At 45.8% G+C, this 62,748-nt stretch overlaps 2 protein-coding genes across 8 annotated transcripts in view; one reads left to right on the top strand and one right to left on the bottom strand.

Moving 5' to 3' along the window:
* LOC144136773 (ATP-binding cassette subfamily G member 4-like) overlaps nt 1-21,419 on the top strand; it is a 28,929-nt gene extending 7,510 nt beyond the window's left edge. For 2 of the 5 annotated variants that reach the window (XM_077669381.1, XM_077669382.1), the window contains 13 exons: nt 1-233; nt 7,048-7,202; nt 7,879-7,996; nt 8,572-8,758; nt 9,649-9,794; nt 10,232-10,355; nt 12,958-13,072; nt 14,008-14,156; nt 14,797-14,898; nt 15,828-15,996; nt 16,548-16,648; nt 17,810-17,965; nt 19,202-21,419. The exon at nt 1-233 is cut by the window's left edge. In XM_077669381.1, coding sequence (XP_077525507.1) covers nt 223-233; nt 7,048-7,202; nt 7,879-7,996; nt 8,572-8,758; nt 9,649-9,794; nt 10,232-10,355; nt 12,958-13,072; nt 14,008-14,156; nt 14,797-14,898; nt 15,828-15,996; nt 16,548-16,648; nt 17,810-17,965; nt 19,202-19,558 — 1,890 coding nt within the window. In that variant the 5' untranslated portion in view covers nt 1-222 and the 3' untranslated portion in view covers nt 19,559-21,419. The remainder of the gene's footprint in view (nt 234-7,047; nt 7,203-7,878; nt 7,997-8,571; nt 8,759-9,648; nt 9,795-10,231; nt 10,356-12,957; nt 13,073-14,007; nt 14,157-14,796; nt 14,899-15,827; nt 15,997-16,547; nt 16,649-17,809; nt 17,966-19,201) is intronic. The other 3 variants (XM_077669384.1, XM_077669385.1, XM_077669383.1) reach the window with 3 other exon arrangements.
* Nucleotides 21,420-28,848: 7,429 nt separating this feature from the next.
* On the bottom strand, nt 28,849-61,029 carry LOC144136769 (ATP-binding cassette sub-family G member 1-like). Of its 3 annotated transcripts, none has more exons than XM_077669375.1 (14): nt 60,985-61,025; nt 58,136-58,202; nt 56,421-56,645; nt 54,576-54,693; nt 54,163-54,349; nt 51,740-51,885; nt 51,130-51,253; nt 36,262-36,376; nt 35,245-35,393; nt 33,500-33,601; nt 31,955-32,123; nt 30,864-30,964; nt 30,512-30,667; nt 28,849-29,354 (listed from the first exon to the last, which is right to left on the bottom strand). In XM_077669375.1, exons 2-14 carry the CDS (start codon nt 58,161-58,163, stop codon nt 29,007-29,009), a joined length of 1,968 nt encoding a protein of 655 aa, XP_077525501.1. In that variant the 5' UTR covers nt 58,164-58,202; nt 60,985-61,025; the 3' UTR covers nt 28,849-29,006. The 3 variants fall into 3 exon arrangements, 2 of the variants coding, with proteins under 2 accessions (XP_077525501.1, XP_077525502.1); XR_013315666.1 differs by having other exon boundaries at nt 29,218-29,354; nt 30,512-30,713; nt 60,985-61,029; XM_077669376.1 differs by lacking the exons at nt 58,136-58,202; nt 60,985-61,025 and having other exon boundaries at nt 54,576-54,659; nt 56,421-56,616.
* Between the last annotated feature and the right edge of the window lie 1,719 nt (nt 61,030-62,748).

Here is a 62,748-nt window from a genome sequence, read left to right as displayed (position 1 = left end):
AAGAGCACGTGAACTGCGTCACAGATAGAGGAGGACGGTTTCCTGCTGTTGCTGTCGCCTCACCCCAACAACGACAAAAACAGAGAGAGAAAAGAGCAAGAGAGAAAGAGAGTTGGGGAACCATCAAATGGGCGTCGAAGACGAGAACGCCTCTCTTAGAAAAGTGGAGCTTGAAGTACGTACTCCGTTCTGGACCTCCCGCGTGTCAAAGGCGAAATAGATATGCATCAATCGTAAGTGATCCCTTCTATCTCATGTAATATGGTTCTGGTTGTGTCGCGGGCTGCGTGGTACGCACGGTATACTCGCGTGTGTCGCAGGAATTTCGCAGGTTCTTCAGGCACCGAAGCGACAAAATGCGTTAGTAAGAACGCGGTAGTTTATACGGATGCGGGCTGTCTTCTATGGCATGGATTGTGCGAACTGCGTCGGTGTTTGGGACACCAAAGGTCTACCTCTCTGAACTTTGTCCCGAGTGAACGCTTTTGTTCCGAAGGCGTAACTGCGAAACACTTTATTCGCTTATTATTTGTTTACTTTTCGTGCTGTACGACACGTTAATGTTTTACGAATGAAGAAAGGACAAAAAAAAAACACCGGCACGTCCGCGCGCTCCCGCCCTTATTCCGGATGGTGTTTTTATGGAGGAAAAACGCTAAGGCGCCCGTGTGCTGTACGATGTCAGTGCACGTTAAAGATCCCCAGGTGGTCGAAATTGTCCCGGAGCCCTCCACTACGACACCTCTCTCTTCCTTTCTTCTTTCACCCCCTCCTTTACCCTTCCCTTACGGCGCGGTTCAGGTGTCCAACGATATATGAGACAGATACTGCGCCATTTCCTTTCCCCCTAAAACCAATTATTATTATTATTAAAATATGAGGTTTTACCACGATTCTCATTTTTTCGAAATTATTCCGGAGCCCTCCACTGCGGCACCTCTTTCTTCCTTTCTTCTTTCACTCCCTCCTTTATCCCTTCCCTTACGGCGCGGTTCAGGTGTCCAATGATATATGAGACAGATACTGCGCCATTTCCTTCCCCAAAAAACCAATTATTATTATTATTCACCACGGCCTGAGACACCGCATAGCAGCGCCGCCCAATGCCATTGGTTACTGAGACAACTGCTGCATTTTTATCATTCATAGCAATCGTTGAGCAGTCGAGCAAAAAATGAAATGCTTGCAGAAAATCTCCAACTAATGTGCCTTGCTTTGCACTAGCAGTATTTCCTATTTCCATTTCCACGTACGAACCGAGTGTTTGGCACTTAATTCACGCTGCCTATATTTATAGGTATATGCCAACTGATGCGGAGAAAAATTATTCGCTGCGCCATCAAAACTTTAGCTTACTGAAAGCCGGTGAAGATAAAATAGTTTGGTTTATGTGAGTTTAACGTCCCAAAGCGAGTGAGGTTATGAGAGACGCCGTAGTGAAGGAGTCCGGAAATTCCGGACCACTTGGAGTTGTTTTTACGTGTATTGGCATCGCACAGTACACGGGTTTCTAGAATTTTGCCTTCATCGAAATTCGACAATCGCGGCCGGGTGGCGACACTAACAAAGGTATAGGTCAGGTAGGGTTAAAGAACTAGAGGCTTCACTAGAACAGTTCAATTATGTAGCTTACAATGCAGCGGAAAACGGCGACAAGCCGACATCTTGTACAGCGGCAGGCGCCCGTGAAGGCACTGAAGTGAGCAGAGACCCAGCGACGATGGTGACCAAGGGGTCATCATGCACCTCCGTTATTATCAGACTACTGACCAGAAGCAGACAAGACGCTAGGTGGTGGGGCTGTTGGTGCAAAATGCTGTTTTTTTTTACTCCATTGGGGACTTGCGGCGCATTGAGACCAAGAAACTCCATTTAAAAATGGAAGTTTTATGGAGGAGAATCCTCCTTTATGCCACATTATTGAGTGCAGGGAGTAACATGGGTCATTTAGCCTATTTTTACTCCATATTGATGGAGTAAATGTTTTCAAATATGGAAACAATGTTTCCAAATATGGAGTTTAAAGGGTTACGCCCGCTATTAAAGCTTCCATTTGGGTTGATTCTTGTTTGGAGTGTATTCGGGGCATATGGTTCCTACACGTGTCATTTGGAAAGGCTCAGGCATGGTACACCAAGAGGCCCGCATATCGGGCAAGCCCCGCTCCTAAGACAGAGCTGAAATGCGCAAAGGGTTCGTTCACCGACCTTATCTTGCCCAGCCTTGCCCTAGCGCGCTATCGCTCAAGGCTCCTCTTTGCAGCCAGTTGCGAAGAGGCATATCACCGCTTCTGTAGATATGCAAACTATATCTGAGGGCGACCCTATGTGCGACTGCTGCCTCGAAGCGTTCTAATTTTTAATGGAGCGCAATTACGCCGATGGAAGTTATGCAGGCAACTAATCAAAATACACGCTTTGCAACTGGTACAACTAGCGTGATTAGCTACCGATGTTTGCTTACTTGAAATGAATAAACCAGTAAATAATGCATCAAGCAGAGGAATTGGCATAGAAAGTGCCCAAATCACGCGCCAAATGAATAAACCAGTAAAAAATGCTTCAAACAGAGGAATCGACATAGGAGGTGCCCAAATAATGCGCCAAATGATAATGGCTTGTTGTCCAGGTTTTGTTCAGCTTCATTTTACGTGCGTAGAATTTTGCTCTATCTGCACAAAGAAGAGCTACCTCCATAGTAAGCGGAGTCCCGTTGCCTCCTGCTGTGTTCATCTGCTGGCCAAAGAAAACGCATCTACACAGTAGACAGACGTGTCTATGCGGAAAGACAATAGGCAGACACTGACTACCCGCAGTGAAGTAGGGAGTCACTCTATGTGTAGGCGCAGAAAACTCTCTTTTTACCAGCAGCAGGTTGACTAAACTCACCATGTGAACACCAGGGGGAGCTACGGTAGGATTGTGACCGTTGATAGGTCGGCATACAGTCACAGAATGGCCTACCACTGGGTCGAAATTGTGCTCCGTGTGATGATGTTATTGAGGTAGAACGTTGCTCACCTGCTGAGACTGTGTAGGCGCACTAATGGTGGGTAATTTTCTGAGCAAAAGGGCACAACGCCTGCAAAAATTTAATGTGAACTGATGAGGGCTTGTGTCGGCCAGGTTGTGCTTTACTTAATACAATACAGCAAGAGCGTGTCTATAGCAGAACGGCAAGGTAACTCTCATACTTTCCAGCTCTGTCCTCGCCCCTCTGCCCACTACGGTGGAGAGCGTGCACCGTACGGCTAACATGGGCTAGGCAGAACCACATCACTTGGTCACATTTGATACATTATCAAGAAAGGCCACTTCCTGGCCCTCATGCTTTTTATGACTGAGGTCCTCTCAGGCAGCATTATCTTTAGCCAGAACGTGAACGTCCCTAATTGTTCAGGCCCACTTAGGCAACATTGTGTTTTCGTAGCATGTGAATGTCCCTTAAAGCCCAGAACCACTTAGAGCAACATCGATATGAAGCAGCAGATTAATGCTCTTTCACCTGAGGTCCGCTTGGGAAATATTGTTAGTAGGCAGCAAGCGAATTCCCGTTTCAGCTTAGGCCTACTTGAACAACATTGTCTTTGACATTATGTGAACATCGTTTACTGCTCACGGCCACCCAGGAACCTTCATTTTTAGGCAACAACTGAATGGCCTTAGCTGCACAGGCCCACACGGTAACGTTGTATAGGCAGTAGGTGAACGGGGATACGGTGCCCGCAGGTGGCGAACGACAGGGCTAATGGGAGAGACATGGGAGAGACCTTTGCCCTGCAGTGGGTTTAGTCAGGTTGATGATGATGACGACGAAGGCGTGTTGCTGCCTGGGCACATTCGGTCAACATTGTCTGAGCCAGCAGGAGAATGTCCCTTTTGCTCAGTTCCGTCCTGGAAACTGTCTTTAAGCAGCAAGTGAAACACCGCTATTGCTAAGCCCACTTGCGCAACATTGTTTTAAGCAGCAAGTGACCCTTACTGTTCTAGCCCACTCCGGCAACACTGCCGTTAGGCATGCAGAATGTGAATGTCTCTTACGGTTCAGTCTGGCTCGGGCTGCTGTAGACTCAGCTGACTGGCAAGAGACAGCGGCTGGGATAAGCAGGACATTAATACTGGCGCAGCGATAAGCAATAACGTCCGTCAGCAACAACTAGGTCGCTGAAACGTGGTCTGGCAAGTTGCGCCACAGATAGCTCGTACGCATCCGGAACTTGCTCAGCGCTGACTTCTACCACGGCCCTGAACTCGGGTGACAGCTCTGTTGATGCAATGTCTCGCGCAGCGCGGAACTGAGTGCCGACAGCTCGCGGCCTCGCCACGCCAAGATTAGTGTAGCCAAGATTGCGCTGATGTTCGAAATGCTGCGTATGCCCTTTGAACATGCTAGGCGCAATGAGGCTATTTTTCTTGCGCGCTGAGCAAAGCGTTAACCATGGGGATGAAAGCATTGGCTGCCGCAGGATTTACTAACATCCTTTCTACGAGCTGTACATGTACGAAGTCAATCGCATATTGCGCCAACCAGTTCATAAAACAGCACCGTTATGCGCAGTTGTTTTAGAATGAGTGCTTTACGAGGCTCTTCCTGCGATGTATTCAGCGTTGGTGTTCCTACCGGCGGCATAGTACGTCGTGATGGACAACAACCGCATTCACCTGCTGTCAAGAGACAATGTTGTACAGCTGGGTTTGGGCAATATATATATAAGCGTCATGTAGGTACGGGAGTGGGCACCATAGAAAGTTTCTTTTGTGGTCATCCGTTCAATTGGGACTGGAAAAGGTGTGAATTAATGTATATATATATAATGTCACGTGCTGCGCATGGGCTCTGAGGAATAAAGAAGACGTGCGGCGGCTGGAAGTAGAAGAGAAAGTCAAGTATCCTGCCGCCGGCGCACCAGGCTCCTCTCGACCTGCCTTGTAAATATTATTTGTAAATAGAACCTGTAACAGTGTGGTGGAGGTGCTGGGTAGATCACCACGGACCCCTCTCGCAACCGCTGCAGCCGAAGAATCGCCGGATTGCCACCGTTGCCCGTGCAAATGCCCAAGGAAGCCGACGCACGTCCGACCGGCGCCGCAACGCCCGCTTGGCAGCACTACCGTGAGCCGCGGACGTTTTCCGGGAAGGCTGGCGAAGACGTGGATGATTGGCTCACCAATTACAAGCGGGTGAGCAAATACAACGGCTGGGATGCCACTCTTCAGCTGGCCAATGTCGTCTTCTTTCTCGATGGCACCACGCTAACTTGGTTCGAAAACCATGAGGCATCAATAACAAGTTGGGACCGCTTCATGGAAGAGCTCCGCAGCTGCTTCGGGGATACTGTTGCCAAACGAAAATGCGCTGAGCAGTCTTTGCTTCAGAGAGCGCAAGTGCCTGGAGAGACCTGCACGACTTACATAAAAGAGGTCTTGAAGCTGTGCAAAGTCGTTAATCCCAGTATGTCCGACGAAGATCGCGTTGGTCATCTCCTCAAGGGCATCGCAGAGGACGTCTACAGCTTTCTTATTAGTAAAGAAAATTTAGACTCGCCCACGGATATCATCAAGCACTGCCGCACCTTTGAAGCTCTAAAACTGCGTCGAATTACTCCCAAGTTCGGTCGCCTGCCTAACGTCACCACCGTCGCCAGCGTGGATTTCCACGAGCCTGTGCATGCGGCGACTCTCCCTGACGTCATTCGTCAAATCGTGCGTGACGAACTCTCCCGGCATCAAGATCTTGCGAGCCGCAGTGAGGTCCCGTATGGGAGCTGTTCTCTGCAGGCGGCTCCCGCCTACCGCTCCTCCCCTTGGAGTTTGTCTGCCCAGGCCCCTACCAGTGCTACTCGCATTGATTACAGCGACGCTCCCCGGATCACCCGCCCCGGCCCCAGGGCGCCAGCTCATCCGCAACGCCACCTGCGGCAGCCGGAGTACGATGGTCGTTTCGACACTGGCTACGAGGAGTGTTATCCCGAGTGCCCCCCCCGACCCACCACTTTGTTACCGCTGTGGTATGATCGGTCACATCTCTAGATTCTGCCGTCGCCGGGGCCAGTTTTCCCGCTCCCAGCGCCAATGGTCGAACCCTCGCCTGAGTTTCAATGCGCCTGTTCATGACCGTGTCTTCACATCGTCTCAGCGCCCATCCAGTTACGCGCCACCACGGAACGACTCCCCTGCCTCTGACCGAAGTCTAACTCCACCTCCGCACCGCTCTCGCCGCTCGCCTTCCCCCCAACGTCGTTCCCCACCGTCCCCGGGAAACTAGCGTGTGCGGCCGATGGAGGTGCGGTCGCCGGATCATCGATAGTGCCAATTCCTCTGCCCATTGTTATGTTAAGGAACCGCCTTGAAGTTTTAGTGGACGGTATTTGCGTCATGGCCTTAGTGGACACTGGTGCCATGGTGTCAGTGATGAGTTCAACTTTCAAGAACCGTCTGGGTCGTAAAATAATGTTCGCTTGGGATCGTGCTGTTATATTCCGGGGTGTAGGGGGAGAATCATTGGTTCCGATTGGTATTTGTTTTGTGAATGTAGTGATCGCTGGCCACATGTTCCGAACTGAATTCACGGTGCTCCCTCGTTCTACGCATGACATCATCCTCGGTATTGACTTTTTGCACCACGAGTTTTGCATAACGAGTTCTACTGGTATCACTGTGATTTTGCATCAGCTGACGGCTAAACGTATGACAGTTGTTTCTGAATAAACAAAGTGAGGTATGAGCAGATTGTAGATAAATAATCTAAGTTCTTTTGGGCACATGTGAATCGTGAAAGCAGGAGCTGGCCTAGCTTAACGTACAATTCTCAGTCCAAACTGAACGACACTTCAATTTCACTACCCTCATGTGCTGTCTTGAATATGATTATGATCCATCATTTCTTGCAATCCTGCAATCCATCGTTCCCTCTTAATCTATCATTTCCTGCAAATAAAAGTAATGTGCTCTATACACATGAAGGGTTGGCTAAGAAAATAGATATTGGTCTATCAAGAACAACCGGTTGTTTCCATTACAAGTAGATAATATATGACGTCTTCTTCAGAGTACAGCATGTAGAAGATTTCGCTAAAGACTGCGAAAGGAAGTTCATCAACGTGGACATCAGTGATAAAGATGGAGAACACTTACAAATGGAGAGATGCACTGGCGTCACACTTGAATGGAAAAACATTACCTATCACGTCAAAGCGACCAAAGGTAAAGATCAACGTGCTACTCTGTAATAAGACCGCTTCCAGTCGGCCATAATTTTCGGTCAGGAAATCACTTTCGTAAATTTTTGTGTTGTATAGACATTGCTCAGCCGAAGTTCATCTTTAGCGGATAGTGTTTGGGGGGTGAAAATTAGGGGCGAGCTCATAAGAAGATAAGGTAATGAGTCACAGTCGAAAAAAAATGCCCTTGTGCTAGGCGTCATGTTTAGCGTGATTGTGCAAGAACAGTCACCGCCCTTTAGGAACTGTTAGATTTCGGCAGCAGTTGTTTTTTTACAGTTCAGGATAAATAGTCCACCAACATTTCGTTTTTTTTCAGTACCTAGCAAACATATCATCTTGATGTACTTATACATGCAATTTAAATGAACTCCTGCTAGGTGTATTTTAATGCCAAAATTAGTGCACGAAGTTTGTTTACATTTACGAGAAGTGGAACGATGTTCGAGAAGCCTTAGCATCGGTCTCATCGGAAGACTAGCTTAAAGACTTCGACAGTCGATAACGTTCACTATTGCTAAAATGGATTTGTTTCCCGAGTCTGCCGGGCGGAACCTTCGTCAAACTTTTCTCGGGAAATGAACTGTAGTTCATTTCACACGTTTCTCCACATTTCACATTGCCGATGTGCAATTTTATTGCTTTGATGAAAATTTCAGGGAAGAAACTGCTTCTGAGTAGCTTGTATGGGCTAGCAAGCCCAGGAACACTGACGGCCGTCATGGGTCCGTCAGGGGCCGGAAAGACCACACTGCTAAACATTCTATCTGGTCATATGTGAGTATACGAATTTACAAACATATTTATGCGTTGTTATGTTGATTTCTTACGAATGTACAACTCTTCGCACTCTAGAAAGAGAGCAGTTATGAAGTTCACCAGTAAGAGCGAAAGGATCTGAATGCAGGTGGTGAGATTTTAATTTGGGAGAGAATTCTTTACTTTCTCTTTAATTATTTGTCTTGTTATTTCACAAAAGCCTGATATATTTCGAGCGTACCTTCAGTGAAGTATGCTCCAGGTAACTGCGTATGTGAGGAACAAATTTATGATTATTAGTTACTCCACCGATGTAGCCGCAGCGTTCAAGCTGTCATTCTGTCATCTGTCATTCTGCGCGTCATTTTGCTGTTCACTTGTTGATAAGTTTTTCAGCAGTATTATCAGCAATTTATCGTCTTCGGGTGGCTAATTTTCCGGAATTTGTTGTTGCAAATTTTACCGCATCATCTTGTTTTGTAAAAGTTTAATACTGGCAGCTGGTATTGACGCTGCTTGAACAATCTTAAAAGCAGAAAATTTACCTTGCTTCGAGAGTATGGCACTTCTGTATCGTTTTTTTTTCTGTCCAGCGACAAGACGTACGAAGGTGAGGTTCAAGTAAATGGCTACGTGCGGGACACCAACCTGTTCAACATGCAGAGCTGTTACGTGATGCAGGACGATTGTTTGCTTCAATACCTGACTGTGCGCGAGGCTCTCTCCACGAGCATTCGGCTCCGGACATCAACGCGCAGGAAAAACAAGATCTTAGAACTTGTGAGACCATTGTTTTCTTCAAAACTATCAGTGCAGGGTGTAAATTGTACCATAAATACACATGAAGAACACTTGAACACCTCGTAAAGACACGTGGCTGCAATTTGGAACCGCAAAAAAAGCGCAAAGTCACAAATGGCTAAGAGGAAGGACATGGTGCCGGACTTGAACTGTCTAAGCGCAATTTCTTATCCCTAGCTTGTAGTCTCAGCGGCAGGCTTCATCCCAATCTAGCTTTAGTTTTTGTGGCACCTTGCGTAAAAGACAATTATGCTTCGGATAAATTAAAGCATATTTTTTTTTCGCGCCATGAAATGCGGGAGAGCTTGATGCCGTCGATAACCGTAGCAAATGGTGGTTGCATACATGAAGCTGGCAGCCGAACCTCAAGCTCCCTGAGAGAAATAATATGCCATGAATGTCAAACGCTTATGCAGTGGGGCACTACGTTTACAGCCCGGTAAAAACAAGACGCTAGGGCGGACTCAATAGTGGCTCGCCCTAGCCTTTAACAAGTCTGAGTGTACTTCTCATCTTCCTTTTTTTTCTGTGAAAAGTGAGGGCTGGCACATATCAATGAAAAGCTAACTGTCCCAGTCTCCAGGTGCAAAAAGCTTCTTTTTGTTTTTTATTTGTCACCCCTGCAGTGGTGAGCTAACATTGCATTGGCACCGCAAAATGCAAAGAAGACATCATGTAGCCTCTTGAATTCAGCACACACGTCTCTATAGTTCCCGTAGCCGACGTTGTGAAGAAATAAATTGTTGTGGAAGCGAAACTGCTTACGCACGTGTTTTAGAGGCGCTTTCATTTGCTATAAATGTGTCCCTGTTTCCCGATGGTGAAGGCAAATTTTATTTAGTCTGTGTTATCGTGTTTTCCTGTCACAGGTGGAAGATATAATAAAGCTGTGGGGTTTAGAACATTGCGCAGACACGCTGACAAGGTCTCTCTCCGGCGGAGAGAAAAAAAGGCTTGTGATTGCGCAGGAGTTAGTGAACAACTCGCCTGTGGTACTCGTGGACGAGCCAACAAGGTAAGCAATGTAGTACGTTTTTGACTGTGTGAGCTCCACTGCCTGTTATTGCACTGCTTTAGAACACAATGAATTTGTTTACGGTGAATACCTAATTGCTCCTAGGCTATAAAATTAAGTAAGAGAGTAATTTAAAGGCCATCAACTGAGAAAAGTGTAAACAACACCGACCCTTGCATTAAGCTAGAAAAATTGGAACCAAAACGGAAATGTAAGGCGTGTTCTCGTTCTAATGCTCATTAGGTGTTAATCTTCAGCAGTTTCCGGCAACAAAAGAACACTTCGCTTAGAGCAAGGGCATAACTCAGGCATAAAAACACATTTCACACCAACTTACTTCGCGGTCAATGGTGAAAGGCTGAGAAGTATGGTAGTATTTTCTTTGCAAACATCTACCAAACAGTAAGTGTAATTATTTGGTTGACAACTGTGCGCAGTGGACTCGACAGCAGTTCTGCGCTGTGTTGCGTACGAGTTCTGAAGTCACTGGCCGAGTCGGGTCGCACTGTCCTGTGCTCCGTCCATAGCCCGAGTGCCAGGCTGTTCTCGCATTTTGACAGGGTAAGACTGCCCTTCCAACTTCGCAACAAACCACACTTGGGACGAATGCTACTTTGCCGGTGGCATTAATAGGGTAGATTGTGCGTTAACTATAGAGGTATGTGAAAGAATGGATGTTTATACAGCACTGTTTCTTTCACACGAGAGCGATGGTCGTACTGGCTGAATGAAGCAGGACTCTCATGTCAATGACACGTAGCTTAGATTTCAATGATCTGGACACTCGGATGTCACCGCTTTTTACTATCCCGAAATAGGAAAAGCTCTCTGATTCGCAGTAGCCATCTGCAAACCGGCTAATCTGTGAAGTTATGGAATGGACCAAGACTCATTGTGACCTATTGTTAGCGTTGCAAAGTCAGTTGTATCATTTTGTGTGAATGAGGCCACTTACTCGAGCGCGTGTTTTCATAAATGAAAACTCAGGAATCGCCATCCACCGCGTAGCCGGCATTGGCCTTTGCGTAACATCGCTTTAACTCTTAGCGATCTCTTGATCCGCTTTACCAGATACGTAATCTCAAGAAGGAACCATGACTCGACGTTAGGAAAGGAAGGTGGCCACTCGCTCTATTTAGGTCGCGACACCAAGAATTTTGCATGCTTATCTCGCGGCGGTTACGTTTAATTCATCTACGTAAAAACTGACCTAGACGTCGCTTCAAAGTACTACAAAATACCGCAGCTACAAACACCGTTCTCAACATCCAACCGCTGTCACCGAGTGCGATAACAGTCAAGCAATTGTTAGCTCATAGCCCGGCCACGGCGCGAAGTTCCGTTGCTAATAGCCGTCTCATGTCAAACATTCTCGGAAAGAATTTCAAAAAATGGAAAATTGTACGATGTTTTTATGGAAATATTGAAGGTAATGGTCCACTCTTCTGATATGTAGCGAAATCTTTCTTTTAAAGCGTTTCCATCGATCGCATCGAACATCTAAGACTGCCATAAAAAACCAATGGGGAACGCTTTAGACGACAGCAAAAACGTTAATAATGAAAGATGGAAGACTACCATTGAGGGATCTTCGGATATATTTGTTGTTATAATGAAATCTTATCTTCTATAAAAAAACTGCGTTCATCAATGGTTCCTCGCTTAAAAATGCTTTTGCCCAGAATTGTTGAGTATGAGCAGTCTGCGCCATTCCGAATCAAGTGATACAAGAATACTCCGGACAGATGTTCCTACTTCTTGATTGGTGGTGTGACCTGCTGCAAGGCTGTGCTGCTCGCTAGTAGGGCCCTTCACTGAGATAAATCTATCGTCGTTAGCTTTCCATTCCTCTTCTCACTCTTTTCTGTGGCTCAGTGGCTATGGCGTTCGGCCCCACAGCATAGGTTTGCGGTTTTGGTGCCCAAAGTGTCGCATCCGTGCGCTATGATGGGCGCTGAATGCAAAAATGCCTTTGCTCTGAAATACCAATGCGCATTAAAGAACCCCGTGGGGTCGAAGTGAATCACGAACTCCTCATGAACTCCTCACATGGGCTTCAGTTTTGCTTTTAGATTACGAATAAAACTCATCTCCTCTGAATTAAGCAGACTAAGTCCAAAGGGCATTTTCTTCAATAAGCATTGATTTTATTCCACCAGTAATGGCCACCTTTCGTTACCGGGCATTCGTTGACTCTAATAACACTAATTCCTCACCTATTGCTGTTACTCCTGTCAACACAATGCCTCATATGCTGTATGAACTAACCAATTAGTGTCCATTTTCATTCATTCCGCTTTCATTCAAGTTTGGGGTTAAGTTATTTCACTCGCGACTATGATAGGGAATCCCATTGTTCTAAAAAGAACATCAGAATAAACCAAGCTGATGTTGCCACGAGGCGATGACAACGCCGTGGACAATAGCCCAGCAGAGTTGCTTAGAATTCAAACGATTTATTGGGGCGCACTTGCGCCCACAAAAAACTGAAAAGCTCGGCGGTGGCAAGAAGCATGCCCGCCTGTCATGGAACAGGATCACCGCCGCTGTTGGCCGCATTCAGTATAAAGGTGACGAAGAACTTTCGAGGTACGGTGCGAAAGGCGAAAGAGCGGCGCATGGCTGCGATTATTGGCACAAACTCGGTCCTATCTCGCGTCATAAAAAAATGACAAAGCCGCGTACCGGTTGCTTAGACCATGAAGAAATAAACAGCACGAAGCTTCCTGTGAATATGAGCCAGCCATATCGAATTTGAAGGAACGCGGTAGTACTAGTGTGCCACCAGGCTTTATACTAATGCAGAGAGAAATTTCATAGCCGAGAAAAAAAAATGCAATCAAGGAAGTAACCTTTTGAACAGGATGCTTTCTGGGAAGTATGAAAATTTCAAGCTCATGGAATTACGAACAGATGGACAGTTTTCCTTCGAGGCATAGCAAATTTTGTCGGGCTTTATTGCACACTTCTAAAGCGCTGTGGGGCACCTTTTTGATGTTTACTTTCCTGTTTATCTATTCGGTAACACCTAGCGCCAATACACTGTTGTGCTGGTTTTTAAGATGTCTCGGAAATATTCCACCTTTCTTGGAGCATGTGATGCTTATTCTGAATACTTCTCACACTGGACTTAATAGTGATTCTTTCGCGCTTCTTCACACAGCTGTACATGCTCTCGGAAGGGAAATGTATATATAATGGCTCAGCAGAGATGCTTGTTTCATTTTTGGACTCCCAGAAGCTGCACTGTCCACCTTACCACAGCCCGTCAGATTTTAGTAAGTGACAATTTAAACACATTTATTTGTTTCAAAATGCCTAATCTCATAGTAGCTTCTATTCGCAGTTCTCTACAGCTTATTCCGATAACCATCATCGCAACAACAAATTTCTGCAATATAAATGTTATGCAAATCACTGCATTGCATCACAAGATGTGTGACTATTTGATGTAACCTGAAAAAAAGCTATAGCAGTCATTTGCGTCGTTTTTTACTGTGATCTCCGAGAGCAGCGTGCTTGCTTTCTTTTTCTTGTAGATGTTTTCTCGTTCCTTGCAAAGTTTCTGGAGCACACCGAGAGAAGCTGCGATGCTCGCCACACCAGTTTCGCCAACTGGCAGAAAACACATTTAAACTAGTGCTTACCGACTCGTAAGGTGCCGTATCAAAGCTGCCGTTATTACACGCTAAACAACGCACGGCGAGCCTGGAGCGCATATTACTCACCAGCCCTCGTTGCTTGGTTATTCTGCTAGATTAACGAAACACGCCCAGCTACAGCCAGCTCAGAATCCAGATGTTTTACTGTCTGGAGGCTGTTACCGGTTTCCGAGATGCATCGAGCGGATCGTAGCAGAATACAAGTGTGGCTTATTGCAGCGGCGCAATAAATCTATAACCACGGCATCAGTTGTACCTCGTGTGGAAAGGGGAACAAAAGATAACTCCGCCTTCAGTTCTAATGCCCCCCCCCCCCCCCCCCCGCCCATGAGTTTTTAAGAGAATAGCGCCCAGTATATTTTTAAAACTCTGGTTGAGTGTTCATGGGCAAAACTTTCACTTTCAGCTAACACTGCTTACAGTGGCCACGTACTGCAAAAATATGCAACATCATTAAATGTGTGATAACTTTACAAGATAATGCATGATCATGAGCCGGAAAATAATGACAGCTGAATTAAACATCTTTTTTTAAAAAAAACGTGATGCAGTTACAAGCATTGCTTCCGGGGAGCATGGAGAACTGACAGAGAAGCTGTCCAGCCTTTTTATTCCAAAGAAGCCTTCCATGAAAGACTCGAAAAATGGCGATGATCTAAGGCAGCTTACCATTTATGGCGGACAAGTCATGACCGAAAAGGTAGGCTGGCCATGCACGGTTGCTCATTAACCTTTTGTTTTATAGCGGTTCATTTGGTTGGAAACCCTATTTAATTGATGAGGACGCCCTTGCAGACGCACTTGCACCAAGCACTGCACTAAGTAGAGTTCTCCAAGTTTCGTGCTTGATTGGTTCGACTCCTTTCGTGGTTTCTGACTGAGGGTGAGAACAATCTCAAAAACCCAGCTCTTATTTGTCGGCCATGACCAAGCTAGGGGTCGATCGGTGAGATCGGGGCTTTGAGATTGTTTTTAGACTCTTCCCAGCGAGAGCGTTCCATTTAGCTCCCGAACTCTATCAAAGTTGTTCGCTTTCACACCACAGCACACACTCAAACACTCGTGTTAAACACTCGTAATCGTCCTGTGGGGTTTAAAACGATAGCGTTAAGGGTCACGTTAAGCGTAAAATTTCCGGGCAAGAAGCATGTGGCCACCTGATAACTAGGTCATGGGACTTTCTGACGTCATCTCAGCCAGCTCACCGTGGCAGGTGGCAACCTTTAAACTAGATTCTGAGCAAATGGCCCTCCGTGGAAGTCTCTTAAGCGTGCATTGCTCGTTGACAGAAACGTGGCATTAATGCCAGGACTCACTTTTCCTAATTTTTGCTTTGCTAGGAAAAAGCCGAGGAGCGCCGTCAGCACAAAGTTCATGCGAAATCTCACCAACTGTTCCTGACGTTGCTTGAAAGGTTCTTCTATTGCAGCATGAGAAATAAGGTGGGTGTATTTTGCGGTTGTTAACTTGCGTTTACACGCTAACTGTTAAAAAAACCTTGCATACTAATGCCTAGGAGGTAGCTTCTGGGCACATGCTGTGAATTTCAGTTGTGAAAGGGTCCGCTACATTACTCCTTTATAAACCTATACATTGTAGTGCCTCCTTTCCGTGCGCAAAAAAAAAAAAACTTGGAACATGGGGTAATATGACTACTGTTTTAGGAGGTCAAGTCTTTCAAACTGAAACACGATGAAGATCACAACTGCTTCTTTCCTTGCAGCTAAAATACTGGTGCTGGCATATCTAAAATAACATTTCTGGCAGCTTTAAATTCCCAGAATTTTACGCAGGTAGTTTCAGACAGTAGAGCTGCAACAGAATCGCAGTCAAAATGTTTCCGCAGCGTACAGTGTCTTTCCGCGGCCGGCACAACTGCATGAGCAGTTTGCTTCGTGACGTCTCTGTAGACGCATCGTTTTCGTTCGCGCGTGCTTCGGTGACATTTAACGGATCGGCTTGTTGACAGCAACGTGTGAGATGTACAGAAATACTGTCCCGCCGATAACCTGATTTGTCTCTAGGCCGTGATATCGTTGCTTCTTTTCTGTTATCGAACCAGTTAACACGTTCAGGACGAACCGTTTTCAGGGCATTTGAGCGGAGTTGGGTTTAGCGCGTGCTTCGGTGACATTTAACGGATCTGCTTGTTGACAGCAACGTGTGAGGTGTACAGAAATACTGTCCCGCCGATAACCTGATTTGTCTCTAGGCCGTGATATCGTTGCTTCTTTTCTGTTATCCAACCAGTTAACACGATCAGGACGAACCGTTTTCAGGGAATTTGAGCGGAGTTGGGTTTAGCAACGATCACTTGTTTTCTTGTCGATACTGATATAAACACCGCCATTATCTTGTATTCCTAGTGCAGATCACATCGGTCGTCCGTATGCTGGTCAACCTGTTCTTCGCTTTCCTGCTGTCGCTTGTATACTACGACTCAGGAAAGAGGGCGACGCAGATTAATGACACGATCGCCATGTACCTGATGGCTCAAGTAATCTTGATATTCCAGGCAATCGGACCAGCAGTGTTTACGTGTAAGTAGTACGCATGCTTCGATTGAAGCTAGCAAGTTCAAATTTCGTCACTAAAACCGTTTCTTTTCCGTAACAAAATTAATATTCTTACGAAATAACCTAATTACGACCAGACCGCGTTTAACAGCAGCAAGCATGCTGTAAGCAGTACTGCTGTATTATAGCACTAAGGATGTCGGACGCAGAATTAGAAGTTTGCGGGAAGGGTTGCTAGCTGCTGAAAATAAAAATAATTTGCATGCTGGTGTCATTCGAGAGATTTTTTTTAAAAAGGAACAAAAAAATTATTATAATATAACCAGATAAGGTAGGCCGAAGCATTGAGGTAAATCAGTCTTTCTTACAACGTTACGTGATGGTTCGGAAGCTGTGCACGCATCTGAATATTGCAAACAGGTTTCATCAGCGTCACTTGACAACAGCCACGCAGCAAATGGTGCCTTCCACAATGTGGCCACTTCAAACGAAGCAAAAAATTATACGTCGGCGCATGTACAAACAGTGTGTTTCTGATCGATTTCAAGAAGTGTATTTTAACTCTTTTCTTTCAGTGCCTTACGAAGTAAAGGTTCTTCTGAGGGAACAAAGAAACTGCTGCTACAGTCCAAGCCTGTACTACACGGCAAGAATACTTTCGGAAGTACCCTTCACGGTACGTGCCAGTGCTTTCTCGAAAAAAAAAAAAAACGAATCAGCCTAGCAAGCTGCCACCATGAATCGCTGAGGCGGCAGCACTGACATCTTGCCACTGTGACGTCTGACCCGGATGGCGGGCTAGTTCCTCTGGAAGCAGCGCCTTTGACTGCCCGGAGAGCTCCGTCGCAAATGCATAATAAAATTTGCATAACTGTGCACTTTTTCTTTTTTTTTATTTGGGCGCGGATTGAATGTGCTAGGATTTCGGTGCTTTAGTTTTTGATTTTCTCTGCTAAGCAGGCACGTTTCTGCGCGAAAAAAAATCGAAAAAAGAAAATCCGAACGAATATCGGTAGTATTCCGGAGGAATAATCAAGCTGTATTGTTTACTTTGATATTTCCCTTCAGTGGCCCTTTAAGGCTCTGGTGTGCTGCCACTCGTCAGGAAGCGTGAAACGCGTTGGAAATGTTATACCTGAATCGCCTGGGATATAGCTTTTTATACGCTGGCGATTTTATATGTCCGGTCAAGGGCGCTTGAACACGCCAATTGAAACGGCATTCCATGTACCAGAACGCCATTCGATTTGTGATTAATGCCGAAAGGAAAATGGCATCAAGTCAGAAGATATTTATCGCATATGTCGTTAACTGGGCCTCCAGTCTCACATAGGCTTGCATCTAATACAAAGCGTGTGTTCGCAGGAATTGGAATCAAGTCAGAAGATATTTATCGTATCTGTCGTTAACTGGGCCTCCAGTCTCACATAGGCTTGCATCTAATACAAAGCGTGTGTTCGCAGGAATTGGAATCAAGTCAGAAGATCGTACCTGTCGTTAACTGGGCCTCCAGTCTCACATAGGCTTGCATCTAATACAAAGCGTGTGTTCGCAGGAATTGGAATCAAGTCAGAAGATATTTATCGTATCTGTCGTTAACTGGGCCTCCAGTCTCACATAGGCTTGCATCTAATACAAAGCGTGTGTTCGCAGGAATTGGAATCAAGTCAGAAGATCGTACCTGTCGTTAACTGAGCCTCCAGTCTCACATAGGCTTGCATCTAATACAAAGCGTGTGTTCGCAGGAATTGGAATCAAGTCAGAAGATCGTACCTGTCGTTAACTGGGCCTCCAGTCTCACATAGGCTTGCATCTAATACAAAGCGTGTGTTCGCAGGTTGCGGGCCCTCTAGTCATCATGACGACCGTGCACTGGACAACCTCGCAACCCATGGAGTTCTACAGACTTGCCATCATCGTAGCATTCAGCGTCGCTTTCTGTTCTGCATGCGAAGGTCTTGCCTACGTAGCATCAGCAACCTTCAGTATGGAGGTGATTATAGACCAGAAGTTGAAGTGCAAATGCCGACTTCAACAGTGTTGAATACACGGCTCAACTGCAAAGCCCAAGAAACATTATTTGCTTGCGAACCTAACTATCGTTCAGGCAGTATTAATCACTCCTTTCTTTATATTTATTTAAGAATTCCGGTGGTTCTTCTTTGCAGGCTTTTGACTCTTGTGTTCTTTTTCTTTCAACATGCTCTACCTTGTCAGCAATGGAAAGTTTTAGGAGCCGTTTTGCTTAGAGAGAAAGGAGGCAGCAAACTTTAAGCAATTAAACCTAAGATAGAATTTAAATTTTAAGGCACTGCTTTTGTTATTAAATACGCTACTGCCACCAAAAAGAGCTAAAACACCGAGATTTCACCGATGTATAACCCTAGAGCGAAATAATCATACCTTCTGGGTTGGGCCTCAACTTAATTAGACGCCATGAAGAACACAGTTCTATCAAGATTTCAAGCGCGCCTGAAAATTTCAGGTTTTCCGCGAACTGAGATTCAGCCAACAGTCTTATCTCTGATGCACTCGTTTCCTTCTGAAGAATGATGTTTAAAGAGCAGTAAATAAGCCCAGAACTTACTTCAGCTGATAGAATAGCGCTTTAAAGGTGCAACACCTGGGACAGAACATTATATGCTGTGGTTAAAAGTTAAGAAAACTAGGAAAATAACTATTATATTATAATATTTTATATTATATTGAAACCTTCTCTATTATACTCAAATAGGAAGAGTTTTAAGCACTGCATTCCTTTGTTTAACAGAGCGAGATGAGTCGTGTGAGAAAAGTTTTGATGCAGTTAACGAAAGCCTGCGCTTTACAACAGCGCGCTTCCCGAATGTACTGACGTTTGAAGGTATATCATGAAGCGGTAGCCACATCGAGTAAAAGAAAAGTGATTTGTAAGAAGCACTTGCAGTATACGTCCGCTTTGGTTATGTTATCTGGCGTTCGCATCGAAAGAACTGACTTCTTAAAACATAGTTGCGAGAAAGGATTCTGTTCTTGAAAGTTCGAAAGTTTAAGTGCTAAAAATATCCATATCCCAGAGCACCAAGGCTCGCTGATATCTGGTCGAGTCCGGTGTCGGGGAAAATATTGCTGAGAGGAATAGAGTTGCTTGCAGCGAAGCTGCGTTTAATGCCTCTGAAAAAAAGTTTTTGACTAAGATAAAGTTACAGCTCACTAATGCATTCAAACATTGCTTTCTGACCCTGCGCAGACGGCGATATTCATGGCCTGCCCAGTTGCAGCGCCATCTCTGATGTTCTGCGGCTTCTTTGCACAACCACGCTACATGATGCCGGCTGTCCGATGGATCACGTACACATCGCACATGTACTACGTGCATCGGGCCATCATGCTCGCTGTGTACGGTGGTGGACGAGGCGAGATCGGGTGCGACGAGCAGGATGTCGACGTGGCCTGCGTGCCAGTGGACGGCGACCATGTTCTAGACAGACTGGGCATTCACGAAGTGGATCTATTCGCATATTTCGGAATAGTGCTCGCGATTGATTTCGCCCTGAAGCTGACAGCGTTCGCACTGCTGAAGTGGAGGCTATGGCGGAGGGTATGATGGCCCTCGTGACATTTTCGCCCTTTAGCTAAGCCGGCAGTAAGCGCCGGCCATTCAGATTAGCGCTGATATGGTCCACAGAATAGACCCTGAAGCTGAGGGTTTGCTTTGAAGCATATGTCAGTAATCCTGAAGAACTCGCATTGCACATGGTATGATGCATTTAATAAGGGCTAAAAAATTAATTTGTAGTAAAACCAGTAGAAGGAATGCAACGAAGCAGAGTAGAACGGAGGCAAATGGGGGTTCTCCCGTGTTATCTGTGCCCTGTGTTCCCTTCGTCTTCTGCGTTTTCGGTTACCCTTGTAGCCTAGTGTGCTATAATCTTTTCGCTAGCTTTGTGGTATAGAATTAGTAGCTGCTCCCTCAATTACCACATTTCATTATAAAATTAAGCTCAGCTACAACCACTTGCCTGCGCTTTTCGTGGGTACCAGGATGTACTCGTTAAATATATGTACTGCGGAGAGGCCAAGTATTTTTTTTTACTGCGAAAATTGGTGAAACTAGGAAAGCTGACCAACCTGTGAAAATCAACATTAAAGACTTTTCATTCTGAAATAGAAAGTGTGTGGAAATGTGTTTTTGATGATATGTCGAGACGAGCCGACAGCGCAGTTCGCTGCGTTGGTGTTTACGGTGTGCAGTGATCAAATACGTTGGAATGAAATGGAAAGCGGCCTTTTGCTCCTGAAAACGGGGGCAATAACTCCAAAGTCTTGAAATCTACAGTGGGTAAATAATTAAGCGTAGTATTGAATGTATGTGCATCAAACATTAGTTAGGTTAACTCCTCTTTTCAAAGAATTCGTGATAACCTCATAAGCAACATGTATACTTTGAGGCGGCGACTCATTTTGGCTCATTCAGAAACAACGCACGGATATGTACCAATACACTGTTATTTATGCGAATCTAGACCATAATGAACATTGGTTTTCACAATAAAATACCTATGCATATGAAAAGCGCATTAAATACAATTTCGAAAACATTTATTGCGAATCAAATCAGTAGATTTTTTAGTGATCAAGATCTGGAAGTGGATAATAAAGACGGATTAAAAAAAAATAAACTCATGGCCAGAACCTTAAATAGCCTGTGTATGTTCCGAAATGAAACTTTTAACCTCTAAGCGAGATGTAGTTAGCATTAAATCGGGGGTAATTTTACGCTGCAAACAAAAGAGGGAAGAAAGACCCAGGCGACAAAGAGCTGGAAGACACAGCTTTGTCTCCTCTGTGTCCTCGTATATTTACTGTTAGAAAATGCTTGCAGACTGCAGCCAACTAGCTCGACTTTCTGCTCTCAAAGTACACACTTTCAGCTTCGGACATATCTGCGGCGTAAAAGAAACGGGTCGCAATAAACAAGGGGAGACGCTGTGCTCAGAGCTGCCCATTTTTGTCCATTTCTATCCGTCTAATTACCATCGGGAGATATACCATCTGATTATACAGTCTTTCACGCACATTCTGAGAAACAGGAAGCAGACAGAAATGGGAAACATAATGATATTCAGAAGGAGGCATGCGTCAAGGAGAATGCCTTGTCTGATGCCTCCTGTGATCGCATTTTATCGCGACGCAGTGCCAAGAGCGAATTCTCAATTATACAGGTCAGTCGAAGCATACGCACTCAGGGCAGGTGCGAATTTGCGGAGAACGTTTAATGCAAGAATACATTCTTGGCCTCCACATCGCACTTTTCCGTTTCGCGTCCTGTTTCTGAGCCCTGCCGCGAATTCGCTGCTGCTAAAGTTTCGGCATGCGCTGCTTTCCGATTCTGGTTTGAAAGAACTTTCTTTCCTGAAAGATGCGTAAATATGGGTTTGCATAAAGGCATTCTGGTGCAGTTTAAATTTAGCATCTGAACCCTAAATGTACTAAAGCGGCTGTTTGGGCTTGTTGGTCAGTGAACATGGTAAAAGAATGCAGCGCGAAAAAAACAAGGACGAACAGAAGCACAATCGGCTGAATTCCTATGGCACCAGTACCGTCTGCGCCTTCCAGAAAGGAAGAAGGAAGTGAAGTCGTCTACGACCAACGTCACCGTTCTCGGAGGTGCATGCATCTCGTCTCAGGACTTGAAGGTCCTACAGAAGGGTCCCAAATTCAGCTTTCAACCACCTTCAAACAAGTACCAGCTCCTGGCTACGGTGCGGCAGATGGCACAACGAGTACCAGAGCAAGACAAGGCACGAGTCATTGGGGATGGCGTCGATGTTCTCCGTCGCTGTGGGGCCTCGCTCACGCATGCTAAGCCTCCCATCGTGTCCATTGCTAAACGCCTCAAGGAGGGAAACCTTATGGCTCTGAAAAGCGACAAAGAAGGCGGATTTGTCATCCTCCCTGACCACTTGTACAAGGAGAAGGCTGAGGTAGCGCTCGAAAAGAATTTCAAGAAGGTTCAATTCCGCCCCAGCAGACAGAAAACTTTGGCTTTGAAGCTACTGACAAGTTTCCATCTCGATAGAATAAGATCATCGGCAGAAAAGGCCCGAGACTGCTTCTTGGAAGTCTTCTTCACAGGCAAAACCCATAAGCCTGACTGCCCTCTTAGGACCATCATCTCGGAAAAAGGTACGTGGCAGGCTGAAGTTGGTGCCTACCTACAACGCCACTTGAATGGCCTACCTTTAGATGACCCTTTTCTGGTAAGGAACTCGTCAGAGGTGTTACAGAGATTCAAAGGCAGTTCAGACGCTACGACTGGCTTTACAATTGACGTTGAAGACTTGTTTTATTCCGTTCCGCACGGTGGTCTATACGCAGCGGTGCGCGACGTGATTCAACAGTCGGGTGAAGTGCGTTTCCAGAACAGCTCGGGTGTGAGCAGCGACAATTTCCTTCGCCTTCTTCAGTTCTACCTTGAATCTACTGTTGTTCAGTACAGCGGTCAGTACTTCGTGCAAAAGAATGGCGTATGCATCTGGTCATCAATCGCGGCAGTCCTGTGTGATATCTACCTGGCGGCAGCCGATAAGCGCATTAGCCAGGTTCTCCCGGGTGATGTGGTCCATTCGGTCTTCCGGTATGTGGATGATTTTATGATCGTCCTCAGAAGTTGCCCACCTGGTTCTGTGGAGCGTGTCATTCTTGAAATTGTCGCCCTTTTCAAATCCCATTTTGGGGGACTGAACTTTACCTGTGAACCGCCTAGAGGCAAGGATGTTCAGTTTTTGGACATACTTTTTAGTTTTGAACAAACCCACCTCTGTTGGACGTACAACCCTCGCTCTAAGAAAGGTCTTCTTCCGCATTACAGCGCTCACTCGAAATTGATCAAGCGAGGCATTGTTTCTTCTGCCATCCAGGCAGCGCTCACAAAAAGCTGTCCCCATACGATGCAGAGCAGTGTTAACAACCAAGTCCAACGTCTTTACAGTGCTGGCTACTCACCAACACTAGTGAGTAGCGTTTTAGAGACTCTTCTCCAGAAATTGAAAGTGCAAGGCAAAGACGCAGGCAAGCTAGAACAGGCCAAACGACCTCCTTTGGCCGTCATCCCGTATCTTCACAAGCTGTCTCACAATTTAAAGAAGGTTGCAAAAAGAAACAACGTAAACCTTGTCTTCTCAGCCCCGTGCAAATTGTCACGAGTGTGTACACTGCTGACAAAGCAAAAGAAAAAGGTTTGCCCTATTAGTCATGTAGAACCACTCACACATTGTGCTACATGTGTCATTTACGAGATTCCCTTGAAGTGTGGACGCGTGTATATTGGGCAAACCGGCAGGTGTCTCAACGAGAGAATGTTTGAACACCGCCGGAGGGTCTGTAACAAAAGCGGCGGGCACCTGGACGACCATTGCAAGTCTTGCAAAGGGTGCGAACCATGTTACACGCGCATGGTTGTCAGAGCACGGGCGCGGACAGAAATTGAAAGGGTCATCATTGAGGCAAGGATAATAGCCAAAGCTGGAGACAAGTGCGTGAGCACGCCTTCAATTTTACTTACAGACAAGGAGTCCAGTTTTCTAGGCCCACTATAAACACGCCTTTTTTTTAATCACGTCAGCTTTTAATTCTTGTTCTAGAGAACTTTCAACTTTTTTGACTCAGTTTGACTGTGAACTGTTGACTCAGCTTTTGCGTTGCGTTTTGTATTGTTTTGTTATGCGTTTGGCCCCGACCCTGCTTTTAGCTTCGACTTTTACTTAGTGTTCGGTGACTATATTGTTATTTTCGTTTTCGTTTTGCCTCGTGCTGCATTGGCGGAAAAGGTCGCTGAGTGATAATTTTCCATGCGTGCACCTTACGGTTCGTCTTGGTCCTCTCGGTTTTATCGGTTCTTGGCTGACTTTGCGTTAACTAGATATGTATCACTTTGATTTTGTGTACTTCGTTTTTTTTTTGTATTAGATAGTTGAACGGGTTTGCTATTTTCCTGGTCACGTGGGTGTTGGACTGCGTTATATAAGCTGCTCAGCTTTCTGAATAAATTTGTTGGTAGTCAGCGCCCTGTCCTGTCCACTTCTGTTCGTCCTTGTTTTACAAATACACAGACATGAAGCCATATGCTTTAGCAGAACATATCGTAAAATATAAATTCCCACACAGCTGGCGCTTAATCTCGCATTACATAGTGGCTACTGTCAATAATAATAATAATAATAATAATAATAATAATAATAATAATAATAATAATAATAATAATAATAATAATAATAATAATAATAATAATAATAATAATAATAATAATAATAATAATAATAATAATAATAATAATAATAATAGTAATAATTGGTTTTGGGGGAAAGAAATGGCGCAATATCTGTCTCATATATCGTTGGACACCTGAACCGCGCCGTAAGGGAAGGGATAAAGGAGGGAGTGAAAGAAGAAAGGAAGAGAGGGGTGCCGTAGTGGAGGGCTCCGGAATAATTTCAACCACCTGGGGATCTTTAACGTGCACTGACGTCGCACGACACATGGGCGCCTTAGCGTTTTGACTCCATAAAAACGCAGCCGCCGCGGTCGGGTTCGAAACCGGGAACTCCGGATCAGTAGCCGATCGCTACTGTCCGACAATTTTGTTTTATTTCTAAGCAATTGGTGTTTACGTGGTAAGTATAACGGGTAAACGTATGGGCTATTCTTGCTGTTAGGAGAATGCGGAGGGGATTAAACTGTGAGGCCTGCTCGTGCCCGCCTTATTGCCACCAGATACGGGCCGGTATGGTCTCGGCTACTAGGCTTTGTTCCGGTGTAACGCCATCAGTGGTTGGATTGGCCGGGGCCCATCCTCTGAGGATGAGAAACCCCATGGGAGTGCCAGCGAGTCCCAGACGACTGTGAGGGCCAGTCGCACTCGTGCGGTCCGATGCCTGAGCGGAGACAGGCTTGGGGGCACACCCAGGCTGGACCCACGAAATCCGGCACGGAAGGCTTGTGTTCAAGTTCAAAAGGTTTTCAAATACATGCTGGGGTTTGCCCCAGCGTAACAATTGTTAGGAGAATGCGGTTTAACGTCACAAAGCGACTCAGGCTATGAGAAACGCCATAGTGCAGAACTCCGGAAATTTTGACCTCCTGGCGTTCTTTAACGTGCACTGATATCGCGCAGTGCACGGGCCTCTAGAATTTCGCCTCCATCGAAATTCGATCCCCCGACCGGGATCGAACCCTCGTCTTTCAGGTCAGCAGGCGAGCGTCATAACCACTGAGCCACCGCGGCGGCACGCGGCGGTGGTTTTATTCGAATGATGTATTTAGGAGACCTTCATCAGCAAAAATTACTAGGTTACTAGATTTTCCATCAAAATTGTCTGTGGAAAAGGTGGGAGGTGGGGTGTCTGAAACTTCGCTTGTGGGTCAGCGGTTCTTTTCTTTATGGGAGCCGTCCTGCAGTTAACAGAAAAATTTGTTTTTTTACCTTACATTAACCTTTCCTTAACATTACGTTAACTTAAGTACCTTAACATTTCAAAGGTGTGGTTCATAAGAGGAGAATGAGCGTCAAGTTGAAGTGCGACTATCATTTGCTTCCGGTCATCGGCACAGCGGCCTGTCTGGCCGACCCAAGATTTGTCGTAAGAGGTCGGAAGTTTCGTTGAAAGCTCCCGTCTTGTTCTCAAGCAAGGGCCTGATATGGTTTTTACCTCATTAATTATTTCGGGGGAAAAGACGGCAGGGTAGAAAGGTACTAAAAAGGCCAAAATAAAAAAAAGAGAAGCTAAAGAGACTCCGTTCTTTCTGGCAACTTTCTTCAAATCGCGCGTATATTGGCAACCAATCTGAATCCCAGCGCTCTTTCAATTACTTCATTCTTTGATTCTTTTTGTGCCAGCGTTGATATACTTTGGGAAGCTTGCTGCTACAACTGTTACAATCAAGTAATGGTAGCGTAGAACCACGGGTGTTGCGAACGCAGCATCAAAACTAGCTTGCATTTTACGAGCATTCGATTTCTGAACAGAACTGAATACCATTGAATACGAAAAAATTCGCCGACAATTACGATGCTTTCTAAAGCAAAATTTGAGCGCAGCTCTTCAAGTGTTTTGATTCATCGCGCTTTTTTAAAGCTAGAACTATGGCACAGGCTGACCGACGGCGCTATAAGTACTTCATATTTAGGGCGCGCCGCGTTTGTTCGACACTTCGCGCCAAAGCAGCGCGCACATATACACAGCGTTCACAATACAAACGCTCTCTCATCCTCCCGCTGAGGCTCGTGCCGCCATCGGTCGCACGAGCAGTGATGTTTCCAGAAGTTTCCAGTTCTTTCTCTCCGATCCGGCCCGGTCGCGTGCGAGCGAAGACAGCATCACACAACACACATATGGTTACGCGCTCTCCATGAGTCGACAGAGTTTGTTTCTGCAAGCTTCAGGGCCTCTCTTGCTGTGCGTACGACCCTGGCGCCATCTCTGAGCGAGCGCCGGTACTCTATGCGGCCGCACAGCGTACGTGTGTTCGTATTTTTATGTGTGGTAACCCATGCAATTTAAGCAGGGGAAGTCAAGATACTTGCCCGTGCACGTCAAAGGCAGGTGGTAAGTTGTGTTTCACAATTCGCCTCTTTTGGCGTGCGAAGCACCATCGCCATCGTGCAAGAGTAATTGTATACATTTGGCGAAGTTGGAGATAAAGTAGCATGGACTAGCACCAAGAAGTAACGCCATCTTTTCCACTACAAGCGGCAAGCACAGCCACATGGGATGTCGCGTCGTCGTTAAAAAGCAGGACAGTGTACTTTTGCTCTTACCCAAAGAGGCCACCATTTTTAATTGAAGTACCTCTTGGTTAAACTTCACTCATGTGTCGTATGTTTTGACCGACTGTTCCCGGCATCCAAAATTTCTCTGCTCTCTTTCCTGCAAGTGACTACGTGTCGGGGCTGAGGGGACCAAAAGCAAGACAAATCATTTATACGGCATAAAGCTTACAACATTCGGAATTTTTACTTTAAAACGCGTAGAATCTTGCCGGTTGTTTGACAACTCAGCGTCGGTAAGCATAACGATGAGGGGAGTCAGTGAAATGGTGTAGTGCGCTGCTGCTGAGATCTCAGAATGCTGTTCACAAGGCGCTGAGAAGAAGGACCCGCCGAAAGAGAGATACGTAGCCATGAAACACCCAGGCAGTGCGTCCATATGCAAGCAGCCTTTGTGTTTCTTGTTTTTAAAGGGGGAACCACCTAGATGACGCATACCGTCGGTGCACTATCTCTAGGTGCCTACTGCATAAAAAAGTGCCCTAGATAAGGCTGAAAAGGTACTTGTGAAAGGTAATCTATAGGCGATATGGAAGGCGAAGAACAATTTAATGCAGCACCGTTAAGGAGATCGTGTCGCAGAAAACCCGGCGTCGTTGGCCATAAGCGAAAAATCGCCAGAGAAGCAAGCAACGTAGGAAGTAGGTGGGCTAAGTAGGTCACATTACTTTGAGGTTTCTTTACAACGTGCCCAATAGATTGTGGGCAAACTGCGCATCGTGGTAGGTGGCACTTAAAGTAATGATTGGTCGCGAGAGATTGCTGGGAAGAGCAGTCTGGATCGCACAAGTCCCACCGGTGGCAGCGGCTGCGATCGCCTTGCAATGGCGCATCGCTTAACCGCTGCACCACCATGCGAGCAGCGGTATGAGGACGCCCGTGGATCTATAAATGTTAAGTAGAAAATGCCCAAATCTGCGTATATTGGCATTAACCCATCACGCTATGGCGTCATACCAAAACAGAGCTTGACTGTCCTCTCCATTTATTTTTGTTGGGCTGAAGGAGAAATTGGCACGTGGGAGGTGTGAGTTAATTTAACCACACACTAAACAATTTCTCACCCTTTAGGGTGTAAATCAGCTGATCCCAGACGAGCACCCTGTTCCAATTGTTCGGTGCTAAAAAAGGGTGCCGAGATCAGCACCCTTAAGGAACGGTGCACTTAATGATACTTTAAAGGATGTAGTGGTTGCACCCTCATTAAAGGGTGCTATTTTTCCATAACACCTCTACGAATGTATGTTGGAAGGGTGCTCCACATTGATCCACCCATGAAGCAAAAGCCTCGGATTGATGCGCGCCCTCTAAACTTTCATGCTGTGCGCTCTTCCTGAAGGGTGCTGATTTCTGCACCTTTTTTAGCACCCAAAAGGGTGTTCGTCTGGGGACAGCTGATTTGCACCTTTAAGGGTGAGAATTTGTTTAGTGTGCAGTTGAATAAAATAAAGGGCAGAGCTAAGGGGCTCGCACCATCACAAAGGTTTCGACATCTCGGCGCGCAAATGCAAGTTAACTTCTTGATAACAAAACAGTATTTTTAAAGCCTGCTGTCACTTGCACTCTTAAAAGAAGCATGGCTTTAAACACAACTTGAACTACCAGCAAGGTTTGAATAAATAAACATTCCAGCGACACCGTACTTGACCGCCAGCCTCAGCGTGGAAGTAAATATCGGCTTATCATGCATAGCGCGTTTAGTTGGCATCTCAGCTTTCCTATACGAGCCGTACAAACGTGACTTTCACAAACGCTCCTTGTGTCGTTCAGGACTAGTGATGGCTTCGTCAAATAAATTTATTCCCTCCCTCCTTCCCTCCGTCCCTGCCTGCCTCCCTCATCCCTCAATTACTCGCTCAATACTCCTTCATTAATTCACTTACCCTCCCACACACTCACACACTTACTCAGAGAATGAATTAATGAATCAATCAGTCAATCAATCAACCAATCAACCAATCAACCAACCAACCAACCAACCAACCAATCAACCAATCAATCAATCAATCAATCAATCAATCAATCAATCAATCAATCAATCAATCAATCAATCAATCATAATCCATAGATTAGCGTCTGAACAATTATTACAATAATTTAATACGCAACAAAACGTCCCTGCAAGTCTCTGCATGAAAGGCCCCGTTGCGAGCCATACTGTAACTGTTGAACTATTTTTTTTCGTTGTAGGCAAGTTTCCACAGCACCAGTTGTCTGTAGGAGATAACTACATTTTAAGCCGCAAGCGCCACCTCAGAATGACGTAAGCTATAACTTTGTAAAAAATGTCCATGGCAAGCAGGATGCCAAACTTGACGTGGACGAAAGCGTCTTCTGCTCCCATCTCGATGAGAACCTGCTTCGGTTCGGCGAAGAAGCAGAAGGTGTCTTCGTTGCACGCCAGCTCGCCGCGATCGCTGCCGTAGATCGCGTACAAAATGCCGTGCAGGGCGTGGTAACAGTGAGAGGTGTAGGTGAACCAGGCCACCGGGGGCTGAAGCAGCTTGGGTGGCATAAAGTAGCCGCTGAAGAGGAACGACGGTGCCGAGGCAGGTAACGCCATGAACAACGCCGTCTGTAAACAAGTGACATTGTGACCATAAAGTCATGCCACAGTTGCATCCACATAATCAATCTTATCCAAAAATAACGACCATAACTTAGCGGTAATTGTAATAAGTCCCAGTGAAAAGAGGACGGACATTTCGCGACGAGATAGGTAGAGTACACGTACATTGCGGGAACATTAGCATTGTTTTGTATAATACCTCATATGCCGTTGTTTGACGCCCTAAAGGATTTACAGCGGGAACTGTATGCGATACGCCCCTTTAAACACTCGTGTCGCCTGTCCGTGAGTAAGGGTGGAACCTGGAAGGGGAGGGGAGATAAGAGCGCTGGTTTACGCGGCTCTTCTGGCGCGCCGGTGAAGGGTGACACTGAATGCGGGAAGAGTAGGGTCACTCGATGGCAAGCGCCGCTCGGGTATTGAGGCACCCTAGGGAAGTGTATTTCGCAGCGCCAGTACGCGCAGATCTTCTGACAGGGAGTTGGTGAAGGTAAGCATGATGGAAGCTGGAGTCGAAAAAACTAAAAGCCTCGAGCGCTGTTACTGAGGCGTCGCTGCCCCAGAACAAGTGGCGCCACCTTACGCACGCCGCGCGCGAAAAGCGGTTGTGCGGTCGTCGTGTGAGGCAGTGGAGAGGGCCGTGAATTTTATGCTTCCAGACAGCGTGAGCGATTAAGAACAGGGCTTATTTGAGCCGCTTTAGTGGCTTGCGCCGTACATACACATATACATCGCATGATGTATGTGTGTATGCATGTGTGTATGTACACACATACATAGCATAATGTATGTAATTTAACTTTAAGTTTCACAAACACAACTGAATGTCCGAATACAGCAGTTCACGCTTAAATTGTTTGAAGGGGTGGGCATGCGATCTCCCATTGTGTAGCAGTGTTGACTGTCGATCATGTGTTGCTTAGCATAAAAAAAACAGTGTAGCTGGAAATCAATCGAGTAAGGCCGACATTGACGTACAATCGGGACTTCAAAATTTAAAAAAAATTCAAACACCTTAACCAACTAGCTTCGAAAACTTGTTATGTAGCTGTGGGGATGACCGCCTCTTTCTAACTTAAGCGTTGCTCGTCACCATATGATTCTCATTTCATTTCACCGGAGTACACAAGCACGATGCTTTCAGCGAATCCATTTGTACACACCTGGGTACTGGACGCAGCGGACACGATGAGTGCCAAGCCCTGTGTGGTGGCGCAGGTTTGAAGACTAAGTAAAATCACGGAGGTAAGCCGCCACAGCTCCGCCGGCTGCGCTGTCGCCCAGTACACGATGAGCACCATCATGGTCGGTCCCAGGAGCTACAGCAAACGTGCGGAATACGACACTTGCGTTATGTTCGGTGCACTAAAAAAAGACACGGAAAGTCTGAGTACACGTTGCAGGCCAAGTCCAAAACAGAACGACGCAGCGCTGATAGAAAAAGCTCGGCTGCGAGAACAAATCTCTGAGAACACACGAAGTAATATTCAAGAATTATATTTTCGTTATGCTTACCAGGAAGGGGATCTCCGTGAGGACTCTGGCGATGTAATACATCGCCGGCTTGTACCAACAGTTCCGGTGCTCACGTAACAGGACTCTCAATTCCGTTGGAACTGCAAAAATCGTTGGCAGAACGTCAGTCCGCACGGTTAAGAGCAGTCATTCAGAAATATTCTGAAGATTTCATTTCGTAATGAAGACGAACTTGTCGAAAGATGTGGTTTATGGTGGTTTAACGCCCGAAAGCGACTGAGGCTATGAGAGACGCCGCAGTGGAGGGCTCCGGATGATTTCGCGACCACCTGTGGTTCTTTAAGGTGCACAGACACCACACAGTACACAGGTCTCCAGCAGTTCGCCTTCATCTAAATGCGACCGCCATGGCTGAGACTGAACCCACGTCTGTCGTGTCGGAGCCGAACTCTAAAACCATTGAGCCACTGCCACGGCTTAACTTGTCGAAAGAGCTTTATGAATGACTCAGGTGGAAGTGGCGGAATTATGTAGAGGGATTATGGAAAGCGTGGTTGTATCACAGAACATGAGGAAGGTCTGTCTCCAAAAGCGGCGGATACGTTGAGCTAATCCTAATATGTGGACATGTGACATTCTTCTGGCAGCAGGGGAAGTGAAGGTGACTAAATAGTGATTGAAGGGCGCAATGGCAACAGCAGCAAGTGCGTTAATTTTTGAATGTATGGGTCGCTTGCGTGGTCGAAAAGATGTGGATGGTTGACTACGGAGTAGGTATAGAGGTCGGAAGGTGAGTAATTTTCGACTTTTCCGATCTTGTAGATTATTGACAACATTGATGTGAAGAAAGTAGAGAGAGGTAGTAAGAGTGTGGGAGTGCCGTGATTCACTTAGTATTTGCTTTCCCTACCAGATATTACATAATTGATCACAAGCGCTTTTGCCACGAACTTTTGCGAGACATGACGCCTTGATCAGAAGAATATTCAAGGAAATCTTTCCTGCGATACAAGGTACACCTCTCGTGTCTCCTTCTACCATGAATAAAAAATTTATGTAGAGAGGAACGTTAGCTGGTGCACACACTAGTGCGCGCCCTTGGCTTTCATTGAGGAGTATGCAGTACTTACAGACCATAACAGTAGGCATTGTTGACTGGAAGAGTAACATGGCAATCGTAAGTACAAGGAAAGCCAAATTGTTTGTTGCTCGTGCTGCTTCGTTTCCAATGCCGTAGAACTGGGCCGTTAACATCAATGCGAAAGAGAGGTAAACTGCCAGACGAAGGTGAGTAGCGACCTGTAGAGAGAAGTGAACATAATTTTTACTCCTCTTCCTAGAGCATCGACAGGCATAGATTTTATGCATCCTACTATGACTATATCAAAATTTGAGGAAGCAAAGAATGTTTTACGTCCCAGATGAGGGCAAAGTTTAGCCAGCAGCCACAGTTACAGCACTGTTAACCGCATCTTAAAGTGGTCTTTATACCTATGGACTGACACATGCGCTGAACGTATTGCAACAATTCTAGAAAGAGAGAGAGAGAATAGACTTTATTTTGCTCTAGTTTTGTTCGTCTGCGGTGTCAGATGACGTGGGTCATCTTCTCTTGCACAGGCTCGTCTGCCTTTATTCCAGCGCTCCGCTGGATGCCGCCGCCAGCTTGGCCCGCCGGATTAGACCAATTTGGTCGCACCGAAAGTCTGCACTAGAAAGTCTGCACTGAGGTTCATTTCTGACGACGACTTTTCGCGTTAATTTTCAGAATCGTTACTGGCGCGCGCGCACGCGCAACCGTTCACAATTCCATAATCGAACAGAAAAAGGCAAAAATCAAGTGACAGCCTGGGACAAAAATATCAGGACGAAAGCTTATGGATAGCGGAATTTAACTGGGAAAGTGATGTTGACACATATGCTGCGACAGTCGCTAATGAAGACGATTCGTAGCATCTAAGCACTTCGTTCAATCCGTTAGAGCGATTAAAGGTTTTCGTGCGCGGTATTATTTAGGCCAGCACGGTACACATTAAAAGACCGTATTGTTATGAACAGCGCTATGAGCTCTTGCCAATATGATCAGGAGAAGGTGAGTGATAGGCTGTTCAGAGACCTTAAGTTAAGGACAACGCAGCGAGCCATGGAAAGAAAAATGATGGATGTAACGTTAGGAGACCGGAAGCGGGCAGAGTGGGTGCGGGAACAAACGCGGGTTAATGACATCTTAGTCACAATCAAGAGGAAGAAAGGGGCTTGGGCAGGGCATGTAATGCGAAGGCAAGATAACCGCTGGTCCTTAAGGGTAACGGAGTGGATTCCAAGAGAAGGCAAGCGGAGCAGGGGACGGCAGAAAGTTAGGTGGGCGGATGAGATTAAGAAGTTTGCGGGCATAGGGTGGGCGCAGCTGGCAAAGGACAGGGTTAATTGGAGAGACATGGGATAGTCGTTTGCCCCGCAGTGGGTATAGTCAGGCTCATGATGATGATGATGAAGATGATGTTGATGACACGTCACAAGAAGTTGTGTCCTAGTGCCAACTTATTCCACCCATCAACTTCGGTGGAGGAGAAGCAAGAGTAGTGCCGTCATAATTCGTTCGCACTTCCTGCTAAGCTCATCGAGAATAACACGCGGGAGCAAGCGCGCACACCTGAGAAAGAAGCACAGCTCACCTTATTTCGGACAGTGCACAGAAAGCTTCTTCGTAGTAGCACAAGGAACTGCACGACATAACTGATGTTTTCTTGGTGTCGTGACAAAGCGTCTTGCAGCTCCTGAATTTGATAAAATACGTGTCCGTTGGTACGGCGCAACGAAGACAACTTTAAATTAACGATGTTAGTACCTCTGCAGCACACACCAATCAAAAAGCAGCATGCATGAATGTATAGATATTATAATCAAAACACACATTCTAAACAGAAATGAGTAAAAAGAGAGCATGCTGTACTCTTGCGCACTCCTTTTTACAACGGGGAATGCGCTAAAGGACAGCTGGCATCCTTTTACTCCCATTTAGGCGTATTCGTGTCCAGACGGTGCAGCCCACAATCATATTTTCGAAACGGAAAAATGGATCATAATGCCTGCATTTCTATTGTCATCCTAAAGAACAAACACACTGAAAAGCAGCAGCTTTAAAATTTGAAACCTTCGCTACAAATTTAGCTGACCTCGCAAATTACTCAAACACAAGGACGAACTCGATCGCTGTTCATAGAATGATGCGGCAGAGACAGACACTGCAGTTCCACGAGGAGCAATGCAGTGTTACATCTTTGACTACAGTTTCGTCTGCTCTGGCTGTCGGGCGGAACTTAAATGCGATAACGCCTATGAGGTATTTTTTCTACTTTGGAGCCGGACATTTCTTCACAACTGGTTCATGATTATATACACGTTATTCTGATGACTGTATTCCACACACATGAATCGCACTACTCGCTGACTATAGCTCGAAGTAGAAGGGCAAAATATTGATTTCTGAATACGCGCTCCTTGTGTTTCGTTCCGAATCGATAGTATGCCTGGAAGAGTTTCACAAGCATTTGTGCAGGAGACATCAATCGTACTCGTCGAAGCAGCTTTGAGCCACCCAGCGTACTTCTATTTCCGGGCATATATGCCTTGAGGAAATCATCTTACAGGCTTCTTCTTGCTCAGTAAAATGTGCGGCGAGTTGCAACGCTCCGTCCTCTTAGGTTCAACTTCCCTGCAAGGACGCGTTCTGCCCTGGTTACCTTAACTACCAAACGAGGGCGCCTGCGTCGCAGCAGCACTATCACCACAGACGGCGTGACTGTTCGGCTTCTGGAAGACGAGCCTGGCGCCTCCCTCTTCGGCGCCGGGAAGTGACCGCGTACGGAGTTTTTGGCGCTGCTCCGCTCATCGACAGTGGGCGACACCTCGTGGGAAAATTTTCCCGCGATATCGTCCCGTGCGGCCTCGGAGTGTCTCCCGTGCCCTGGCATGCGCGAGCACTCGCTCGTAGCCTTGCTGGTGAGTCGTACACCTCGATTCCAATAGCGTACTTTGCTGCTAGCCGGCGTTAATGTTGTAGCAGCAATAAATGCCCTTTTATACCTACACGTGGTGTTCCGTTGTTCCCAAGAGCACGAGCCGCCGTAGTCGGCTTGCGTTGTGTGCCGTTCACGATCAAAGGATGGGACGGTGAAAGTTTATCTCTCTCCGTATCAAAACACCATAAATACGAAAAGGTTTGAAATTACGAATATATTCTGAACCAGAAGAACGTTTATTGTATACAGAAAACTGTGCCGCTCCTTGATTAGTCCTTATCAGAACGTAACTGACACTGACCCTACGTCATGGTTACTAATTGAAACATTAATCAGGTTGCTCAATCACAGCTGCGCGGTTTTTGTGAATGTGCGCGCCTACTTGAAATTGCCCTTACCTTCCTTGTCATAACGCGGCCACCGTAAAGTGTTCGAGATTCGGTAGGGTGCGTCGCAATCTCTTTGTAGGCGTCCGTGCAGGGTGGCGTGAAATGCTTCGAAAGCTCAGTCTGTACCTCGCCGTTTTCGCCGCAGGCAATCTCTGTAACTAAGGAAAACGAATATGTTTCAGTAATAATGATCAGGAGGAGGAGTCGTGAGAGTAGATTCAATGCATGCAGAGAGTGGTGGTATCTTGAAGAAAGCAAATTGTGGGTACTGTAAAAACTTTTGAGCCGAAGAACATCATTGGGTTGCGCGCAAACGGAGGAAACATGTAACTATTTGCTTGATGGATAAATTTACCAGGTTAATTTCATTCGTTTCATACCGTCATACTGATCTGACCGTCGTATGCAGTTTCTGGGACATATAAAATGGCTATACCGAAATGAAAATGAAGGTTGAAGTTTATAAATTCGCCTTTTGTAGTGAAGTTAACTGCGGCGCTTGTCTTGTATCTCTCGTAGTCCTCGTCATTCGAACTCGCCGATTCAGTATGACACCAACTGGGCCAAATGTCTATTCTTTCACAGATGAGACACTGCACAGAACGACAAAGGACACCCGCCCTATAGTGCTGGCGTCTGCAAGTTCGCAAGCAAAAATTTGTTTAGGAACACATTATTGTCTCGGCCAACTGCGCCCAAGTTGGCGCCGTATTCGGAAGCCGCCGAATGTTCGGAAATTTTTTAATATTCGCGAATACTTGAATTTAGATTTCACGAATGGAACATGAACCACATAACAAACATTTCCTGTTAGTCTTGGATATATTTTCACACAATCATAATTAAGAAAAGGTATCCAGGTTCGTGAATTAGCATGGAGCGACTGGGGACAAAAACTCAATTATTCCTTCACATTGCTTGTTTTCGGAATAAATAATGATATACGCCGTGGTACGTAGGCTTAGTGGTTTTCATTCCCTATCGTTCATTTGTTGATTTACTTATGCATATCTTATCCATACTCACTGTAATCAGCTGGGTTGTGTCGCATGGGACAGTGCAGACCCTGAGATTCCAAAAAAGGCACGAGTGCCCGTACTGAACCATTGTAGATGCAGCGTCCTCCTGATATCATATACAACTGCAAAAGAGAGGTTCAACATACTGTTACGAAGAAGACAACGACGAAACGGGCAATGGCGCGGGACGGAGCGTTCTGGCCGAAACCCCACTGTGGGTATGCGCCACTTCTGCAGAGGACAACAACAACAACAGAGCGCTCTCGCTAGGCCCGCAGCCATTATGATGACTGTTTTTCAGCAGCGCATGGGACAAAGAACGAGACAACTGCACAGACACGTCGCTGAACTTACAACTGGTTTTATTGGGGCGATTTACACTTCTTAAATACAGTGGAAACCAATCTCAAAAGAAAAAAAACACAAATGCACAAAAATGGCGAGAATGACAGTTCCTGAGCACAGGGCTAAAGTGGCAAAGGATCAGCTGCGCACGTTTTCCTATTATCATCAAGAAAACGCTGTTCTTTTGCAGACAGAGCTATTGAGGCAACGCTTACGCATTCATCTTTGAATCTATGGATTTCATGGGCATCAATAATTTCACGAGTGATTTTTGTTAGATTATCTGACAGCACGCGGCACTGAGTGAAAATTGGTTGCAAGTTCAGCGCCATGTCTGTGCACTTGTCTCGTCGTTTGTCGCTTGCGCTAGTGAAAAACAATGTGACACCAACTTGCCCAAGCTTCTACAGTATCATTATGATGATGATGACCTCAGGCTTAATGGCGCATACCCACGGTGGGGGATTGGCCAAGGTGCATTGTGGACACAAACGCGCTCATGGCATATCATATATATTTCACCGTGTAATCACTTCCTACTGTTCTTTAGCTTGCCATCAAGTACTACATTGTAGTGGAGGTGCTGCTATTCATCTTTATTCTGTCCCAAAAGAATCGACGCCTTCCGTTCGCCTTGGTCCTAGCCCGCACACAACACCTAGCCAGGACTAGCCCGGAACAACACCCTCGTGGACCTTGACACCTAGTTCAGCGCCGGCTATACTTGACCGCACCTGACCAGCCACACCCTCCTGCCCCGACCCCCGCCAAAGCCACAAGATACAGCTACCATGAGCAAACGCGATGTGACCCGTCGATAGCAACCTCACGACGGAGTACTGGCCCGATCAAGACAAAAACTGAGACATCACCTTTTCCCAAGCCGTCTGCGTCTGTCTCCGGCTCTTGGCGAGCGCAGTACTTGAAGCTCCGGGGGCAACCATTCATGAGATGATCTCATTCATCGTGGTGGCAACCTTTTCATCTTCTATCCCGTTCTGACCATGCTCACCGTCACCTCATCCCTCAGGATTCAAGTAACGGATCTGAACAATCGCTCGGTAGCCCCGGGTGTTGTTACCAAGAAGACAGCGACGATGTGGGCGGTGGCGCGGGACGGAATGCTCGCACTACGCCCGAAGCCGTAAATCACATTTCATCGTGCCACCATGACGTTCTTTCTTTCCGACTGCCACCGCGTAACGATACAAAACGATAGAGGTAGAATTCGTGCAATATAATGTCACATGGTGGTGTCGAGAGTCGTGTCAACAAGAAGGCCGTTGAGGACTTTCAAAAAAAAAATATCTGCAGGGCTGGTTGACTTGTGCCCGTGAAGAGACATAAGTCGATAGCTGTGGAGTCAGCAAGTGTGCTCGGCTGTCGTCGACGGATAGAATTCAAGGTCAATCGACATAGGTCACCTAGGCGGGGCGCGATAGCTGTCTAGACCAAAGTGCTAGCAACATCGACTGGGGAGTGGAACTGAACCACCAAAATTGCCGGTGAGGACGACACAAAGAACAGAAAAATAACTCTTTATATATTTGCCGTTTAACCATTGAAAACACCATTGCAGTTACAGGCTTCAAAAAATTTTCCCCTTCATTTCATTTATTCTTTCCCTTAAAGGGCCGAAGGCATCACATAAGAGGGGAGAAAACACAAGGTCAAAACAGAGAAAGAATAAATTTATAAAAGAGAATAATAACAAAAAAAAAACAGTGTGTAACAGTTAAATGATCTTGCGACGCGCAAACAATGCAACGTGGAATGCACGGGATCGAAACAGAAAAAAAGAATTATATATGCAACACTAAATCAATAGAAGAAAAAATATACAGTGCAAAATGCATGACATAAAAAAGAAAAGTAACAATAAACAGCTGTTCAAAGTGCAGGCCATTCTATAGTGCTATCGCGTCCGGAAAAAAATGATGACTTTAGTTCTAAGGTGCGACAGTTGATGCGTGCAATGCTATGGTCATGCTTTAGGCGGCTAGACGTCCTGTGCGGGGGTTGTAGCTTTTCGTGTCTGGTGCGTTGGTGATAATAGAAATCATAAAGAAGGCAGAGACGAGATATAATGCAGCGTGACTCGAGTGATGGAATAGCAAGGGTGTGTTTCAGCGTGGTGATACAGATTTCCTTTAAATAGCAAGACGCTATAAATCGGATGGCGCGATTGTGTACGGCTTCAAGGTCAGCGGCGAGGTATGCTTGTGATGGGTGCTAGTTTTGGGCGAATGAATGTTATATATGCTAGTTTTTTTTATGTCAGGGGATGCGGCGTTCAAGTTGCGGCGCAGGTATTCGAGTGTGCCTGAGGCTTCAGCGCAGATGTTTTGAAGGTGAGTTACCCACGATAGCGATGGTGTAAGATGAAGGCCAAGATATCAGTAGGATAATGCGGGGTCAATGGAAAATGAGCCAATACTGTACTGATGCGGATTGACGGTGCGTTTTCTGTTAAACGACATGGATTTGCATTTCTAATGTTTAAGAAAAGGAGGGATTTATCGCACCAAGAAGAGAGTGCATCAAGATCGGACTGAAGCAAAGATGAACCGTTGGTCGCTCTAATAACTCTGTATATGACGCAATCGTCGGCAAAAAGCCTTAATTCTGATCTTATATTGCAAGGGAGGTCATTAATGTAAATTAGGAATAATAGTTGTGACAGGCCGGCGCCCTGAGGGACTCCCGATGTTACATTGTAAAGAGGAGAGTGGCTGTTATTTGAAGAAGTGAACTGCTTGCGCCCTGAAAGAAAATTTTCGATCCAACGGATTAGGTTGACGGGAATTCTTAGTGATGAAAGTTTTTGAAGTAAATGATTGTGGGGGACCCGATCAAATGCTTTGGAGTAATCGAGGAATATAGCATCTATTTGGAGATTGTCATCCATGGATTCGAGCAAATCGTGTATGAACTCGGCAAGCTGGGTTTCACATGAAATGTGTTTCCTAAAACCATGCTGGTGCGAATAAAAAAGTCGTTAGATTAAAGATGTGTTATTAGGTTCGTGGATATAATGTGTTCGAGTAATTTTGAAGGCACACTGGTTAGAGAAATAGGACGGTAGTTAGAGGCTAATTTGCGGTCACCGGACTTAAGGACTGGGATGATTTGGGCAATTTTCCAATCATCAGGAACTTCCTCAGATTGTAAAGACTGGGTAAAGATTAATTGTAGTATCTGGGCCAAGGTCGCTGATGTGTTTTTTAGTAGTTTACTATTGATATGGTCACAACCTGCTGACGAAGACAGTTTTAGAGACGCAATAAGGTTTCTGATACCGTTGGCATCAACCTGGATCATAGGCACGATTCGTAACTGATGAGGATTATGGTGAAGTTATGGCGGTAGAGTTGCTTACAGGAGAGAACACTGATACGAAATAGCGATTCTAAACGCTGGCACGGTGATCTGGTCGACTGGTTCTCTATCAGTTCCCATAAGCGCTATTTGGGTCCGGGCGAGACCAAGGGAATAGGATGCGCCTTGAATTTGTTGGGGTTTGACTGCAGAATTCTAAGTAGATCGATGGAAAAGAATTTATTTTTTGAAGCAGCTAAGCTTTCAATATACGTTTTTGTACATTGATAATATGGTCCTATGTAGTAGGAGAGTTGATTTCTTTGCTGGTCGATAGGGGCGCTTTTTCATGTTTAGAAGACGTTTCAGGCTTACAGCAAACCACTCATTTTTATGATCGAACCTATATTTATTTTTTGGACGTATTTGTTTCTGAGGTTTTATCATTGTTGTTTTGTATGATTCCCAGTTATGTTTAACTGTTCTTGAGAGATAAGACTCGCAAAAATACTCATAAAAGCGTGTAAGTTCCGCGCTTATAGCATCGAAGTTCGCTTTATTGTAATTGAAGACTATCTTTTCAGCGGTTGATCTAACTTTCAGCAGTAGTGATACGGAAATGTGTAGAAGTGCATGGTCACTGAGTGCAGGAAGAGCCGTTACGCCTTTAATGTCTTCAGGGCTGCACGTCAGCAAGAGATCAAGGGTGTTATTCCCTCTCGTCGGAAGTGTTATGGCTTGATGGAGACTGAAATCTAGGGTTACATCGAGGAATTGCTTGGGCTCACTGGACTGCGATTTACCAGGTAGGCTAAGTTTGGTTCGGTTCATGAGGGCTTAACGTCCCAAAGCGACTTTGGCTAGTGAGGGGACGCCGTAGTGAAGGGCTCCGGAAAGTTCGACCACCTGGGGGTTCTTTAACGTGCACTGACATCGCACAGCACACGGGCCTCTAGAATTTCGCCTCCATCGAAATTCGACCACCGCGGCCGGGATCGAACCCGCGTCTTTCGGGCCAGCAGCTGAGCGCCATAACCACTCGCCACCGCGGCGGCCCTTGGTAGGCTAAGTAGTGGGCCAGTTACTTGGGGGGGGGGGGGGCACTAAATCGCTAAATAGAAAAATAGGTGATTTGGGGAAAGTTATTCCTAATATATGTTAAACTACGGTAGAGTGAGTTGCTGAACAGATGGTCCATAATCGGGTGGCCGGTAACAAATGCTAATTATAGCTTTCACAGTTGAGGTATGAACACAGACCCATGATAATTCGAGTACGTCGTCGTGGTACACTAAGTATGATGACAATGTATTTCTTACAGCTATTAGAACGCAGCACCCCCCCCTGCCACCCCCCCCCCCCCCCTTTACGGTTGCTGCGATCACGACGGTTACATGGTGAAGTTAAGATTAGCGGGAAGCACTTTGTTATCGAGGATATCTTCAGTTAACCAGATTTCAGTTAGAATGATAATGTGCGCGTCAATGGCCGTCGATGAAGCTAAGAGCTCGTCACGCTTTGGAATTACGCTCCTTATGTTGGTAAATGCGATATGGATGTCGAGGTAAGATGGAGGACGTCTGTTGTGAACCTTGATTCGTTGCGCGTCGTTCCCTAACATCGGCGTTGGGAACACGTGTTGTACATTCCGTCACCGCGTCAGTAGTGGGGTTGTAAGTAAAGCACTTTTTTTCAACGTGCAGTTTATCTAGTCGTAGGTTGAAGGCACATTTTTGGGGCGTATGAACGGCAGAAGTTTAGAACGAGCAAGACGAGTTTCAGGGGCAAAATGTTCTCTGATTGCGTAGACCGTGTCTTTCAGTTTGGGCCCACACGACAGAATGTTTTCTTTTGTCTTAAATTAGCTAATTTAATAATGATTTAGCGTTGTTTATCCGTACAGTACTTTCCGAGTCGATGTGCACGTTCTATACTACCTGTGTCTAGCTGCACACCGAGCTCAGTGGAGCAAAGGGCTCGTACCTGTTTTTCAGATTCTTCCCAACTTTCTTTTTCGCACTCCTTAAGGCCAAAGAAAAGTAAGTTGTTTCTTCGCATACGATTGCTTACGTCAATATTGGCGGCCTGAAGGACTGGAAGTTCACGTTTTATTTCGTGGTTGCTTCTTATGAGCAAATTCCAACAAAGAAATGTACATTTGGTTGGAAAGTAAAACGGTTTTTTTGTAAAAACAAAAGAAAATATTTATGATCGCGTTCCCTCATGTCAGCGGGAAGCGACTCTTATGTCATCCGCCTCGACTATTATGCGGTTTGTTTGCCTCTAGCGTCAGTTTGAAAACAATAGCGGCACGCCAGGGAGGAGAGCGGATTCACGCAATCGCCGCCTAGGTGGTGGCGCTGCGACCGCTTTAGGAGGCGCGCGTTATCTGCTACTCCCAGCTTGAGGAGCTTCAGCAGACGGCGGCTCGCGTGCGTACAAAAACATATTTAAGGAATACAAACATAGTTTTCGCCTTGAACTCTTTTGTATTAGAGAAACAAGACTGCTTAGTAGCGTTTATAGCAACAATCTTAGCCGGACACGTTAAAGACGCGTTGGCAAACGGCTGCTCGTCTCGTCGTGACTTCCTAACTGGGCAAACTGTGAGGGAATGCCGTGTTCCCTCATTGAAACTTAAAAGCTCGTTGTTCGGGCTTCTGTAACCGTATCTGCGTGCACGCCGGGGCAAATAAGTATCTTTAGCCTCCTAGAAGCCGGTTTTGGCGGCTTCTAAATGTCAGGTTTCGTATTCAACGACGTTATTCGACGAAGTAACTCAGAGTTTGCACCCAGGCCGAGGCTGCGAAATTCAGTAGGTGTTTGAATTACATCTGAGAATGTCAGTCAATCATTTATTCCTTAAGACAATTGTTGAAAGAAGCCGAGCGGAAATCTCCAAATAAAGTGCCTTTATCCTTCAGGCGGTGCTACAAGGGACCCGCACTTCGCGAAACGTAGTGCTGTTCCGGCGACTTGAGCCGCAGTTTTAGAGGGGTTCTAAGAGAACTGTAAGAGTTATTGCGTGTAACATCACCAGTAAGACAACGAAGGTCGGCATTAATGTTCAGTAGACATGCGGCCTGCACTCTGCTGACGAAGCGGACCTGAAGACTACTTTGCACAGCCGCATAATACCCACGTGAAGAATTTCATGACGCTAAACAATGAGGGGGCAAGCGACACGTCGTGTTCCTTCGATTTTATCGTGAGGGACCACGGAAAGAACTTTCGGTTTCGGCAAGGGTTTTACTCCCAAAATCTCAACCTCGAGCATCCCGCCCTGTCACACCAAAGCACGCGCACGCGAACTTTGCAATATGCAGACGAAATCCCAGCAGCGATCACTAATAGCGACCCGCGGCCCGGCGCAGACGATGTGATCCGCGAGCCAGCGAAGACCATTTATGCGGCGAACTGACCGCGTGACCAAGCTCTGCCAATGGGCGTCGCAGCGGTGAAAAGAAAACCAAGATAACCGTTGCCTCCGTGATTAGCTCCGGCGGAGGCCACGAGATATTTTCACCTCGAGCGATGGCGCTCGCGTCTAATTGAGATTAAAGCGACGCCAGAAAGGCTTCCGCGACGCCAGAAAGGCTTCCGTCACTGCGGAGCAAGTTTTCTAGCTGCCCCTATCTAAAAATCATCGATTAAAGCGGTGACAGAAAGGGTGCGTCACTCTGGAGCAAGTACTTGAACTGCCGCTATCTGAAAACGTAGCCTCAAGCTGCCGTCTTACTGCCGGTCTTGGCCAGCGTATCTCCCCTCATCTCGTGATTTCGTTGCGCGAGGCTGCTTGCCATTTAGAGGCGCTAATTTCAGGTGCTCGGTTACTTTTTATCCTCGTACTACGTTCTCGTCGACTACGCGTGCGCAGTTGCTTTTCGCCATCCCAGCCACATTTTCAGTCGTACGGTTTTGAGGCTGTTGCCTTCGGAAAAACGATATGTGGTTCGAGACGCAGAGCGCACAGCACGCGAGAGAACTGGTGCTCCGTAGGAAAGTGAGAACTACTCTGCTGGCATCACATTGCAACGGTAGGGTGTTAGTCGCTTTGGTACTATGGTATGCCGTTCCCATTGGGTGCCTATATCAGCCAGAAAGGTGTGCTGTAACGTTTGTGTGGCAGGTGTCAGATGATCGATTTCGGATGGTCACTTCGTAGTTTATACGGGATGGCCCGTTGCGGGGTGAATTCTGATAATTTTCGGGCACCTGCAGGGGTACTGAACGATTGTACTGCGTGTTGACTGCACTGTGTGGAATACCGCATGAGAATTATCTGTGTTAGTGGTGAAGAAACGCTACGATCAGCGAATACTTGGGAGCAATTTAAAGAATGCGTATGTTGTATATCCCTTTAATTATTGGAGAACGCTTTTATAATGGAGAAACCTATAACCCTATCATTTGCCAACACGAAGCGAATGCTGCCTTGAGCGTTTAGACACTTAGTTTTGTAGATGTTACTGTCATGGGATACTGCCATTTGATTTTGCTTTATTATCATAGATCCGAGAAGACACTGTTGTATGTCACATGTCATGGCCGTTTACAAAATCTCGGATGCTCATGTGCAATTTATACTTGTGCGTCAGGCACAGAACAGTCTGTAATGAGGTCACTTGTTTTATTCAAATCTTCCTTGGAAGACTCCTGGAGAATGTGGTTGCTTGAACATTTCCAGCGAATGAAAGGGCACTATTCGTACTGGCTCATTTTCCCGCGCCTACCCTTGGTTTGTCATTGTGCCAGGGCTTGATTGTATGATTCATCTGGTCTGCGCAGGTTTTGATTGTATTGAATGTCTGTACTGCATATGTTATAAAAGGCGGTAATAATTACACTGGGACAGTGTAGCGCTATTTACAGTACTCTTATGCCATTTACGTACAGCATGCAACAAGCTTATTCTTTGCACTTCATGCAACTAGTCTCGGTGGTTATTTCAGCCACATCTTATTGGGTCTCTATTCACAACCTGAGTTTGTGATGAGGTTTTCAAAGAATATACGGGCATTAATCAAAAACTTGCGCTATTGTCTCTTTATGCGAGCAACTTTCCATAAAATAATTCTGTCGCAATGCATTGCTCACAGGCAGGGGGTGCAAACGTCTGGTCCGAAACAAGATGCTATGAACATAAATATAAAAATGTACATCTCGGATATTAAGACAAATAACTGACCCTGTTGGTACACGAACGCCATGATATTCAGCGTGACATACTAGGCGAGATCAAAGGAAATAGATAAAGAAAAAGAAATGACTACTGAAAAATAGCGTTTGTAGTCGGCACATATAGGAACTGCACAGCTACCATAGTGCTCCATAAAGTCAGCAATAAAATTCCAATAAGGAAAGGCGTCTGGCAAGGGGACACAATTTCGCCAATGCTATTCACCGCCTATTTACAAGAGGTATTCCGAGGCGTGCTTTGGGAACAGCTGGGGATAAGAGTTAATGAAGAATACCTAATTAATCTGCGATTCGCTGATGACATTGCCTTGCTGAGTCACTCAGGAGATGAACTGCAAAGCATGATCAATGAGTTAGACAGACAGAGCAGTACGGTGGGTCTAAATATTAACATGCAGGAAACCAAAGTAATAATCAACAGTCCAGCAATGGAACAGCAGCTCACAATTGGCAATGAGGTGCTGGATGTTGTAAAGGAATTCGTCTACTTAGGGCAGGTAGTGACAGCTGATTCTGATCATGAGAGGGAAATAACCAGAAGGATAATAATGGTGTCGAGCGCATATGGCAGGTTCAATCAGATCATGAATAGCAGGTTACCAATGTCCCTCAAGAGAAAAGTGTACAACGGCTGTATTTTACCGGTACTCACCTACGGGGCAGAAACGTGCAGGCTAACGAAAAGGGTTCGGATTAAGTTAAGGACAACGCAGCGAGCCATAGAATGAAAATTGATAGGTGCAACGTTAAGAGACCGGAAGCGGGAAAAGTGGGTGAGGGAACAAACGCGTGTTAATTAAATCCTAGTCGAAATCAATAGGAAGAAATGGGTTTGGGCAGAGCATGTACTGCGAAGGCAAGATAACCGCTGGTCCTTAAGGCTGACGGAGTAGATTCCAAGAGAAGGTTTGGTTTGGTTTTATGGGGGTTTAACGTCCCAAAGCAACTCGGGCTATGAGGGACGCCGTAGTGAAGGGCTCCGGAAATTTCGACCATCTAGGGTTCTTTAACGTACACTGACATCGCACTACCAAGAGAAGGCACGCATAGCAGGGGGCGACGGAAGGTTAGGTGGGCGGATGAGATTACGAAGTTTGCAGGCATAGTGTGGGAGCAGCTGGCAAAGGGCAGGGTTAATTGGAGAGACATGGGAGAGGCTTTTGCCCTGCAGTGGGTGTAGTCAGGCCGATGATGATGATGATGATGATGATGTAGTCGGCACTCGTCGTGTGTTATTTTTTCGTTCTTGTTTCGTGTGTCGCAACGAACCTCCTAACTTTCGAAGACTTATTTTTACCGCCAAAAAACACGTGGTTATGACGGGCCGGTTTCTGTTTGTTAGCTACGACGTCATTGTTTAGTTCGCCTCACCCTTAAAAGACGGCGCTGGCTCCTCGCCAAAAGCCGCCATGTTTTGAACGTACGGGCTTCTATGCAAACAGCACTACCATTCTACATCTGCCTTGTAGAATCACCACCGATCTTTAGAAGTAAGGTGCAAAAACTACCTATAACATTCTTGAACGCCGTAGTTCAACGCGGGTACAATCTTACCAGATAAATATGGATCCCTTGCGGATCGCCGACCCTATCCTTGTTCTCTGATCTTTCTATGCTGGCCAACGCTGCCATGGTGGCTCAGTGGTTACGGCGCTCGGCTGTTGACCCGAAAGACGCGGGTTCTACCCCAGCCGCGGCGGTCGAATTTTGATGGAGGTGAAATTCTAGAGGCCCGTGTACTGGGCGATGTTAGTGCACGGTAAAGAACCTCCTGTGTTCGAAATTTCCGAAAATTACGGTGTCCCTCATAGCTTGAGTAGCTTTGGGACGTTAAATCACCGTAAACCAAATTAAATCTTTCTCTACTGGCCGCTTCGGTCGGTGACCTTGGAAGGGCTTCGTATAGGCGACGGCTCGGAGTGTCCTTCGTTTATCGAACCAAGGCGTAAATACCAAGCGAATGTTAACACAAAGCGTTCAACTGCGAGCATAATATGTCTTTAGGAGCACATGTATACCAGCTCTAAACCTGGTCATGCGCGGAAGTATTGGAACGCTGTCGCTTCGTCGGTAACGACATCGTAGTGAAGTTCTACAATAATATAATGAATCTCATAGGGGACGAAGTAACGGCACAAAAGCATTTCATTCAGTTCGCGGCGGAGAGTGGGCGTCCACACCCATACACGATCGTCTGGCTTGTATGCCGTGTGGCGACGGCATAGGCTGTAACGGCGGGTGTCAGTGCGCTGCTGGTCTCTGATGCGAAGCCGTTCGAGGTGTCGGCCTTCTGCACGCTTCAGGCAAGCGGCGCTGTCACGGTTTTCTTCGGTCACAATCAGCAGCATAACGTAGGCGGTGCTCTTATCTTTCTCTGCCGTGGACGAGTAGATATGGCTTCACCTTGGTGGCCTTCTGAACGGCGGTGCTGTAGGCAAAGGCAACGAGTGGAAGGATGACGTCACAGGTCTTGTGTTTAGTGTCAACATACATGCCGAGCATGTCTGCGATGGTCTTGTTAAAACGCTCCGTAACGCCGTTAGTCTGCGGACAGTACGCACCTGTCCTACGGTGCCTTGCCTGTGAATTGTGCAAAATGGCTTACGCCAGCACAGCTTGAACGCTCTTTTCCCGCGCGTTGTGACAATTTCCAGGGGCGCTGAGGCGCAAAAAGATCTGCTGGACAAAAAAAAATTGCTGCTTCCACTTCTGTACTATTCGGCAGAGCTCGTGTTACGGCGCAGTGGGTCAGTAAGTTGGTTGCCACAGTGATCCACCTGTTGGCTGATGTTGAAGTTGGGAAAGGGCCAAAAATTTCGATTCCATTCTGTTGGAGGTACATTGCACTGGTGTTATGGTGTTCAGTAGTTCAACTGATCTGGTCGTTGGCGTCTTTCGTTGCTGACTTTAACGGCGAGAGTAATGGCAGCGTAAAATGCGACTTCGACGGATAATAATGTTCAGTAATACTCGTCTTAAATTCCATGAAGCGTGAGTGTGAACCTTAGGTGTGGAGATGTGGGCCCGTAATTCTTTCCCGAGGCGTCGTGGGCAGGGCAAGCAGGCATGTGGTCTTCCTAGGGGCGAAGTTAACCTTGACGACAACGTCCTTCTTTGAGAAGAAGGACAAACATTAGCGCCTGAACACTCAGGTGGGTGTTCGGTGTTACCTTTTAGGAATCTGACAAAGCGTTGTATATAAGGCTTCGAGCAGTGCTGGCGTGCAAGATTGCTGCTGCTTACTGTCCCAGGAAGGCGTCGTCAAGATCGTCGTTTGGTGGTGCGTCGAAGGGGGGCTCGTGACAGGCACTTTGAATCGGAGTCCTTGCGCGCACAATTGTTAACCACGGGGAAGTCGAAGTCATGGATTCGTGAGCTTTTCCTAGCGAGGAGGCCAAACGGGTACTTGTGGTTGGCAAACCAGCGTAACGCGAGATGATTGCGCACAACATTGACAAGTGTACCGCGCAAGCATTGGCAGAATTTCGACGTTGCCTAGGCTATCGCGTGCCACTTCTTATCGGAAGGAGAATATATGACCCCGTTGCTCGACGGAGGGCGGCTTGCGTAGCTAATAACCCTCTCCAACCCGGTGTTCTTCTGTACAAGTATGGCGCCTACGGCCACGCTGCTTGCGTCGATTTGAACCTGCCCTCTTGCATTTTTATCGCAACTGCTAAGTATTCGCGGTGACTAGGCGGCGATGAAGCTCTTTGAATGCGTCGACCTTTGGTGCTTTTCGTTTAAGTGGAATATCCGCCTTCGACAGTTGCGTCAAAATCTTGGCAATACGCGAAAGTCTTTCAGGAAACTTTTGTAATGGACACACAGACTCAGAAATCTGGGGGATCTTTTTATTGACAGGCTGTAGACACTGCTTAATTGCGGCTGTTTTACGGGAGTCGCGTTGCACTGCTTCCTTGGTGATAATGCGGCCATGAAATAGCCGCTCCTCGTTGATGAAGGGGCATTTTTCTGGTATAAGGTAAGTCCAGAAAGCTTAATAGCATCGGGTACTGCGTGCAGCTTTTTGAGATATTTGTTAAAGGTAGTTGCGGAGGCGACGACGAAATCTAGGTAATTGCTAGTGTAGAGCACAGCCTCAAAGGCATAATCGGCCAAAATTCGGTCTTCTCATGGTCTTGTTCGTCGACTTCGATTTGCCGTAGCTGCTCTTGAGGTGCAACGGCGAGAAGTAACTTGTTTCAGAGAGTCCATCTAACGTTTCGTCTATCCTTTGCAGTGGGTAGACACCTTTCTTGGTCATGCCGTTCAATCAACGATAATCAACGCAAATTTGAAGTACGCCATCTGTCTTCTTTACCCGGTGAACTGGTTATGCCTATGGGCTTTTTAGCGGCTGGAATATGTCGATCCGCAGCATTTCTCAGAATTCTTCATGAATGAATCAGCACGGGAAATTTTGCAAAGAGGTCGGCAGTGCCCGTCGGTTGCGATTATGTGCACGGCAATAGGCGTTTGCAGTAGCTTTGTTGAGGGCTAACAGCAGTCGTTTTAACGTCGAAGACAATCACGATTAGCGGGATTATGAACGAGTCCCACAAAAGCTCGCTCTTTGACGTCTTCTATCACTTTATCATCCTCACTCATGTCACGATCGGCGCGCCAAAAAAGGCGAGTCATTTCGTTGACATAGACAGAACAATCACCCTTTCATTTGCGTGCTGAATGAGAGACTACACCAAAGCTTCAGCCAGTTCTTTCTGGGCAGCGTTTGTAAATCTCTTCAAAAGTTCCCTCTTAAACGTATAGCAGGGCGACAACGAAGTTTGATGGTTTTCTTACGAGCACCGAAAGATCCTTGTAGTGCGAAAAAAACATGTCTCAGGTTTTCTAGACAACTTGAGCTAGTGCAGCAACTGGAGGAGGGAATCCTTTCTGCACCCGGCACCTACACCATACCCGCCGCGGTGGCTCAGTGGTTAGGGCGCTCGACTACTGATCCAGAGGTCCCGGTTTCAAACCCGACCGCGGCGGCTGCGTTTTTATGGAGGAAAAACGCTAAGGCGCCCGTGTGCTGTGCGATGTCAGTGCACGTTAAAGATCCCCACGTGGTCGAAATTATCCCGGAGCCCTCCACTACGGCACCTATTTCTTCCTTTCTTTTTTCACTCTCTCCTTTGTCCCTTCTCTTACGGCGCGGTTCAGGTGTCCAACGATATATGAGACAGATACTGCGCCATTTCCTTTCCACAAAAACCAATTATTATTATTATTATTACTCCACCATACATCATGTGGTAGTGGCGACAATAACAACATAGCTCAGTGCTTTCAGAGAAAACTGCTTATTGGTTTAACCTCTGTCCGCTAACAGAAATGTCTCGAGAGGGGCGATAGCAAAAAGTTTGGCGGGTGGTCGTCGAATGACAGACTCATCTCCGCTCTTGGCCGCGTTATATTTAAGGGTGGGGAACAACTATGGAGAGAACGTGCGGAGAACATTTACGACAATATTGATCTGTGTAGTTTGACGTGGCTACCATCTTGCCAACTAAACTTGGTAGTTTCTCGCGTCTCCAAAAAAGTGATACGGCCGCATGCTGGTGGCTTCGAGCACGAAGAAACGCTTACAAAGCTATGCAACAATATCGATTAATGAGGCTTCGGCTTATTGTCTTGTAAATCTAGGTTATTTTCAAGGTGAAAGCATTTAATGGCTCACACTCGCGGTGGCCGTCCGTCTGGTCACGTTACCTCCTCGCGGTGACCATCCGTCCGGTCACGTGAGCTCGCGGTGGCCGTTGGTTCGTTACTAAACCGCCTAGGTCACGTGACCTACCCATGCACGTGTCGTAGGTCACGTGGCGTAGGTCACTTGGCGCCACGCTCGCGCAAGCTGCTCTTCTTCTCTGTCATGAAATGAATTCAAGCGCGGCAAATTCAAATCAGTACAATGAGTCGCAAACGGCTTTCGCCTTCCCGCGGCTAAGATATATCTAATTAGGTGTCTCCATCGAATTGTTATGCAGATATTTGCATGTGCACTTACCACATCGAAGTAAGAGAAGAGTCTCGCACTTGGGTTGTGGACGGAGCATATCACCGTGTGGCCATCCGAAGCGAAAGACTTCATCACAGAAACACATCGAAGTGCGGTGCTGGAGTCAAGACCACTGTTGATATAAGAAAAAATGTGAAGGAGAATATTATTTTCGGAAACTGCTCATTATAGCCGCAAAAAAAGAAATAAGCGTCAACAGTAATTATTAGCGCACTGTGCCCTGTGATTAATATTAAAGGATGTGGAAGTACATACAAAATTATAGGTTGATCACTTTTGTCAGAGTTCCAAAGGCGTTTGAAAGTGAGGTCAAGGAATAGCGCATCAGAATAGCGCATCAGAATACCATAGGTCATCCATCATAAAAAGAAAGCAAGCGTGAAATAAAGTTTCACGCGGCCACTATCACTGATGTGATCAATTTATGAAAGTGATTCGTTTGCATAATAAATGACATAAGAGCGCTTATAATAGACGACTCAAGATGCTATGGTGTATGTAAAATGTATCTGCCTGTTGGGGAACAATTTAAAACAAGTGGTTCTAATAGCACCCCTTTGTGTGAACTACCCTGCATTAACATTAGCGGCGCACTCACCTTGTCGGTTCATCGAGGAAGATGACGGGTGGTTTCCTGACGAGCTCCTGCGCAATCGACAGCCTCTTACGCTGTCCTCCTGACAGGTTGCCAGCCCTCGTGTTCTGGCACTCTCCGAGTCCCCATTTTGACAGCGCTTCGTTCACCTGTAAAATATTAATATTTCTGTGAAAAGCAGTGTTATCAAGTAGTTATTTGTCGAGGGAATTAAGCGTAATAAAAAGCTTCAGTGGAGTCTGAGTTGCAGGTTTGAGCACGTGATCGCATTTTTTATTTAGAGAATTGCCGGATGAATCGTTGGGGCACTTCCTGAACTTGTTTCTTCCAGTTTTGCTCCTGCAGTAAGATGCTAAAGCGCCCGCTTTTAGTGCGGGGTGTGCGGCTGTCGCACCAGAAATGACAAATTTTCGCGAAAAAATTTGTTTGCCACACTTACAGCCGCAGCCTAAAGCTTGGTCAGGTCTTGTTCTGCAGCTAGATTGAGGAAAGGGTGCGGAGAAACGTAGGCCGATTTTGCACAGTCAAAATTAGATTTCAGGAGGCACAGCCCATAACTTGCCCCCACCACTAAACTAAATGAGCTGTTTCATGAAAAAGAAAAAAAAAATTTTACGCTTTTCGCACTTCTTTGGTATGTGGGGTGATCTTTGGTATGTGGGGTATACATTAGCAAACCGGTGGGTACCAGGCGTCACTGGAACCAAACCACAGGAAATGAGACTGGTGCCACGTATACGCATGATACATGGCCTCAGAGATGAAGTAAGGGTTTTCCTGAATCAGCCTCAATCCTGTCGCCTCGTCCAGGCTGAGGCCACGTACAAGCATTATAGATGCCTTCAAACAAATAGACCGTGTCGTGCCGCTTAATCCTGAATCTCCGCCATACTTTTCGCGGAAGGATGGTGCGCGGCGTGAGTGCGGGCCGTTTTTGAGAAGATCCGTCCATGAAAAATACGACGGGCCTAATTCGAACCTCCTGCCATTATTCGAAAACTGTTCGACAAGTTGAGAACGTATTGAATTCGGTTCGAATAATTTTGACAATACAGATTTGATTCGTTCGAGTAATCGGAGAGAATGGTATTCAATTCGCTATTCGCAATTTTTTCGAGTATTCGCGCATCCTTAGCGTATATGCTTTGAAATATGCTGAAAAATATCCACGTGCCACTGCATGCACCATGAGGTCTCACTAGGCTCATTAAAGATGAGCGTCTCAGCGCGGGTAATCATGTATGCAATACTGGGAGCGCCGGCACGCTAGGCCGGATATTAGCGCCTTTAATTCCAGTTCTCTGCCACTACAGCGAAGCCGTAGCACAGAGAAGCGATATGCAGCTTAATTCGTATTAATGGTACACGCACTTCGGGAGTAAAACGTTCAACTAGCTGAGGTGCGTTCGTGAAGACAGTGCATGCAACGCCCGCCGACAGCCACAGCCGGCAGGTGGCCGACTACGGTTAGGCGGAGCGCAGCCATTTTCTTTTCCGCTCACAATCCACAGGAAGCAATTCACGAGCGTAGAAATCACGAACAACGCAGATTAAATCGCTGGGGTCGTCTGCGATCATATCACTGCGTAGTAAGTCTATAAACAGGCGGTAATCGAGAGCACAGCAGACCATTTGACCCGGAATACCGGCGCTGTTAACTCAGATGTGGTGTTGAATAAAATATATAAGAGTGCGATTGCAGCTCAGATGCCTTTGAAGATCCGTGGAAGCTTAAGGCTTATCTTTAAGACAGCGAAGGTCAAGCCCTCGCGTCGTCCTCGCCGATGTGTACGTGCGTGAGCGCGATCGGCTAATTGTTGTAAAGTCTGCGGCTGACCTCGATAACTTTACGTACTTCCCTTTCCGCCCACGGAGCCTATCTCTATCGTACGCGTGCGTTACAAGGACATGAAGACGTACGCGATGCAGCGGAGAGCACCTGCCTTTAAGGGAGGGGTACAGTGGAGGGGCAGGGTTGGGGTGCTTGCACCTTGCCGCCGTCACTGCCGACTCGACCGGCGGGTCAGTTCCGGTTTCTAGCCTCGCCTCCTGTCTTTGAGAGTAACGCCTCTGGTTATTCAGATAGCACCATTTCAAACACACCATAGAAAGGACGTTACTGTGCTAATTTTTTTGCGGGCGGTTCGAATGTGGAAGAGTTTAGGAACTCTCATTTGCGACTTTCTCAGCAACGGAGCCACCCCAGAAAACACGCCGATTGTGTTCCAGAGGAATATGCTAGCTATCTTGGTCAGTCTGATAATTACTTTATTGTCGCTTCAACATACCCAGACGAGTCAGATTTTGTAATGAAACCACTAATTGCAAGGGGCTATTCTGAGTGTCTCTGTAACATCTATGCCGAGCTGGCCAAAAGATTTTAACAGGATTTGCTGGGCAATAAAGGTAAAAAACGCTTGCCCTACCAAATGTGCCCGCTTGGCCGGCGGCAGGGACGGCATGCGGAGACGAATGCTCATATCCAGCGATTCGCGCACGGTCAGCTCCGGCAGCAAGACGTCGTCCTGCATGACGTAGCAGCTCTGTCGGTTGAAGAGCTCCGTGTTCCGCACCCAGCCGTTGACACGGACCTCGCCTTCGTAGCCTCGGTCGCTGCGGTTGAGAGAACAGAGCAAGTGAGCGTTGACGAGGCAAGCTTCAAAAATAAATCTCATGTTAGAGAACTGATGTATACGGCACTCTACAGCTGGCCTTATTGGCAGGCGTACCTAGCATACCTCTTCACTGCCTAATCACTGCCAAGCCACGGCTGACATACCTAGTCAGTGGCATGCACTTAGAGCAGTGAAGAAAGGAATGCAAACAAAATATTACTTACTAGTGACCAGAAAGGATATTCAAGAGCGTCGTTTTGCCAGCGCCGGAAGGTCCCATCACCGCAGTCAAGGTGCCAGCCGGACATCTGCCGTGCATGTTGCTGATTAGCGTCCTTTTTTCTGTGGAGGTGTAAGATAAGGGCAACTAGGCGTTTGACACGTGCAGGTAAAAGGCATGCCAAAAAAACCCTAAACAAATGTTGGTAGTCTATCAGTTGTAGCAAAAGTTTCTTACTTTGCATCAAAGCAACAGGTATTGGAACACGGGAGATAGAAGCCTGAGAATATGCAATATGAAGACAGAGAATATTCTGCCACCTATATCTAAGACGCATAGCACATGGACAGAGAAGATGAACTGCAAACAGATATGCTTCTTGCGATGAACATCAAAAGACAGCGGGTGAGTTATAAAGTGATTGCTCACGTTCCGCTGTGTGCTTTGGCCATGTCTATCGAGCTCTATCAGCTCACTTAATTTTTATTCCTGTATTTTTCAAGGGTAGCGGAAAATATGCGCGTTAGAAATTTCTATTATTCATATCTTCGTTTTATACCTTTCTGGGTGCGCTGCAATATGAAGCGAGAAATCACCAGCGATGGCCAACATTGTCGCACAACTTGAAGTCATTTTGCTGCAATCCGTCGCCTCGGCGGCCGCCCACTCCTGATTCGCCAAGCGCATTTAGAACCATTTGTTTGGAATTTCACGCATAGCATGTCAGAAAGATTCGTCTCCCTATTCACACCACGTTTATTTTTAGTAGCGCGTTGTAAAGTTTAGTCATAGAATACCAGCGAGGCCAAGGCAATCGTGTCAATTGCCTTGCTGGGCGCGTGAACAACTGTGATGGCCGCGGCCGTTCACTGAAGATGGAACGCTGGTAGAGGATACTGTTTTGAATGCTAGCCCCCCTAAAATGCATGGAAAATTATATTACCCTCTTACAGCCATAGCACTCAAGGTGATGTTTGCCCCACCCCCACACGCATCCCCATGAATGGTTTTTGCATCTGGCTTCTCCAACATTCTTAGCAAAAGGCTCTCAGTAATGACTGCAGCGCGCCCCTGGCGCTTATCGGAGCGCATTGGCATAGACGCAGCAGGTAGCCCCCAGCAGGTAGTGCCCCTACCGGGAGGCACTAAACAATCGAAGTGGCATAGCATCTGGCACACCCCTGCCTATATAGCTGCAATTGACATTACCACAGGGGCAAGCGTCCTGACACTTATTTTTAAGCGCGCACAAAATGGTAACTATTGGTCAATAATTTGTGGGAAGAAGCGTGAATTTTCGTTTTGTAATAAAATGACAGCTTGGCTCTTCCACGTCGGGCTCTTATGAAGTACAAATGTTGTTTTGGTCTCCCAAACGTCTTATGCTGACCAAGGAGCTATCCGAGTACTGACGCCTCAGTGTTACATTCCTTGACTCATCCAAATAATGTTTTTTTTTTTGTGGAGGCAGCAGAGATTATGGGAAGTGTTTCTAATTGGCGTGACGCATAAAACTCGCGCGAAGCCGAAGGTCTTCTTCTGCATTGTAAAGTTGCAATTGATCGTAGTTGGCGCAGGGCGCATTTCGCCTGTTGCTCAGCTAGCTCATGAACCTCGTTATGAGTGGCAGGAAAGACCGCTTCAGTCAAAAAACGCTCAAATATTTGAAAAAGCGAAAAAAAAGAAGCACGAAAACGTTTTACATGACGTTTTCAGAAAGTTTTCTGAACGTTTTCCAGGCACATCAGAAATGCTCTGTTGTTTATGGGGTAGAGCTGGGTAACATCGTATCTGTCAGCGTAGGAATACAGCTTAGCGCTATGCCAAAACTATGCATTACATTACGCACCTTTGCCCTGCTTGACAGCATACGAAATGCTCGTCCATTCCAGCGTGACTCTGTTGCTAGGGCCACCGTCGTTGAGCGGCGCGCTGCACTCCATGTCGACCTTCAGGACGCCAGGCTTTGAGCAGATGTTCACATTCTGCTCAACTCCCGGAGGACTCCGCAGTGGGATTTCATCGCAAAAGTCAGCGCCATCTTCGATGGCACGCTTTGCAATTTTGCTGAAACCTATAGAATCAAGGCGTGCTTGGCTTTAGGAAACATGGGCATCTATAAAGCACTTGCACTTAAGTGGTCTTTGGAGTAATGGGGATAGCGCGTGTTATGAGGCAGAGATGGAGCAATTGCTGCATCATCCTTGCTTGTAAGATTAATTGTAGGTTCAACCCTTCATTACCCTGCCTCTGAATTAATAATACATTTTGGCCAGGGGCTGTTTCAAGGTCGATTTCAGGCACATCAGAAATGCTCGGTTGTTTACGTAACAAAACTAGGTAACATCGTATCTATCAGCATGACCAATGTCTGTTAATACACGGGAACATTTAGGTTCATTTTCTGAAAGGATGATGTCGCTACCCTAATAAGGGTTCTTTTTTTTTTTTTTGCAGTGGATGCACCATAGAAAGCGCGAACCTCTATCTCGTCATATATCTGCGCTAATTGTATTGAAACTACAAGGACGATATTCCTATTTTACACGTTATGCTATATGCGCAATAAGTGTTCATACTTAAAAGATATTTATGAGAAGCTGAAAGAGAAAAATATCACTTCCAGAGTAGCGCGCATTTAAAGACAGAATGGGCTGGCGCTGCTACCTTGAGAAATTCTTTGGAAAACTGAAAAATTCCCTGCTTTGCAGCGATAATTTTTCTGCCCTTCAGTCAACTTGACCTGCTGGGGTAAAAGTGAAGCACGCAGAATAATCGTCTAGGCTGGGCTATTGGCGGTAATACATTTGTAAATAATGCCACATTTATAAAAACCTCCCGACCTTTTAGCGTATGTATACTGAATTCCCCCCCCCCCCCCTCCCGAAAAAAAAATGCCCACTGCGTTGTAAGTCTTCAGAAAGCGACAAAGTCGCTAGGTGGAGCAGTAAATGCAAATGTGACTATTATAATTGCAATTAAAGTTTTTAAAATGAAAATCTACATTTAACTGCATTGCAGCTAATATAGTAGATCTAAGTTGCTTTTGCGGTTCTGAAACGCGCAGACGTTTCTATATATTGATAAAAAGGTGTTATACAAAAAACAGATATTGTCAGCCTAAACTCAGCCTTCTGCCATCACTCTATATTAACAGAGCTGGAGCAAGCAAAAAGAACCGACGGAAACTAATAACAGTTTTATTTACTTATCTGAATTGCGACAGCGTGCTTCTGGGATGAACGCAAATAAGTAAGTCTGTAAAGCCTTGTTTACTTGAACTTGCCTAAGGTCAGCTGTTGCAAAAATAAGAAAGATCATGAAACGTTGAGGAGTGCACATGTGACCTGCTGGCTGAGGTCATTTATGGTTGGTGCGCACCAGACATAGCCCACTGTAAGCTGCCTCAGTGAGTCTGAAAGCATGGAGTTATTGGATATGGTTGAGGGAGGTTGTTGAACGGGTAAAGAACGTAATCAACTGTGTATAAAGGTTAAAATAACACGCATCCTGGTTAAAGATAGAAGATGCATCGTCAGCTAGAAGGCATGACGAGGTACTCACTCGTTTGGCTTCGAACCGCCAGCTCCATTGGTCTTCTGGCTTCGAACAGCCTACAAAGGCTAGCAGCCTTCAAAAAGTGAGAGAAGGCTAAGGGTATACAGATGTATATGTCGCACTTCCTCCCCTCCCCCTTTTTTGGGCTGGACATATCATTGGCTATAATCTGTACGAGACTGCTTTGCGCGAAATTGAACCTTGAGTGAGGTAGATAAGGTCCGTAGCGTTGCTTTTATTTGCTTATATTAACTTTCACTCACTGAGCCGAATACGAACGTCATCGCGGAGCAAGGACGCACAAAGACCTTGCTCTGAGGCCAGTCGATGGTCGGTTTGATGCGAAAGGCCTATTCGAGCTTAAGCTTCTCAGAAACGCTGTAATGAAAAAAAAGATCCGAAAGAGATAAACTTCATCTGTATGCATTCGGATGAAAGCCGATTATGCAGCACTTAACATCAGGCTCTATATATAGGATTAAAAATGGAATCAGTTCAGCTTCCAGGAGAGGGCTGCTAGGCCTTCTCTTTTTTTTTTGTGGCCATGTAGCTTGTCTGACCATCTTTCTGCTTTCATTAAAATAAATGCCACAGTCGAACGCGATTGGCCACACATTTATTTCGAGGGATGATAGTAAAAGGTTGCACACGTTTAGAGTTTAATTACATTTCATTCATTTTCTCTCACTTGTGCTCTGGCCAGGTAAATGTCACGCTATGCTTACCTGGAATTTAATATTGACTTTTTCTGTGCATGACTTGTACGCGTACAAACTATTCTGTTAGGTTACCTGTAATTTGCAAGTGATTACAAATCGGCATCGGGAAAACGAAGAGAGGGAGGACTACCTTATTAACAGGAACTTAGTGACCCCTCTTTTTTGAAATGTGGTTCCTGAAAACAGAGAATGATGCCATCATAATTAGCCATAAGTCATTGGAGTTTAGTTGTCCTCGGTTGCTACTGAAAAATATGCTTAAAAGGTGCCAAGATTAGAGCATTTATGAAAACACGGACTGACGGTGCCGTTATCCATGCACGTCATAATCATCAACGACTGAAATTTGTCTGCATCAAATACCTTGAGCATAAAAAAACACCATTGCGAATAACTGTATTGTCACGCTCCTTATAACGAACTACCCTGAAATTTTGGCAGTTTTGTAAAATTACACGTTCGTTTACATTGACTTATGCATTAAAGTTGATGCCTTAGTAAATAGAATATGTCGGAATCACCCGTCACCTATTTATTGCATTGTGCGTGGAGCCTACTTGCAGCACCACAAATGCCGCTAATATAATCTTTAATAACCTGGTCACTGGAAGCACCTATGTTCAACGGCTGACTTAGTCCCATGAAAGGAAAACGCATTATAATTCCGTGCGTATTGAAGTGAAGATAGCGAACGAGTTTGGTTTCTACGAGAAGATTCCCTCTGCCTTGACTGCTGCGCTGAATATGTTTTCTCGTTTTTTCTCGAGCCTATTGTTCTGTAAATAGGAGTGTTCCTCTGATTTTAGAACATCTGCATTGACTTACTGTTCTTCATTCGCTCTTGTATATTATGGGCCTATGCTATCTTCGGCTATTTTCGCAACGTTTAATGGCTCATGACACTGTATCGGTTTATCAGAAGAGCATGTTTCATATCCGCTCAAGATGTTTGCGTTGGGCGCAACACGATGAAGCCAGCGTGGATATTATTTATGGGTCTCGAACCACGTCCACTCATTAAAAAGATTTCTCAGCATTATTTGCTGCGTCAAATAGCTTGATGTCTTAGAAAAGTTGCTTTCTGAAGCCATTATTACCACAACTAAGCAAGGTTAGTCCATCACAGCTAAAATTTCTATTCTCGTGACCTCTATTGGTTCACGTATTCACTGCCTAGGAATACATGCTCCCAGCAAATTTCGTAATCTCGAAACGCCATCTATATCTTTCTTCCAATCACGTTTTTTCCCTGCTTGGTACTGTTCGTGTCCTTCCAATAGAGCGCCGGTTATCATTCCCGAACGGTACTGTAGTTTCGGGCACACAGACCGCAGGCTAAGCATTTTTGGGAATTGAAATCTTGCCCTTTGCGGACTCTCTATAGGTACCAACTATAGAATATCTTTTTTTTGTCAGTATCGCCGAATATGGCGTGAAATTCCGAACGCTTATTCTATTGCAAGGATTGGCGCTAACCGTTCTCTGCGTGCACATACCTTTTTATGCTCTGCTGCACAGATATCTCTTGGGGGTTATGCAATGGGCGCAGGTGATGTAGTAACTGTTTTTCAGCACAAATTGAGTCCTGTCACAGAAGACCAAGTGCAGCGTGTATAGCGGAAATTACGGGGTATGCCTTGTCGATGTCAATATCTTGTTTGTCTTGTGTGCTACATCTATTACGTACGTTTATTTTCAGAGAGATTAATAAGCCCTTGATACTAATTTAGTAGTCACAGCCACACGAATATACGCCACCATTATTCTCTTATGAATTACTATGTCCTTATCGGGCGTTGTTTTGATTATTAAGTACATATGTACTTCCTACATACTCATAGTATCTCATTATCTCTCCGTAATTGTTAATGGTTTGCCGAATTCTTTAAAATTATTTTTCTCTTAATCAAAACAGTTTTAAACTTGCAGCTTCACTTCGCTTGTCATTCTCCTAAAACATTGGATGTAATTGTTCCCCTCGGTTTCTTACCGCAAAAACGTCGGCAAAGAACTGAAGGCTGCAGAGATATTCGTCGTTAATATCTTACTTTCTCACGCTAAAAATTCTTGCAGCTTTATTCTTCCTAGTTTAACGCCTTCAATACCCGTTCCCGAGGTGCCCTGAAAAACACCTACGCTTTGCTAAGTGCTTCTCCCCGACAACTTCACGGTACAACATCAAGGCCACTCAGGCCGAGGCGCAGTGAACGTCGCCCTTCATAACCCGTCGCGATAGCTTGTGTTCTACTTTTGTTTTTAAACCGCTTAGATAATTAATCGTTTAACGTTTTGTGCAGGCTGGATGTTTCGCAAGCACACCTGCAAGGGGGAGAGTATGGACGCCACGCGACGTGTTTTCTTTTTTTCTTGCTACAAAGACTCTCGTCGAGGGTGCCCTTGAAAGACGCGTATTCTGTTGGTGACCTCTGTAAGCTGTTTGCCCTTGCTATCGTCTTATCATCGTCGCCCTGAGGGGTCGAAGTTCTCTCTACACTCATCGGGCAAAGCCGTGAGGTCGCTTAAATAATTTCCTGTATCAGCCAAGGACATTTTTCGGTCTGCGACTGACTGTCATGACGCGCCACATTGCAATTCTTTCTTTTTTTTTGGAGGGGGGGGGGGGTATTTTATCCAACCAACATTCTGACCAGTGTATTCAAACAGCGCCACTTTCAGACGTGAAAGTTGCGAACCGCGAAAGAAAAAGATAAATATTTCACTCGCTTCATTTAGCAATACCAAAAATAGTCTATTGCTCTTGTCGTGCCCGATCTCAAAGAAGCGTTGGTAGCATATTAACAAAGAGTCCTTCTTCTTGTATATTGGTTTTTATGTTTTTATTTTGCCATGCTAAATCGAGGTAGTACTGTTCTCAAGTGTGTACTACGCGCATGAAAGTAACCTTAATTAAATCTGACCTCATTATGATTTCATTACGCTGCGAAAAACGCATTTAAGCGGGGACACAGCTTTCAGCACCCTTTTATTTCTTGATATATTTCAATAATTTTTTTTTCTCACTTATTAGAAACAATCTTACGACTACTCTCACGAAAAGTTTGCTGTTCTGTCTACAGAAAATTGTTTTCTAATAATTATTTTTACTCTGAGTGCTGCGAAATGGCTGTAGAGTTAAGAAAATATGGCAGAACGTTTGTTCAGCATTCGTATCATTCCTATTGGCATGATTGAGGTCAAGACATTCTTGGAATTTTTTTTCGAAAAGCACAAATTTTGTTTTTGAATGTTCACACCGCATTGTCCGCTGACGTATCTAGAGTGTGAAAAAAATTCATAGCAGAAATTTAAAATTAAGAAATTAGAAAAACAAATAATGTCATAACCTGCATTCTTGTCCTGGAAATGCAAGAAAACAAACATGGTCAAAATAGGTAAAAAATCGCGGTACAAATCTAATTCGCAAGGTGAATATTTACGGAAAAAAAATTATAACGAAGAAAACCGACCATTGTTTGAGCGTCTCCCCGCAATATATTGCCACTGCAATTCACAAAATTTTTGTAGAGCACTTTATCGGTCGATTCCGCAATGTAGCTTCGTAAAAGCATAAAAAAACAAGGTATAGAATTTTATACAGCAATTTTCAAAACATTTCTTGGCCACCTTTGGGGATTTGGAAGCCACGTTCCCCATTAAGCTACATGAAAGGAAGTTTCATGGCGGTCGAGCGTTCCGCAGCGCCGCGCTTCCCGGTCATATGAGGGCACACACGAGTTGCTCGTTAAAAACAAAAAGGAAATTATTCTACGATTCCAGCAGTTAGTAGCCTTCCTTGCGCTGTCTGCTTTTGGAACTACCGAAGCGTTACTTGCTCCTCGTCCACCCAAATTCTTCGGTCTCGTACCTTTTGGTTTACACAATGCAAGGAGCTTGAAGCGT

This window comes from Amblyomma americanum, chromosome 6, assembly GCF_052857255.1.
Source record: "Amblyomma americanum isolate KBUSLIRL-KWMA chromosome 6, ASM5285725v1, whole genome shotgun sequence".
NCBI lineage: Eukaryota > Metazoa > Arthropoda > Arachnida > Ixodida > Ixodidae > Amblyomma > Amblyomma americanum.
The sequence above is the reverse complement of the archived record's forward strand: the minus strand, read 5'-3'. Positions and strand labels throughout refer to the sequence as shown.

What these genes read in the sequence shown, in the direction of transcription:
- LOC144136769 (XM_077669375.1), bottom strand. Translation starts at nt 58,163, where the DNA reads ATGGAGCTGGCGGTTCGAAGCCAAACGA. An exon ending in CGGCCAAGCGGGCACATTTG is followed by an intron (nt 51,886 to 54,162) that starts GTAGGGCAAGCG and finishes AATATTTTACAG; the next exon opens with GTGAACGAAGCGCTGTCAAA. An exon ending in TCTTCTCTTACTTCGATGTG is followed by an intron (nt 36,377 to 51,129) that starts GTAAGTGCACAT and finishes TCTCTTTTGCAG; the next exon opens with TTGTATATGATATCAGGAGG.